The sequence below is a fragment of the Bos javanicus genome, chromosome 16 (assembly GCF_032452875.1).
Source record: "Bos javanicus breed banteng chromosome 16, ARS-OSU_banteng_1.0, whole genome shotgun sequence".
Taxonomy (NCBI): Eukaryota; Metazoa; Chordata; class Mammalia; order Artiodactyla; family Bovidae; genus Bos; species Bos javanicus.
Window position 1 is genome coordinate 74484175 of NC_083883.1, and position 72089 is coordinate 74556263.

General features: G+C 45.8%; 1 long non-coding RNA gene across 1 annotated transcript; it reads left to right on the top strand.

Annotated features, from left to right (window-relative positions):
* The first annotated feature begins 12620 nt into the window (after positions 1–12620).
* On the top strand, positions 12621–22374 carry LOC133228164 (uncharacterized). The gene is made up of 3 exons (XR_009730105.1): positions 12621–13014; positions 13598–13644; positions 21359–22374. It is a non-coding gene; the product is annotated as an uncharacterized LOC133228164 (long non-coding RNA).
* The last annotated feature ends 49715 nt before the right edge of the window (positions 22375–72089 follow it).

Below are 72089 nucleotides of genomic sequence, written 5' to 3' on the forward strand. Positions count from 1 at the left end.
GCCCAGGTCTGCAAGATGAGAAGGAGGGTGGGGAGGAGGCATTTCTTCTGTTCCTCTCCTGGACGAGGGCACAGCAGATCCCGGGGACAGGAGGAAAGGGTAGCACCAAAGGCAGACCTTGTTCCTTTCCCAATCCTAGGAAGCTTTGGGAGGAACAACCCCAGGAAGGAAAAATCCCAGGAAGCTTTTTGAAACAAGGCAATGTCAGTCATTTTGGACATTTCTCTGTAAGGTAAGGTTGACCTCATGGCAGCCTGTGACCAGCTGAGAATGGGAGGATTAGGGAACAAAGCAGAGCTAGAGAGGGAGCTGATGGGTAACAGCTGGTATATCCCGCAAGAGGCTACGTGTGCAGGGCGCAGCAGTTGGGGTCCTGGAGCAGGCAGTTTTCTGAGATCATCCTGCCATATGCCTTCGTGTGGGCCGCCTCCTTTGCCTGAGTGTTCTCTCCTTTCCTGATGGGAAGATTAATTACTGACTGTGCTTTAAAAACAGCTCACATCTTACCCCCTCTGTGAGATCCTCTGTGACAAAGTGATTCATTCTCTCTACAGTGTTTGGCCATCTCTTATTCATTTTTGCTATCATTTTCAAAATGCTAAATTATTAGATGAACGTTATTTCATGAAATATTGAGCCCTTAGAGTAGATACTTGGTCTTTAAGTGCTTCCCATATAGCAGCTAGTAATTTATTAATTCATTCAGCAAACATAAATAAGGATTCAGAGAGGTCAGCTGGCTGGTAGCATGGGGGTGAGATTTGACGGGGTGGCTATCAGGGCAAAACCCGGAAACCCAAGATGAGGGTGGAAACAGAAGCAAAGAAGTGTCCTTGTCCCTCGGGAACTGGACACTGGGTAGAGTTCTGATGCAGGGATTCCAGCACAGGAATCCAGGTTGGAAATGAGGTCCAGGAAGGAGAATTCACTGCAGGAATGAAACAGGGACTCTGTCACTGAGTTGAATGTTTGCCCCGAGAAAGGCTGGATGCTGACTGAGTTTCAGGAGCATTGAGCAAAAGGATCTTCTAGGCTCCTTAATGGAAGGCAGTCCTGATGTCCAAGCTGGGATGGGTCTGAGTCTGCCGCTGGGGCCCAGGGTTGAATGGATCTCAGCTGCAGTTGGAGGACTGATGCAGAGTCCTGGACCGTGGCTTTGCCCTCTCTTCTCCACAGAGGGAACCCAGGTATCCATTGCCAGCCCTCCAGCCTAGAGCAGGGGAACACTGGCACAGCCGATGGGATCCCTGGAGAACTGACCCCTGCTCCCTCAGATATTAGACATGCCACGTGCAGCATATGGAAACCACACCTGCAGAGACACGGACGCACCATCCACACCTACTCCCTGTCCATGTTTTCTGCAGAGCCTACATCTAGTTTTAAAATTCAGTAACAGTTCCGTGGCTGTTCTCTTTCCATGGGGAGCATCACACAATTTCTCGATCCAGGAAAAATCTCCTAGGAGAGATCTTGCTCCTAATCCAGATTAGAGAAGGGAGGATTAGAGTCAGGTGTGCTAAACATGTCTGTGGGTGGTGGTTAATCATCACCAAAGCAACCAGAAAGTGAAGTGACAAGTCATGTAAGTTTTAGTCTTGAAGACATTTCAGGTCCTAGTAGACCTTTGCAAATTCTCATCTCATAGACGAGGTTTTCATTCTACGTTTGAGTCCTTGTGGGGTGACTTCAGATAAATCTGAGCCTCAGTTTCTTCAACTCTACAATGGAGAAATAATCTTGTAAATTTTGTAAGAAATCTTATAAGTGGGCTTCCCTGGTGGCTCAGTGGGTAAAGAATCCACCTGACAATGCAGAAGATACAGGATATGCAGGTTCGATCCCTGGGTCAGGAAGATGCCCTGGAGGAGGGCATGGTACCCACTTCACTATTCCTGCCTGGAGAATCCCAAGGACAGAGGAGCCTGGCAGGCCACAGTCCACAGGGTTGCAAAGAGTCGGACATGACTGAAGCAGTTGAGCATCCAATCTTGTAAGTAAGTACTTGTCAGTAAGTAATCTTGCCTGCATTCAGGTTCTTATGAGAATAGAGGATACAGCTCCTGTGGGGTCTTCACAGCCCCCTTTGTCTTTTCTGGGTACACCCCTTTTTTTGCTGGGAAATTCTCATTTTCTTGTCATATGGCTCTGATGGGAGCCATCGTGAATATGTAGAACCTACCCTTGGTCACAGTTGATGGATCAGTGGTGAGTACAAGTCAATCACGTTTAGTTTTGTTGCTAAATGAGCTTCAAATTTATTTTTTAAAAAACGTTTTCTTTTGCATTTTCTGGGCTTTGTGGATTTTGTGATTGTAGATAATGGGTGGTGGAATTATAGGTAGTTGAGTCTACACATATTTAGATCGCACATGTCTATTTTCTCTATTGGAATATAAATTCTTTAGGGAAGACATGAACACCTCCCCCAGGGGTCCCACACCCTCAAGTTCATCATGACTAATGTGAAGTTAGGAGTAGGAAGCGTCAGGGGTGATAAGGAGCCAGGAAACCAGACGTGACATTGTCTTTCCACCTCTGGAAAGACAGGTTCCTCTGCCTGCATCCTGTGTTACCCTCTTGGTCATCCACCGGGTCCCCTGAGTCATCTGGGGTCCCCCAACCTCCCTCACGCTTCCGTATCCAATAAATCTCCTAGTCTTGCTGATTTCACTTCCTACGAATTTGCCCTTTGTTCTCTATTCTCTATTCCTTCATGACTTGACTCCACCACCTCTTGCCTGGATCATCATAAGAGCTCTGAACTGGTCTTACTTCCTCTAGTTTTGTCTCTCTCCCATCCCCATTCTTTGCTAGCCCTGCTAGAGTGCTTGATCTGTAAGGCAAACCTGAACATATCACTCATTAAGATCCGCCCACAGCTCCCCACTACTTGCAGGACCAAATCCAAGCTCTATGGCACAGCACAGATCTGGCTCAACTCCCTGCAGGTACCTGATGTTTCGTGCTTCATGGACTTTTTCATGCAGAACCTCTCCTTTTGCTTAGGATGCCTGTCCTGTGTTCTTCACCTTTAAAAGTCATCTCAGGCTTCCACTCCTTGAAGAGCCTTCTTTGGACTAGGTAAAAAAGTCTGTGACACTTTATCACTCTATTTATGTGTCTTTATCACTCAGTACATGATTTTGTGTTGAAAATATTTTCCTAATGACTGTCTCCTCAGCTGGACTGCAAATCCTTTGAGAATAGGGACTGTGTCACATTCATCTTTGTAGCCTTAGTTCTTACTTAGTGCATGAATAGAACTTAGTAGATTCTTAAGACATGCTGAGAAAGATGTGAGTGTGAGAAAGAAGCTTCTGGGCTCATCAGGGAACCTCACGTGGTTGACCTGCCAGTGTCTGCTTGCATGGAGGTTGAGTAGATTCTGAGAAAGCACCTCAATGTATGTCTGCTGATGGGGTCCAGATATAAGAGGCCACATCTTAGGAAACCAGGATTGTTCTATAGAAGCCCACGTGCAGGGGAGCCAAGGAATGCTCCAGGAGAAGGCACTCTGAGGCACGATCAGCTTGCTCCTGGGAAAGACACTGCTTGTTAGATGGGAAGAGTATAGACTGGTGGTGGTCACTGGGAATCACCTTTGGCTTGGTGCTAATATGTGCTCTCCAGAAGAAAAAGCGCTTCTTACTGAACCCAGAAAGTGTCGTTTCAGCAAACTCTGTAAGCCATTAAGGCACAAAGAGCCTCTGAACAGTGTTCCATGAAGGGGAAAGAGCCATTTCTGACGGGCTCCTCTTCATTCTCAAACTGGCTGTGCACAACAGGATAGGTACTGAGAAGGTCAGGACACTGGAGACGGTGTGTGATGGATCAGTGATGGTCACCAGGGAGGAGCTGCGTGGCTCAAAGCAGGTGAGATCAGAGGGGCATGTGCAGAGTCCCCAGGCATCTCAGAGCAGCAGCAGAGAGACTCGCTCAAGGGCCAACATGAAACAGCCCCTGAGGATTTGCAGTAATACTTGGGGCAACTTTGCAGAAGGCTTCCGGTTTGATGAGAACTGGAAGGGTGGAGTCGAAAAGGAGGGGACATTTGGGTTATTACTCAGGGGGATTTCCACTCTGTACTGATAGGCAAGCTGGAGAAATTAAATCTAGAATCTAATTAATAGGTGGTTTCTTTTTCTCTTTACCCCCTGGACATGGGCACCCCATCTGGCCTGGCAGATGAGTTGGTGGTCGCAGGAAGGTATACCCTCCTGTTATGGGTTGAACTGTATTTATCTCAAATTCATATATGGATTTTGAGATTTCCTAACATACATCACCAACCACCACCCCCCTCCAATGCCAGTAACTCAGAGTGTGACTTTACTTGGAAATAGAATCCCTGCAGATGTAATTAGTCAGCATGAAGTCATCAGGGTGGGTGCTAATCCAATATGACTGGTGCCCTTATAAAAGGGGACATTTGAACACAGATATGCACACAGAAAGTACACCATGTGAAGATGAGGGTGGAGATTGGGAGGAAGCCTGGATAAGCCAAGAAACACTACAGATTGCTGGCAAACCAGCAAAACTAGGACAGAGGCGAGGAAAAGACCTTCCTTCGTGACTCCCTGAAGGAATCAACCCCACCAACTCCATGCAGAAGGCTTTCAGTTTGATGTGAACTGGAGGGGTGGAGTGGAAGTGGTAGGGACATTTGCGTTACTACTCATTGAGGTTTTGAACACATAGCCTTCAGAACTGTGAGATAGTACACTTCTGTTATGTAAGCCCCTCATCTGCAGTCCTTTGTTACAGCAGCCCTAGAAAATTAATGAGATTCCCTGGTAACTCAGTTGGTAAAGAATCCTCCTGCAATGCAGAAGACCCTGGTTTGATTCCTGGGTCTGGAAGACCCCCTGGAGAAGGGATAGGCTATCCACTCCAGTATCCATGGACTTCCCTGGTGGCTCAGATGGTAAAGAATCTGCCTGCACTATGGGAGACCTGGCTTCGATCCCTGGCTTGGGAAGATCCCCTGGAGAAGGGAACAGCTACCCACTCCAGTGTTCTGCCCTGGAGAATCCCCATGGACAGAGGAGCCTAGCGGGCTTCAGTCCATGGGGTCGCAAAGAGTCGGACACGACTGAGCGACTAGGCACAGCACAGCGAACTACTACACCTTCACAGGGACAGATGGGGCTGAACTGGGGGTAGGAAGCTCGAGCAGCTGGGCAGGGATGAAGCAAGGCAGTGCCGGACGCGCCTGCCTACCACCCTCCCCGCTCCCCCAACACGGGCAGGAATGCGAGCTGGGGAAGGTCCCAGGTCTGTCTCTGTGGTTTGTTCTCTCAAAATGTGAAATCCTCAATCCTCATTTTTTCATTCTCAGTCTGGAGTCAGAGCCCATGGGGTGCCCTCCAGGAGCTGTGTAAGCAACATGCTTTGCATGTCACAATTAGCTGACAAGTGAGTGGTTATCGCTTGTTTTCCACAGCCCCATTCCCACTGCCGGCCCATCTGACTCTTGCAGGAAAGGAAAGACATGATCTCACGCCTTTGACCACCTGGAGGTTCAGTTAGAGAGAATCGCTTTAGTCGCTGCTTTACAGCGCTGTGCCTTGGGAGTGCCAAGCACACCCCTGGGCAGACCGAGACCCTCCCAGCGCAGGCCTTCAGGGCAGGGTAGCTGACTGGAGCACTTAGTTGATTCTCAGTCATCTGTCTTCTGTCAGACCCCAGGTTGTGGACAAAGGCTTCAACTGTTAGCAGAAAATGATGTCTGTTGAGCGAGTGTGTGTGTGTGTGTGTGTATCTGTGAGTGAGTGTGTGTGAGAGAGAGGGAGATGGATGGAATAATTGGCCTTGGATCTTTGATAGCTGTCTAAACAAAATAGCCAGTATTTTTAGATCGCCTTGAAAACTGTAGCGTTTCAAAAATCATTGCCAGGGAGATTTTGAACTTTTATTAAGAAAAACAGGAAATGAGAGAATTGTAAACCCCAGGGAAGAAATCTGACATTTTGAGGCCAAAGACTGACTCCCTTTGATGCACTAACAAGGATCATTGAATATCCTGTGGTTGGGTTTAACAAATCCCTCTCGATGATGTAACCCTAAAAATACCAGGAGTGACTGCTGCTGCTGCTGCTGCTAAGTCGCTTCAGTCGTGTCTGACTCTGTGTAACCCCATAGACAGCAGCCCACCAGGCTCCCTCGTCCCTGGGACTCTCCAGGCAAGAACACTGGAGTAGGTTGCCGTTTCCTTCTCCAATGCATGAAAGTGAAAAGAGGAAGTGAAGTTGCTCAGTTGTGTCCGACTTTTAGCAACCCCATAGACTGCAGCCTACCAGGCTCCTCTGTCCATGGGATCTTCCAGGCAAGAGTACTGGAGCAGGGTGCCTTTCCAGGAGTGACTAGAGAAGGCCAAACCGAAGCGCAGAATTTGAAGCTCTGATCATCGAAAAAGCAAGAGAATTCCAGAAAAACATCTATTTCTGCTTTATTGACTATGCCAAAGCCTTTGACTGTGTGGATCACAATAAACTGTGGAAAATTCTGAAAGAGATGGGAATACCAGACCACCTGACCTGCCTCTTGAGAAACCTATATGCAGGTCAGGAAGCAACAGTTAGAACTGGACATGGAACAACAGACTGGTTCCAAATAGGAAAAGGAGTACGTCAAGGCTGTATATTGTCACCCTGCTTATTTAACTTATATGCAGAGTACATCATGAGAAACGCTGGGCTGGAAGAAACACAAGCTGGAATCAAGATTTCCGGGAGAAATATCAATAACCTCAGATATGCAGATGACACCACCCTTATTGAAGTAAGTGAAGAGGAACTAAAAAGCCTCTTGATGAAGGTGAAAGAGGAGAGTGAAAAAGTTGGCTTAAAACTCAACATTCAGAAAACGAAGATCATGGCATCTGGTCCCATCACTTCATGGGAAATAGATGGGGAAACAGTGGAAACAGTGTCAGACTTTATTTTTGAGGGGCTCCAAAATCACTGTAGATGGTGACTGCAACCATGAAATTAAAAGACGCTTACTCCTTGGAAGGAAAATTATGACCAACCTAGATAGCATATTCAAAAGCAGAGACATTACTTTGCCAACAAATGTTCGTCTAGTCAAGGCTATGGTTTTTCCAGTGGTCATGTATGGATGTGAGAGTTGGACTGTGAAGAAGGCTGAGCGCCGAAGAATTGATGCTTTTGAAGTGTGGTGTTGGAGAAGACTCTTGAGAGTCCCTTGGACTGCAAGGAGATCCAACCAGTCCATTCTGAAGGAGATCAGCCCTGGGTGTTCTTTGGAAGGAATGATGCTAAAGCTGAAACTCCAGTACTTTGGCCACCTCATGTGAAGAGTTGACTCATTGGAAAAGACTCTGATCGTGGGAGGGATTGGGGGCAGGAGGAGCAGTGGGTGACAGAGGATAAGATGGCTGGATGGCATCACTGACTCTATGGACGTGAGTCTGAGTGAACTCCGGGAGCTGGTGATGGACAGGGAGGCTTGGTGTGCTGCGATTCATGGGGTCGCAGAGTCGGACACGACTGAGCGACTGAACTGAACTGAACTGAGGCCGTAGACTAGCGCCCTCTGCTGGCCATTCTTGGATCAGCCGAAGGCCCTCTCTGCACCAGAGACCTACTCCGCTGGTGAGGGAAAATCAAACTCTCTGGATTTCTGTCTCCTAGATGTACTTTTTTCTAGCTCCTCCGTTCCCCATTTCTTATGAAATTGGGATTTAAATTTACATAGGGTTAAAGATCGATTTATTTATTTATTATTATTTTTGGCTGGGCTGGATTTTCGTTGCGGAGAGCAGGCTTTCTCTAGTTGTGGCGAGTGAGGGGGGCGACTCTTCATTGCAATGCATGGGCTTCTCACAGTGGCGGCTTCTCTTATGAAGCATGGGCTCCAGGCGTCCAGGCTTCAGTAGCTGTTGCCTGTGGGCTTAGTAGCTGAGGTTCACAGGCTCTAGAGCGCGGGCCCAGTAGTCGTGGTCCACGGGCTTGGTTGCTCCAGCGGCATGTGGGATCTTCCTGGACCGGGAATTGAACCCATGTCCCCTGCGTTGGCAGGTGGATTCTAACCAGCAAACCACCAGGGAAGCCCGAATGTGGGTCTTTGATAAGACACAATAGAGGAACGGTTTTCACTGGCATCACCCATGACGTTTTGAGAGCCTATCACTATCAGTGGGAGAAAGGCTCATTTTTCATGTAGGTATTCTAACCTGAAGAGCTGTTTTAGTCACCACTCACTGGGATTGCCCTTCAACAAGGCTACGACTCAAAGCCTGCTCCTATGATGCTTTCAGATAGGAGCCGAGCTCAACAGTAGTGAGAGGAGGTGCTGAGACTTCGGTGGTCACATCACAGCTGGCCATGTTCCTCCGGGTGGATCAGGGCCAAGGGGAGGGGTTGGGGGTAAAGAGGGACAGAGTGCGATAAGGACATCCCTGGGTCCCCATTTTAGGAGGACCTGTATGATCTGGGAGGCAATTCTATAAGAAAAGTCAAGAGATGTCTTATCTCATCCTTTTGATCACTGAAAATCTACTAGGAAGACTATGTTCTTCTAGGGGAACTTCCTTGGCCTTCTGGACATTGTGGGGCATCAGTGAGGGCCTTAAAGACCCTCTGTTGGAACTGGATCCCATATTAATATATCCAACTTGAGCCAACTCCATATATCAGTAGCGTTACTGGTGTGGTGTTGCTCTCTGTAGAACTGTTTATATTTAGAATAGTCTGAACTATCAGCTTATCCAGAAACTAGGCCTTCCCACTAGAGTCTCCTCTATTCTCTCTTCAAAAATAAAATTAACTGCACAGCGATGGGGCAGACAGTGGTTGAAAACATGGCCTCTAGTGTTGGACTGGCTGGATGGCAATCCCAGCTGCGTGTCTCACTACCTGTGTGGCCTGGGAAAACTACAACAGCACACGTTGTTTCAATTTCCTCATTCATAAAATGGAAGCGTAAATGGTACTTACCATTAGTGCTGTTGGAGAGATAAGTGAGTTAACACACAGGAAGCACTTAGTTCCTGGTACATAGTAAGCACTCAGTAGTTATTGCCTACCATCATCACCACCACCACCATCACTACCACCACCACCACCATCACCACCACCACCATCATCACCACCACCACCACCATCACCACCACCACCATCATCATCATCACCACCATCACCACCACCACCATCATCACCACCACCACCACCACCACCACCATCATCACCACCACCACCACCATCACCACCACCACCATCATAATCACCACCATCACCACCACCACCATCATCACCACCACCACCACCATCACCACCACCACCACCATCACCACCACCACCATCATCATCATCACCACCACCACCACCACCATCATCACCACCATCACCACCATCACCACCACCACCATCATCATCACCACCACCACCACCACCACCATCATCACCACCGCCACCACCATCACCACCATCACCACTATCACCACCACCACCACCACCATCACATCACCACCACCACCACCATCACCACCATCACCACTATCATCACCACCACCACCACCATCACCACCACCACCACCACCATCACCACCACCACCACTATCACCACCACCATCACCACTATCACCACCACCACCACCACCATCACCACCACCACCACCATCACCACCATCACCACTATCATCACCACCATCACCACTATCATCACCACCACCACCACCATCACCACCACCACCACCATCACCACCACCACCACTATCATCACCACCACCACCACCATCACCACCACCACCACCATCACCACCATCACCACTATCATCACCACCACCACCACCATCGCCACCACCACCACCATCACCACCATCACCACTATCATCACCACCACCACCACCACCATCACCACCACCACCACCACCATCACCACCACCACCACCATCATCACCACCACCACCACCACCATCAACACCATTATCACCACCACCACCATCAACACCATTATCACCACCACCACCACCATCACCACCACCACCACCATCATCACCACCACCACCATCATCACCACCACCACCATCACCACCACCATCACCACCATCACCACTATCATCACCACCACTACCATCATCATCACCATCACCACCATCATCACCACCTCCACCATCACCACGATCACCACTATCATCACCAACACCATCACCACCACCACCACCACCACCACCATCATCATCACCGTCATCACCACCATCACCACTATCATCATCACCATCATCTTCCCATCATTACCATCATCATAGCCATCATCATAGCCATCATCATCGCCATCACTGCTCTATGATCAGCATGTAAGAAGCTGAAAGCGTGTCCCGATAACCACCGTTCCACATTGACGAGGTTGCACACGTTCCTGTGAGGGAGTGCATGTGCTGGACGGGCAGGGTTGCAGTCCAGGTGACCCGCAGCATCCAGTCCAACTCCCTCTCCTTCCAGGGACATGGCAGGCTTCTACCTGGAACATGTGCAGGGCTTTGTGAGTGGTTGTGGCTGGTGAAATGTGAATGCGCATAATTAGTGTCCTCACTTCTGGGCTGAGACAGTTAAAAGCCCAAATGTGATTCTTCACTTTCTTTTCCTTTGTCACAGCAGCTTAGAAGGTGAGATGTTCCAGCAATTGCAGCTATAAGATGATGAGCCATCTGTTGACCCGAGTCCTCCAGTGACTGTGTGTAACGGAGATGCGCTGACTCGTATTCCATATGCAGCATGAACAAGAAATAAACTTTCATGGTGTGAAGCTACTGAGATTTGTGAGTCATTACTGCAGCACAGCCCAGCCTGGGAGTTCTCAGTCTGGTCTGCTCACCTGGGATCCTGTTAGAAATGCAAATTTTCAGGCTCCACTGCACACATACTGAATCAGAGGCTGAGGGTGAGGCTGGGTTTTAACAGCCGCTCCAGGTGAATCTGACATAGGTCAAGTTTGAGAACCACTGCTCTGACTGATCCTGAATAGCACAAGAGGCAAAGGCCAGGGAAAAAGGAGGCCTGCTCTCTCAGCTCCCAGTTACACAGGTACTTTGACCCTCTAGGTGGCTGCTGTTTAGGATGATCCCTTCTGCTTCACCCTTTCCCACTGGTAGAGATATTAAAGCATTGGCTATCTCAGAGATGGTTGGATGGCATCACCGAGTTAATGGACATGAACTTGGGCAAACTCTGGGAGACAGCAAAGGACAGGGAGGCCTGGTGTGCTGCGGTCCGTGGGCTTGTGAAGAGTCAGACATGCCTTAGTGACTGAACAACAACATCTCAGGATAGTTAACATCAGACAGATCAAGGCCCAGGGTTTTACTTGAAGTCAACAAATCTCTTCATTTACTTGAAGTCAACGGGTTCATTGTTGCTTTAAGATGGTGAAGGCTTTCTAGTTCTTTCAGGTGTGTCTGAAACCCTGGGGATTTACTGCTGTCTTTCTCACTCTCTGCTCCACAGTCCTTCCTTTCCCCAGGGAGGACAGAGTCTGGTGGTCCTCATTTCACCAAGGAGGAAAATGAGGCTCAGCATGTTCAAGTTATTTGTCCACGGAACGGTGTCACAGCATTGCACTACAGCCCTGGCGCTCAGCCTCATGTGAGCAGGGGCTCAGGAAGTGGCTGTAACAATAAAGATACAAGGACATTAGCTCGCCTAATACATTTATTTAATTGTCTGAGCTCAGCTGCATCTCAGTCCTGGTGCCCATCGCCGTGCCTGGATGGGTCCCAACAGCACTAAGGAGGCATCTTGGCAATGCACAGTACAAGAGGGACAAAGCAGATGACTGAGCAGGAACAATCTGATCCAACACTTCCCCAGTCTTTTGCAGAAGAGCTGTCTCAGAGAAATGACAGCCTGTGGTCAGCAGAGGGCAGTATTGTTCTAACAACTACTGTGTGGGGAGCAGGATGCCTGCTCCCATCCACCCTGGCAATACTGATAGAATTGACAGAGGCCAGAGGGTGCATTTAAAGAACAAAAACAGCAAAAAAAAAAAAAAAAAAATTCTATATACCCACCATATTATTAGGCAATTAGCATTGCTTATATAATTCTTTCAAATTTCTATCTGAAAATTTTCACATTAAAACATTAGAAGAAGAAAGAGGATAAAGCCCTAAGTTGGCCCAGCTCAGTCCCATGACTAGTGAGTAGCTCACCCATCTGGACCAGTCCCACAGCTGTGGGATGGATGTGTTGGCATCGGCCTTCATTAAGCATCTTATTCTTAACATTCATCGTATTCTCGCCACTCAGAGACCTGCCCCCCAAGAGCTACCTTCCTCTCTTTCCTTCCCTGTCTTTTCTTTCTTTCTCTTCTTCCTCCCTCACACTCTCTTCTTCACCCCTGGTGTGAGTCTAGGCAGATGGCTGATGGGGTAGCAGGGCCAGGTACTGGGAACCAGGTGTGAAAAACACAACTGATCCTTTCCCTTAAGGATTTATATTCTTGGCAAGGCAAATCCACAGAAGCAGAACTTTGAGGAGGAGAAGCAGGAGAACATTTAAATCCTGTTCTCTGAGCCATAGGAGAAGCCTCAAACTCAAGTCTTGGAAAGAGGCTCTGAACTTCTTCAGGTCTTCATCACCATGAACTTCCAAGAATGTACCTCTTCCGTGTCTCCAAGCATCCTGTAAGGTCTTCCAAGGTAGAGCTTATCCCTATACCCAAGGGATAAAGGGACAGACTTCTTAATTTGGCCATGAGAGGGCAGCTCAGCTCACCCCAGAGGTTGCAGATACCCTTCCTCTAGGGTTGTTGGAATCCACTCTTACACCTCCTGAATCACTCCAGGGCTCCTGACCCACGGATGGCCTAGAATTGGGGCAGGCCTCCTAGGGCCACTCCAGCCAGAGGCAGGGCTCAGCCAGGTTCCACACCAGCCTGGCTCCCAGGTACTGGCTGAGGCCTCTGAGAAGGATGCTGTTGCCTGCTGTTTTGCTGCCAAAAGGAGCCAGGATGTCCCCCTGCCGCCCCCCGGGAACTGGGTGCTGCGAGGTGAGAGCACCATTAGCAGCTGTGGCTACACTGGCATTAGGAGATTAATGAGGCTTTTTGAATAAGGAATGTAGCTACAGCCAACTGTTGGCAATTAGTTAGAGCAAAGCAATGCTGTGCTTCGGATCTGTCAGCTGGGACCCCCAAAGGAGCAGAACAGCAGGAAGGGCTAGACAGAGAGGAAGAGTTGAAATTCCACCTTTCCCCTCCTAGGCCAGTGCTCTGGCTGTTACAACCCCAAGCTAAGCCTTCCATGACCGTAGCCGTCTGATATCTGCCATGTTGACTGGGGGCACACAGAAGGCAATGAGGGTTTTTAAGGGGTCATCTTGTCCACCAGCCCGCCTCCACTTAGGAGCACATAGCAACGCTTCTCAAGGTCGGATCTGGGTCTAGATGACCTGGGATCCTGGAAACCTCGCTCCCAGGTGATTCCCGATGCTTCTGGTCCAGGTTGGGCACTTTGAGTAGTATGGCCCAGAGCAGCTGGGGGAGGGGGCGGGGGCGAGGGAGAGCCTCTATTTCATTAAGCTGAGGTCTTAGTGTTTATCCTTCACCCATCATTTATTTGTTCATTCAACAGTGTCCACTCTGTGCCAGGCAGCTGGATGCACAGGTCTAAGCACAGAGGTAGGTAAAAGTAGCCTGGAGTAAGCAGAGTGATGCCCTGGGGGCTAAGAAGAGGAGACGGGGGAGGCAGGGTGGGCGCAGGACTGGGCACTAGGGAGGGCTGTGGATTCTCGGGGAGCCCGTGCCCCTCCTCCCTGCTGAGAAAGCCTCCCTGGTGTTGCAGTGACTGCAGCCAGCAGCTAGGCAGGCAGAGGGGAGAGAGAAGTGATACTCACACCATCTTCTTTTTAAGAGAGGAAATGCATCTTAAAAGCAGTGGGAGCTAATTTGCTCTTCTGTAATCAATCACCCTGGACAGAAAACAAAAACACATCACAGCAAGCTGGGAATGGCTGAGAGCAGGCAAGGTTGGCAGGCAGGGAGGAGATTTTTCTTTTAATGGGTTTAAAGGAAAATGACTCTTAAGGACATTTGGTATACATGTTCACGTGTGTGTGTGCGGGTGTGTGCGTGTGTGTGTGTGTTTCTGTGACGATCTTTTTCAGACTTCTAAGCAGTCCATCCCAAAGGAAATCAGTCCTGAATATTCAATGGAAGGACTGATGCCGAAGCTGAAACTCCATACTTTGGCCACCTGATGTGAAGGACTGACTCATTAGAAAAGACCCTGATGCTGGGAAAAATTGAAGGCGGGAGGAGAAGGGGATGATGGAGGATGAGATGGTTGGATGGCATCACTGACTCAATGGACATGAGTTTGAGTGAACTCCGGGAGTTGGTGATGGACAGGGAGGCCTGGCGTGCTGCAGTCCATGGGGTCTCAAAGAGTTGGACATGACTGAGCAACTAAACTGAACTGAACTGAAGCGATCTCTAGCTCTCCCCACTGTCTGGCCTCTTCTCTGATGCATGTGTGGGCAGCGGGAGGTGAGGACTTCAGGTAAGGCTTCTCTGTCCCTCCTCCCACTTGGGAAGATGCCCTGGAGGCAGGGAGCTTCCCCTTACCTCTGCTGTCTGGCTCGTAGCTGGACAGATGCTGTTCCCTCTTGAGCCTTAGTTTTTCTCCCTGTAGAATGGGGAGGCCCACATTGCTAGGCTGAGAAAGAGGAGGGCCGTGACTGACACTGGTGAGGTAAACTCCAGGAGACCTGGTGCTCTGGCTGTTTCCATCCGGATCGTGGAACTGGGGTGGGGGAACAGCTCCAGCTCCGGAAAGAGCGCCCCATTGGGAGCACCGCGTTCACCCCATGCTGTCCCCAGCTGCCGCGTCTCACTGCTGAGATGTGCCCCAGCCAGCTCCTTTCCTAGCGTTCGCTTTCCTTCCCTGTCCTTTCCTCCTCTTCCTCTCCCTCCTCCCTCATGCTCTGTCTTTCACACCTCTATCTGTGCAGCTGCATTTTTCAAATGGAAGTTGAGATATGGTTTGACCATGGTTCAGAGTAGTTGAAATCTGGACATTCATGGGCATCCTAGGATGTGTCATCAGTCTGTTGCTGTTGTTCAGTCGTTCAGTCGTGTCTGACTCTTGGTGACCCCATGGACTGCAGCACGCCAGGCTTCCCTGTCTGTCACCAACTCTCAGAGCCTGATCAAACTCATGTCCGTTGAGTCAGTGATGCCATCCAACCATCTCATCCTCTGTCTTCCCCTTCTCCTCCTGCCTTCAATCCTTCCCAGCATCAGGGTCTTTTCCAAGGAGTCAGTTCTTCTCATCAGGTGGCCAAAGTATTGGAGTTTCAATTTCAGCATCAGTCCTTCCAAGGAATATTCAGGATTGATTTCTGTAAGATGGACTGGTTGGATTTCCTTGCAGTCCAAGGAACTCTCAAGAGTCTTCTCCAGCACCACAGTTCAAAAGCATCAATTCCTTGGCACTCAGCCTTCTTTGTGGTCCAGCTCTCACATCTGTACAGATGATCACTCTAAACACTCTAATTTATACTTCCTCCTTTGCCCTACTGCTGCTCTGGGCTATAACTCCACAGCCATAACACTCTGAGTTGTGGTCAGCGTGATGCCAAACATCCAGATGTTTAGAAGTGTCCAGATGGTAGATTTAAGTTTTGCAGTTTTGCTTACTCTGGGTGCTTGAAGCCCTTTGGACATAATTCAGTAAAACAAACAGGTGAATAAGTAAAGATAACCTCTATAAGCCAAGCAGTGAGTTGTTTAGCATCTTGTTTTCAAAATAACTGGGATACAGATGGGGATTTTTTTCCTTCTTGCTGGCATTTTGGGTGCTGTATGTCACCTGAGCTGTCTCTGACCATGCTTTCTGGGGATTCTCCTAGAAAAGAGAGTCTTCCAATAGAACAATCTGAGAAAGAAACACCATTGCTTGGTTTTCTGGACCCACAGAGGCTGTAAGGAGTGTAGTTTCTCATCCAAATCCTTATCACCTCATCCATCCATCCACCCATCCACTCTTCTACTCATTCATCCCCTCTCCATCCCTTCATCTATCCACACAATTCCTGCTTTTCTTTCCTCTCTACTTTTATGCTTCCTGCCTTCCTTTCTAATTTTCCTCCTTCAAAACTATGTTCTTTGCATTGTACTTGGTGCTAGTCGGAGCCTGCTAGGCCTCATAGTGTATCGGGTGAGACAGATGTGAACACAGCTGTTAACACACAGTTAGTTGTAAAGCATGCACATTTTTACCCAGATCCGTCTCTGGACAATCCCACCGTTTATCTATCTCCCTTTGGCCTCACATTTCCTCTTCTTTCCCTGATGGGCATTGTCTTCAGGAGTTCACAGAGTCCTACAAAAGGGCTGCTCCTTTGTTAACTAGATCTCCTTCCCAACAAGTTCGGGAGGTTGGAAGGAGGAGTGATTTATATATAAAGGTTTGAATGGTGTCCTTTTCTCTCCTCTTCCTCTTAACTTCTTAATTCACGCTTCTGCACAGAACAGCAGCCCTTCAGCCAGGGAGCACAGTAAACTTCTGATGAGATGAAGGCCTTTTCTTCCCTGCAAACGTCCTGCCCTCACATCACCACCCCCAAAAGGGAGCAGATGGGCTGGGAGCGACAGCCATTTATTCATTTCAGTTCCGCCTGGGGTCTGGCCTGGTGGGAGACTGTAACCGAGAGGAGAGAAGGCTTGTGGGTTTTGGAGCTTATTTAAACATATTTACAAAACCCAAGACTGGTTAACTAGGGAAGCAGAGAGACAGAGGTTTGTATTGGGTTATAAGATTAATAAACCAATTAAATAAAGATGGCAGCAGCCTCGCAGCCCCACTGGGGCAGGAGGCGAGTTTGACAGCTGCTCTTTTCTGATGATTTCCACACACTTTAGAAGAAAAGACAGCCTGGGCTTCCCCCCTTCCATAAGAGAATACCCCAGGCTGTTGTCTTGTCTAATCACTCACACTGCTACTCAAGTTGTTTTCTAAGCCTGTAGGTCGAATGTCATGGTTAGCCAACTGGGAAAAAAAGAAAACAAAAGCTATTTCTTCTTTTCTAATCCTTAAAAAAAAAAAAAAGCACCAGTATGAGACCATTTATTTCTCCCTGTGATGCACATTCCCAGGTAGGCAGGGGAATTCTGGGAGTATCTGTAGGCAAACCCCAGAGAAGTCTAGTCTGGCTCCCTCTCTGTTGTGCGAGCACACCTGTCCACAGCTCAGGCTCCCCCAGGGTCAAATTTGGGTTTGGTGTTTTTCGAGTATTACATTAGGTTTAAATGTTCCTCCCACCCCCCACCTCCCAGCCATTGCTTGGGGCATAATTAGTGGGAAAAAACCAAAAAGGCCCTTTTGCAAAGTCTAGTGGAGACCCTTCCTTTCTAAAGCAACAAGTACCCCTGTTCAGGCAATGACAGCGAGGGGTGAACCCCACACTCCTCCTTTTCTCGAGACCTGTAGGCACGCCCCTTTCTTGGCCTGGGGACGGAAGGCTCCTTGATGAAAACTGAGTGAGACTGTGGACAGACAGGCGCCCCCCACGGGCCGGGTCAGTTTGGAGCCCTCGCCTGCACTGCTGTCTGAGAGCACAGAGGGTGTGAAGGGCTTCCCGCCCGGCTCGGCTGTGCAGCCCTGCTTGCTCTGGGGGCCCCGCTCCATCAGCTGCCTTGGCTTCGTTTTCACAGCCATCAGATGTGTCAGATCTGGAGTCTGTCAGATGCTGGGGGTCGGGGCAAGTTTCAGGGAAGATTCTGGGCGGTTAAGTTTTCTCATTTGCAGGAAGAAAACAAAAAGTGAGGGGTAATAATTACAGAATGATGATAATTTAAAAATCAATTATAAAAAAGAATAATTATAATAAAATCAATTCTGTCCACATTATGAAACTGGCAAAAAAAAAAAAAAAAGAAAAAAGAAACTGGCGGAGACACAGGATGAATAACGTACTTGGAGAATTCTAGAAAAAAATGAGTATTTGTAGTTATCAGGAAGTGCCTCGATGCTTTTCTGGAACAAAACAGGGAGTGAATCAATCAGTCAGATTGACCTGGGACTTACCGATTTCTCTCTGCCCAAGTTTAACCCTCTGAGCTTCGCTTTAAGTGGGTATGACAACACTTAAGGTCAGAAGTGTGGACTTTGATGTCATGATCGGGCTTTCTCACTTACTAGCTGTTGATTAATATTGAAAGATTTATTTGAGCCTTATTTTTCTCATCTGTAAAATTGGAATGATCATACCTCTTGCCCTGTAGGATTATTGTAAAGACTGATTCCCATCACTCATGTAAAGTTTACAATTTAGTGTCTGGTGTGCGTCGGTGTGTGCGTCAGTCACGTCCGACTCTGCGAACCTATTGACTGTAGCCTACCAGGCTCCTCTACTTGTGGAATTTCCCAGGCAAAAATACTGGAGTGCGTTGCCATTTCCTACTCCAGGGGATCTTCCCAATCCAGGGATTGAACCAGTGTCTCCTGCATTAGCAGGTAGATTCTTTACCACTGTGCTACCTGAGAAGCCCTTTAGTGTCCTGTACATAGTAAGTATTCACCATAATAACTATAACTATATATCGTAACCTTAATTATTCCTATTAATAAATGAAATCACATGTATATAAACATCCTGCACAGTATCTGGCACATGGTAGATGTTCAATAAAGCAAAGTCCCCACATTCTCTCTTTCCTAAATGAATAAATCAGTCTATGCATGAAAAACCTGGCTTAGAGGGGCTTCCAGTTGAACAGAAAGACTGCTGTAATAGCGGACAGAGCCAGAAGGGGTCCCAAGCCTTTGAAAGCTCTTGGTCCAAAGAGTCACTGCGTTCTTTAGAAAAAAGAAGCCCTTAAGGAATTATGTAGAAGCACAAGGTAGCCAATCACGACTCTGCAGGAAACCTAGAGCTGGCCTCTGCTGCCAGGACCCCTCCCCACCCCCGGACTCAGAGGCAGTGCCATTCCGTTTTGCTCACGTGCCTTCCAAAAACGCATCCTAAAATCTAGGTGCTGCCTCCAACATGCTTAAGTAAATATTTACAATTTTCTCCATAAGTTGAAATCATTTCAGAGGATATCATAAATATGGACTCTTTACACGAAAGTATCATCACTAGTTAAATACATTCTTTGGAATCTAAATACCATAATGATTTATATCCACCTTCATCCATTTAAAAAGCCTGTGAGTAAACTTTTAACAGTGAGAATTTTATTTCATTCTCCTTCTTACACTTGTCTTTCTGTTCTTTCTCAGAATTTTATTCTAATGTAGTAAGTTTTTGTATTGGATAATCCTTTATTGACTATTGAATATACATTTCTGAAATAATACTATGTATGTGTTATATATGTGTCAGAAATTAAAAAAAAATTTTTAATTGTGATTAAAAAACACATAAAACTTACAACGATAACCATTTTTAAGTAGTGTTAAATATATACACATTGTTGTATATGTTTTTAATATAAAAATATTTCCATAAAGTTCTAAATATTAAAATTGTTTCTTGAATGAGTGATCATTATAATTATTATCAGTGTACCAAAAATCAAAATATAGTATATATGACATAAATTTTGTCAATAATAAATTAAATAATAAAAATTCATTGTGGCTACATTTCTTAATGAGGTTAATGGGATTGTCCTAGTTGGATAACAAATATTACATATTGCTAGAATGAAAAATGGAGCCACATCAATGCTATGTTTTTTAATTTTTTTAAAAAATTCTATTCTTTTCTGAAGACTAGTTGCTTTGTTTTTCTTAGATGTGAACACTGACAGATCTTACTAACACAAGTAAGCGGATAGGAACAGGAGATATTTTGATAACTTCATTAATTATTTGAAATCTTTTTGGGTTAAATGCCCCAAATCACACAGTGATCCATCTTCAAAAATTATTTTCTTCTTTAATTTTGTTGAAAAAGAAAAAGCTTCCTAAGGCATTTGTTATCCATCATTAGAACCATTCACTTTTTCAATTTCTGAGACTATCCTAAAGACTTTTCTAAAATTTATTAAATGACTAATAACTACATCTGCTATTTTTTCACCTTGTCTAATTCAACTTATTTATAAAAATTGGAAAATTAAAATATCATTAATTTCAATCCACTTTTCCCAATGCAATTTTAAGAAATAAAATACTTGTATTTTATAACATGTTTAAATACCTTTTGGTTAAAACCTTAGAGCTCAGATTTAGCCCTTTTGACTTATGGAAAATGCATAATCTATTTAGAAACACTAGTCTTTCTTGTCAACCCAATCTGCAAAAGAGATTTACTTTCTCTAAGAAAAAGTCTGACAAATTTTTAATTCAAATCAACATTATAGTACATTTTGGGGGATATTATGAAACCTACTATTAAAAAAGACTGCTTCTAATCTTGTAAAAATGATTATTAAAAGCAGACAAGATGAAGGTCATGAAGAATATAATTAACCTATTTCCTGAAAAGTTGTAGAAACAAGAATAAACCCATTCGCTGTTTTTCATCAGTTTGTCGTAATTCAATGTTTTGTGCCCAAATTTAAGTTATTTATGAAACAAAAAGCATGATGAAAAAGTGTAGCATTTTTTGAGTAATTCTGTATGTACTGAACTTTAGAATTAATTTTTGGAAATAAATAAGAATCTTGTATGAAACACAGAAATAACTCCTTTAATTTCATAGACATTGAGATAAATTTTCTAACACATTTAATGAGAGGAAAAAGTATATATTGCTAAAAATGAGTTTGTCCAGCAGCTAGCATTTAATTTTCTTTCTTGATTAATAGGAGTTGTAGGAGGGAAAATATTTAAACATTTTATAAGATGAAGTAATCTCAGGATTGATTGTAATTGAAATACATATCTCACAATATTACTTGATAAAATAGATTTTAACAACCTACTAAATAATGCACACTGCATTCAAAAGAAATCACATAAAACTTTTATCTGTGGGTTATAACCAGTACAACTTCCCAACTTCAGTAGCCCCTGAAAAAGCTTCTGCTGCTGCTGCTAAGTCGCTTCAGTCATGTCCGACTCTGTGCGACCCCGTAGACGGCAGCCCACTAGGCTCCTCTGTCCCTCGGATTCTTTAGGCAAGAACACTGGAGTGGGCTGCCATCTCCTTCTCCAGGAAAAAGCTTCAATTGTGTTTAAAAGAATCGGTGTTACAAACCTGTGCTGGTGCAGCTGCTCAGAGGTTTTGTTGTTCTTTGCTGTTTTGGTTTTGGCTCATCCTAGAATTGAGTATTGAGAGAAGTTGAGAAGGATCACTTTTCTTTGCTATGGTGGGTGAGGGAAAGCCATTTTTAGCCTTCATTAGTGCTTACAACGTTGTCTTTCCTTCACTCTCCCCAGACTCTGTCAAAGCCATGAGGTTTTGACAAGACTTAAGGAATGCAGAGCTGCTGTCCTTACCCCGAATGCCAACATACCCACTGTGTGTCCTCCGTAATACATCTGACGAATGCCACTGATGAATCTGTCTGCAGGCAGCACCAGAGACACAGACAGAGAACAGACTTGTGGACACCGTGGGGGAAAGAAAAGGTGGGACGAATTGAGAGAGTAGCGTGGAAACATACATGTTACCTGTATGGCGCAGGGAGCTCAGACTGGTGCTCTGTGACAACCTAGAGGGGTGGGATGTGGTGGGAAGTGGGAGAGAGGCTCAGGAGGAAGGGGACATATGTATTTCTGTGGCTGATTCATGTTGATGTATGGCAGAAACCAGCACGATAGTTATTGTAAAGCAGTTATCCTCCAATAAATTTTTTTTTTTTAAAAGGCACTTCTCTAAGGATCCACCATGTAGAATGTGGCTTTCTTTTACCTAAAGAACGGATGAAACGGAAGGAATGGAAGTCCCGAGGTGGGGTTCTTGTGCCTTAATTCGCCAAAATAGTATCTTTAACTGTCCTTTTTGTTTGGTGTGCTGAAGGATTTTACATCCTGGAGAGAACACCATAATGGAGTTGAGAACGGGTGAAAGAAACACTTTTCTTTTGTAAAAACAAAAGAAGGGTGATTAAAATGGGGGAGGATGAAAAAAGGGAACCAGAAATTTGAGGACTTGCAACTGATAAAATTAACCATATCTGCGGACCCCTAGGAAAATCCATACATGTTGAACGTCTTTTTCCAACATCTATATGCATATGTATACATATACACATGCATACAGCCTTACAAGCTCATATCCGCTGTATACTCCCAAACATTCTCTCACACACCTTCACACTTACACATAATCTTGTGCTCACACGCATATAGACTCACAGACTCACAAACGCAGAAAAGTCCATATATTCTCACAGTCACTCACACTGACTTACATAATCACATACATCCGCACACACCTACACTCACACAAAGTATAGAAGTTGGTACCAGGCCCAGAAAGGTCTTTTAATTGCCTTAGATCACACAGCACATGGAGAAGGAAATAGCAACCCACTCCAGTGTTCCTGCCTGGAGAATCCCATGGAGGGAGGAGCCTGGTGGACTACTGTCCATGGGGTCGCAAAGAGTCAGACACGGCTGAGCGACTGAACCACCACCACCACCACACAGCACAGCTGTGTGCTTCAGCTTTAAGGCTGCTTTTCTAAGACATCATCTGTAACTCTCCTCACCTAGGCTGCAAGTTTGGCTTGTCTTCTAGGAGACTGGGAGTGATCAGATTGTTGAGATGTTTGGCCCCTCACCTTGCTAGGATAATAAGGTGCCAGATCTTGGCAAGTTGAACTGAATCCTGTGCTGTGTCAGTCTGCTTGCCCTCGGAATCAGCAGTGTTTCTCTCGGAGGCAGTGCAGCCACAGAGACCGGTCCTGACAGCATAGGAGTCCAGGAATGTCGCTAACTGATGGTTGGTTCTGGAATCAGTTGATGCCTCTGGCATCAGCGAGAGGCAGCCTGGTTGCCTGGATGGGGTGGTCACCTTGGGATACGGTCCCAGGCCTGCCCCGGGTGTGCTGTGTGACCTAGCGCAGGTCAAACACCTCTCTGGACGTCCCACCAACCTCTGTAATGTGCCTGGGGGTAAGCATGTGTCTTAAGTATGCAATGCCTGTGAGTGTATGAGTGTGTGGATATGTGTCTGAGCATGAGTTTGAGAGTGTGTGGCATGTGTGTATGTGTGTGTGTGTGAGTGTATATGTGTTTCAGTGCAACAGTGTTTGTAAGTGTGAAGTTGTGTGTGTGATCAGTGTATATGTGTGTATGTGTACATGCAGATGTTGTACAAAAGAAGGGTGAGACCAAGGGGAATCTCTCTTGGGATTTTGAGAGATTCGGGAGTTGGTGAAAGACAGGGAAGTTGTGAAGTTCCGGGAGCTGGTGATGGACAGGGAAGCCTGCAGTCCATGGGGTCGCAAAGAGTTGGACACGACTGAGCGACTGAACTGAACTGAACTGAACTGAGCGACTGAACTGAACTGAACTGAACTGAGCGACTGAACTGAACTGAACAAGGGATTTCAGATCATCATAGTACCTCCCAGTAGTGGGTGAGGACGCATGAGATTACTCTGTTTCCTTCAACAGACACTGATTGGTACATGCAACATATGTCTGCTGCTGGGCCCAGAGTAGGAGCTCAGTGCTACACCAGGCCAGTGTGGTTCTTGTCCTCATGGAGCCTGTGGTCTTGGATTCAGATTAGAACACAGGCTTTAGCACTTCCATGTGAGAGTGACCACAGGGGCTGTTAGGGACTGTGGGATCACAGAGGGGGCCCCTGGATGCAGCTGGAGACAGTGCCTTTCTTGCTGGGCCTGAAGTGGGCACGGTCCTAAACCGAGTAGAAGCAGGATGCTCTGGTGGCGCTGCCCACTACGCTGTGCTGTGTTCAGTTGATTCAGTTTTGTCCAATCCTTTGCGACCCCGTGGACTGTAGCCCAGAAGACTCCTCTCTCCATGGGATTCTCCAGGTAAGAATACTGGAGTGGGTTGCCATGGCCTCCTCCAGGGGATCTTCCCAACTCAGGGATCGAACCTGCATCTCTTATGTCTCTTGCATTGGCAGGTGAGTTATTTACCACTATCATCACTGCTAGCTAAATGTGGCTGTTGAGCACTTGACAATATGACATGTCCAAATTGACATGTGCTATAGGTGTAAAATCACTGCAGATGGTGACTGCCGCCATGAAATTAAAAGACACTTACTCCTTGGAAGGAAAGTTATGACCAACCTAGATAGCATATTCAAAAGCAGAGACATTACTTTGCCAACAAAGGTCCGTCTAGTCAAGGCTATGGTTTTTCCTGTGGTCATGTATGGATGTGAGTGTTGGACTTTGAAGAAAGCTGAGCCCTGAAGAACTGATGCTTTTGAACTGTGGTGTTTGAGAAGACTCTTGAGAGTCCCTTGGACTGCAAGGAGATCCAACCAGTCCATTCTATTGGAGATCAGTCCTGGGTGTTCTTTGGAAGGACTGATGCTGAAGCTGAAGCTCCAATACTTTGGCCACTTCATGTGAAGAGTTGACTCATTGGAAAAGACTCTGATGCTGGGAGGGATTGAGGGCAGGAGGAGAAGGGGACGACAGAGGATGAGATGGCTGGATGGCATCACTGATTCAATGGATGTGAGTCTGAGTGAACTCCTGGAGTTGGTGATGGACAGGGAGGCCTGGCGTGCTGCAATTCATGGGGTCGCAAAGAGTCGGACACGACTGAGCGACTGAACTGAACTGAACTGAACTGATAGGTGTAAAAACATACTAGTCTTTGAAGATGTAGTGTGAAAAAGAATGTAAATATCTTAATATTTTATTATCTTAATCGCATGTTGAATGTTGGATACATTTTGGATGTTGTCTAGTTGTTCAGTCGTGTCTGACTCCGCCATCCCATGAACTGTAGCCCATTGGGCTCCTCTGTACATGGAGTTTTCCAGGCAAGAATAATGAAGCAGGTTGCCATTTTTCTTCTCCAGGGGATCTTTCCCACCTAGGGATTGAACCTGTGTCTTCTGCATTGGCAGGTGGATTCTTTACCCCTGAGCCACCTGGAAAGCCCAACATTTTGGATAGATTGAATTACATAAAGTTTATTATTAGTGATAAGATCACCTATTTCTACTTTTTTTTTTCAATGTGGCCACTAGAAAATTTAAGATGGTATAAGTGGCTCGAGTTCTTCTGGCGTTTTTCTACTGGCCAGCAGCTCTAGGCAACAAGAATGGTTTGTGCAGAGATCCAGAGGTTCTGCGGTCTGTGCAGAGGTTCAGGGGGTTTGGAGAACTGGAAGAGTTTTCTCATTGCTCAGATTGGGGGTGGGGAGAGAGCTCGTGAGAATGGGAGAGGTTGCGGTGCAGCAGCAACATGAAGGAGCCCGTGAGCCCTTTCAAGGCATCACTGGAGGAGAGTTCCCTGGTGGTCCAGTGGTTAAGACTCTGTGCTTCCACCACAGGGATCACAGGTTCGATCCCCCTGCTTGGGGAACTAAGATCTTCCATGCTGCATGGCATACCACCCCAAAAGCATCACTGAAGGGAACAGGGAGGATTTTTTATTTTGCTGCACTGGCTCTTCACTGTGGTCTGCGGGCTCTCTAGTTGTGACACGCAGGCTTAGTTGCCCTGCAGCATGTGGGATGTTAGTTCCCTGGCCAGGGACTGAAACCACATCCTCTGCATTGAAAGGTGGATTCTCAACCACTGGAGCACCAGGGAAGTCTCAACAGGAAGGATTTTAAGCAGGAACATGCCTTGAATGGGCTACCCTGGAGGCTCATCAGTAAAGAATCTGCCTGCAAAGCAGGAGACGTGGGCTCGATCCCTGAGTCAGAAAGATCCCCTGGAGGAGGGCATGGCAACCCACAACGGTATCCTTGACTGGAAAATCCCATGGCCAGAGGAGCCTGGAGGGCTTCAGTCCATACAGTCGCAACGAGTCGAATGTGACTGAAGCGATTTAGCATGCATGCAGGCCTTGAACAGATGGACATACTTTAGAAATTCTCCTCTGGCTTCTTCATGGAAAATGGAACAAGAAATGGAGGCAAAATTGACAGCAGAAAGGCCATGAAGGAGGTTCTAGTGGTGACCCAGACGCGAGAAGTCAGTGGCTGGGCTTGGGGGTTCCCAGCGTGGATGCAGAAAAGGAAGCATGAGTATACTTACGACAGTCACAGAATCACTTCTGTAGGGAACTCTACAGGAACCGAAGTCTTCAGCGTTTGCATCTGATATACGTGGAATCCTAAAATCACAGACTGATGGGGGCAGGAAGTTATCTGGCCATTCTTCTTTAAAGCTTCTGATAGAATGAAGCTGTTTAGTCCCAAACCTGAGGAACTCCACAACAGGTGGGTGATTGCTTCCTGGGCAGGAGAGAGAAGGTTTTCTTCCCAGGGGAGGTTTGTCAGAGCGGCAGCTGTGTGAGTATCCCCTGGAGAGCAGGCCCCATGCATCTCTGAGAGGTTTGTCTGGAGGTGGCGGTCCCCCCGAGCAGCTGGGCCCCGCGCGGCCCTCTTTCTGCAGAGGTCACTGCTTTGGCAGATGCTTGGGAATTGCCAGGTGCCTATTAAGAGCTCCTGGCTCCTTGGTGCTGCCCACAGTCTCACACCCTCAGGAATTTGATGGCCCTGATGTAGAAATTCAGCCACTACTTGGCAGCTGTCCTTAACACAGTCTCCCAACTGGTTCCCCCATCGATGATTTTGTGCACTGGCCCCAGCCTCGGATTCTTTGTGATGCTGAAATCTACTTACTCTCCACCCCTGCCTCAAAATCTTCCAAGGTGCCCCACGTTCCAGAGATGCAAACCCACACACGCGTGCATTCTAAGTTGCTTCAGTCGTGTCCAACTCTGTGTGACCCTGTGGACCATAGTCCGCCAGGCTCCTCTGTCCACGGGATTGTCCAGGCGAGAATACTGGAGTGGGTTGCCATGCCCTCCTCCAGGGGACCTTCCCGACCCAGGGAATGAATCTCTTAGGTCTGCCTGCATCAGCAGGTGGCTTCTTGACCACTGGAGCCACCTGGGGAGGCCAGCACGCCTTCACAGGCTCTTCAGGGCTCTCCACAATCTGGTCCTCTTCCTCCCCTCATCTCATTCTTCTTTCCAAGTCTCTGACCCTCTAATGGTGCTGACCATCTGCGAGTCTCAGAACACCCCCCAGTTTGACTCACATCAGAACACCCCCCAGTTTGACTCACACTGGTTTCTACCTGCTGTCAGCCTCGCACCTTCTCCCCTGAGATGTAGTCTGTGCATTTCCCAAGGTCATGGAAGGCTAGTGCCTTCTTGAAGCCTTCTCTCTGCCTCACCGTCATTCACCCCAGGCTCTTCTGCCCTTCCACATATCCCTCTGTCAGGCACATGTCCGAGCCAACCTGTTTACACGCTTTCCTTCCCTGCCGTGCTCTGAATTGCTTACAGGCAGGGACTCTGCTTTCTTCGTGCTTGGATGGATAAGAAACACTAATGTTGTTTTGAGGCCTTGGGATGGATGGACTCCTACTTTCAGTCTCGCACAGGGGCCTGCCTGGCACAGTCCTTGGATCAGGAGGCCGAGCTAGGACCAGAGTGAGTGAGGAGCCTAAGGTGCGAAATATAGAAAAGCATGCAAACAAAAGAAAGCATGAACTCTCAGGCGCCCACCCTGAGCTGGCCTGATGCGGGGAGTGAGTGTCTCCTAGGTGCCTCCCTTGCCTGATCCTAGTCTGAGCTCTGGCAGGAGGAAGGGATTGGAGAAGTCTTGGAATCTAGAATGGGTCCAACTATATGGACAGGCCAGATTCCAGAGTCCAGTTCCTCTTCTCACACTGACACACGAAGCGATCAAAATGAGCCCATGCCCACGGGGCACGGAACTCCCAGTGTGATTCCAGAGCCCACTGGCACCAGGCGTGTGACAGCTTCCCAACAGATGGGAGGGCCTAGGGATCCTGGAATGACTGATGCTTGGAACACTCCTGAGACAGATAAGATGACAGCGCTCGAGTGAAGCCCCTCTAAGGGAGCAAGGTACCAGCTGTGGGCTGGGGCGTGGCACCAGGGAGTAGTCTTAAGACGTAGAGCCAGTCAAAGCATATGAACCAGCAGGGCCCCTAAGTAGTGACTAGGGTCTAAGGTTAGATCAGGGACTTGAGGTTAATTGATTAGAACTTATGAGTTGCTCCACATTTCCACGGGCCAGCCTCAGTGGGACTGAGTGGGGAAGAAGGAATGGAAAGAATTACACCCTGGCGGGAGTGTGGACAGCGAGGACAGCCAGCCTGTGTGCCGGGAGCACCAGGCCCTGTGGCCGATGGCACCGGAGCACGGGGGTGTCACAGGAACCCCGCCCTCCTCCCTGGAGCCGTCTCTCAGGATGTGGGCAATGTGAAGAAAGGGGATGTGGAGGGGAGGCGAGGCAGAGAGGCAGAGGCTGGTTAAATATGGCCCAAGCCGCATCTGTACTGGTTTGTGGATGGAAACAGAGCGTTCATGAAGAGTAGCCAATGGTGTAGTTATAGAGCTCCAGCAGTGCTCCTCTGTGGCCGGGTCATGGCCTCACTGAGTCAGAAAACCCAGGGAATCATGCTGTAGGTACAGCTTCATGGGCTTCAAACCTGGGAGTTTCTGGTTCATAGGTCGAGAGTTCATTTCAGATGAGCTCTCAGGGTGAGATGCAGCCCGATTTGGGAGCCACTACTGGGAGCTGAGTTGAAGGAGGCCAAGAAGCTGGCAGTTCATTTGGAGTTAGTCTCATGTTTTTCTTTAGGCCTCCTTTAAGCCATGAAATTCTCCCCAGAGTGCACTGCTGATATTCAAACTAGAATATTAAGGACAAGATTCTGAGAAATATTAAATATTTCTAGCTGTTGTATTTTCCTTTCCTCTGTATCACTCCTTTCAGATGTCCTGATGGTCCTTTTCTTGCTTTAGTGAAGAGGTTCTCAAACCTCGGCATGCAAAAGAGTCATCTAGAGATCTTGATTAAACACACATATCTTCCATGCCAGAGTTTCGGAATAAATGGATCTGGGTTGGAATGGAGCCTGATAATTGCATTTTAAACGACTTTCCAAGTGATGTTGATATTACTGGTCCAGGGACCATAATCTGAGAACCACGGATCTGGTGAAACAAAAGGTATAACACACACATAATTAGAATTCCAAAAGGAGAAGAAAGAGATACACGAGCAGAAGAAATATGTGAAATAGTAATGGCTGCGAATGTTCTAAAGTTGATGACAGACACTAAGCCACAGATTCGGGAAAGCCAAGCCTGAATGAGTGGGGCAGTATTATGTGGACACCTAAGTTAGTGACGATGAAGGAGCTGCTAATGGAAGGTGATTTGTACCCTCCCAGCTCTGCCTGAGAAATGGGCTTGCCAAAAGAGTTTTACTCTAAAAGTCAGTTTTTGGGCGGCCTTGATTTTTGTTTGTATCCCAGGAAGCCTTCCAGGCAAGCCAGAGTGAGGAAACAGGTCAGCTCACTGCCTGGAGCTGAGTGAGAACAGAAGGCAACGGGGAGTGGTTTGTTGCTGGAGGGAGAAGGCTCACCTAGGCCATTCTGGCTTTGGGTTGTTGTTGCCATTTTCTGAGAAGGACGCTTGTGACTTTGCCTCTCCAATGTGCCAGCAACAAAATGGAAAATACATTTCACTGGCTGTTTTGTTGCATCTCTTAGGAAACATTTGATTGATGTTTTGGACTGAATTGCTCAGAAGTTGAGTGTTCTGGAATTTAATGCTCTGATGTCTGAGATGATCAAAATGCACCGAAGAATATCAGCTTCAAGCAGTATTAAAAGATGCTCTATGTGTCTGTATTGGGTAGGTAGTGCTGTGGGAAGAGGGTGTGGAGAAAGCCGGGTTCTGAAATGCCTTCAACAAAGTGAACAGGTTTCTTTGTTATGAACCTTTAATGTGAGCAAATGTGCAATGGGAATTCTTTTTTATTGAAGTATGGTTGATTTACAGTGTTGGGTTAGTTTCAGGCGTACAGCACAGTAATTCAGTTATACATCTATGTATTCTTTTTCAAATTCTTTTTCCTTATAGGTTGTTACAAAATACTGAGTATATTTCCCTGTGCTATACAGTAGGTCCTTGTTGGTTGTATATTTTATAATGGGAGTCTTGACAGACAAGGTGGAGAACTATCTTGTGGTGTGAAATATTTCCCAAACTTATTTGAACAGAGACACTTCCTCCCCACCCCACAGAATGCCTGTACTAGAGGCGAACAATTTCCAGTGTGCTGTTTAAACAAAGTAAAGTTTTTACTTCCGTTCAGATGAATGAAATCCAGACGTTGGCAGTCCAGGTGACTAACTGTGATATCCCCTGGGGCCTCATGCTCCTTTCATCTCTCTATTCTTAGATTCTTGGCTTATTACTTCCATCCCCCAGTCACTACACAGTTCCTGATGGCTAATGCTGAGCTCACCATCACATACCTGTTCCAAGCAAAAAGTTGGGAGAAGGGTGAAGGGCATGAAGTTGGTCCCCCCTGTCAGAGCATCTCCCTTGGGATTTCCTGGAAGTCTCATTCCATAAGTTCTATCTGTATCTCATTTGTTACGTTTAGCTGACATGGAGACTAGGAAATGTGGGCCCAGAGCTGGGCACATTGCTGCTGTAAAAATTAATAAACAAACACCTCAATTAAAAAAATCAGGAGATCAAAAGAGGTAGCTCTTATGTCTTGTGATGAGAGCAGAGCCCAAAAACAAGAAGAAAGGCTTCCTCTTCTTGCCTGGCAAGAACTGAGCCAATGAGAGGCAGTTACAACTCAACCAATGAAAAACCAGCCTGGCAAGAACCCAGCCAATGAGAGACAACTCAGCCAATGAAAGCCTTCATGCTTCAGACTTTTAATTCCTCCAAGGGACCCTTTGTTTACTATATCCCTCCAATTTCCTTTTCTCCTCTCTAAAGGAGTTATCTCCATTTTTGCTGGAGATTTGCATACGGCTCACCATGTGCAAACACTGAATTGCAATTTTTGCTGATCCCAAATAAACCCTCCCTCCATCCCCCTTTTTTTTCCTGGAGAAATAATTGGCAGTCTATTTGTTTTAGGTCAACACTGCTCTGAGTTAAATCAGAGGGTTTTTTCTTTTTTAATTGGGGGATAATTGCTTTACAATGTTGTGTTTGTTTCTGCCATACATCAAGGGGAATTGTGCGTAAGTATACATGTGTCCCCTCCCTCTTGAACCTCTCTCCCACCTAAGTCAGAGTGTTATAGCCAAAGAGGAAAAGAAGAAAAAATGTCAAAGAGGCAAACAGTCTCTATACAAACATCCAGCCAAACAAATCTCAGGGCTAAGTTTAGGAAATGTTGATGTGTAATTGATTCCTCAATGGTGTCCAATGTTTTGTCTTACAGGCTACATGATCTTTTTTGTTTTCTCTCTCTCACACACACACATTCTGTATCTCCATTTATCTTTGTCTTTCAACACACATATAAGTATACAGAAATTTATATATCAATGCAGGTATGTCTTAGATTATCCACAGACTATAAATGACTAATAGAATTAGAGCAGGAAGGAAATTTAGAAACTATTTAGCTCAGTGGTTCTCAACTGTGGTAGCATGTTAGAATCAGTTGGGGGAATTTATAAAAATATTTATGCTTGAGTTCTACTAGTTTGAACTATAATCTTTGGGGATAATGCCCAAATATTCACCTTTTTTTCCTAAGTCTTTCTTCCCAGTTAATTCTACTCTGTAGCCAGGTTGGAAATATGTGGTCTAGACTTACTTCATCACTTTATAGGAAAATTATCTATGAAATTATTTCTTTCATGTCTGTTTACCCCATTAGACTGTAAAACCTATGAGAGCAGTAATAGTACCTATTATGTTAACACGATATCCATCCCCAAAGCTTAGCACAGCCCTGGCACAAAGTTGAGTGAATTAGTATGAATGAATGAGTCAACCAAGGCTCAGAGAGGAGAAGCTCCTCATGCAAGGTCATAGAGCAAATACACACACGGCTGAACGAGGATTAGAAATTTTATCTCTCAACTTCCTGTTCCGGGCACCTTCAGGTATCCCATGGCTTCCATAGTCAGACGGTCAGAACTTGGAGCTCTTCACTCCAGATGTGCTTTAGTGTTCCTGCAGTGCTTATTATAAGCTGTTGTAATTATTTGTGAATCTCAGGTAAGGAGCTGTATCTTATTTCTTCAAGCATCATCAGCCACATACCTTGCCCGGCTCACCATAAATAACTCATGATAATAGCTAACAGGGAAAGAAAGAAAGGAAGAGCCCATGCAAATTCACTCCTTTGGAATACCATAACTTATTTTCAGAGACTTTCTTGTCAAAAACCACTTCTTCAACCTTCCTCTTCTGTGCCTTAAATCTGGCTTTTATGTGGTCTCTAGCCAATTGTTCAATTTTAATTACCTGTCTGGTTGAAAAGTTTTGAAAACTAATTCACAGTAAGGTGTTAATGATTGATAAGGTTTGATGGAGCACACCTTTTTGGGATCTTTGCATATCAACCAAGAACAGTGTCCTGACTTGAAAAAGGAAAAAAGTCTAAGTATAATGATCAGAACTCCTGAGGGACGACTAGGGATGTAAGCAGAATGGCCTTCCAGGAAAGATATAATCACATCAAAACACCTGTCATGTAGCAGGCAGCTAGGTTTTCCTCTCTGAGTAAGGAACCTGGAAGGTACGCCTAGGGGTCAAGTCCTCGAGTCTGCCTTAGTTAGAGATCTGCCTTGATCGTGGGGTCCTCACTGTAGATACATCATGCATGCAATGGTAAAGACCAGCAGCTTCCCTGGGGTGAAGTGGGGGCTTGGCCACAGGGGCTCAGACCCATGTGGTCCAGGAGGAAGGAGATGCATATTCAGTGCCTGAGGCAGAGCTCTTAATAAATGTTAACTCTCTTTCTTCTCTCAGCAGACATTGCTCAGTCAGCAGCCCCAGAGGGAACAATTACATTGTTTATCCAAACCTCAGCCACTTTGCTATGTAATTGATTTTTCATTGAGTGTATTTAAGAAATGGTTATTTACATGAATACAGGCACACCAGGGACATGGCAGCATCTGATCATAGGAAATGGGAGGGAACCTAGATCAAAGTAAGGAATTTAGTGGGAGGGAGGGTGGGCTTTGGAGGCAGACAGCCTTGGCTGGGAGTCTGACTCTGGCTGCTGACTTTGTATATTTGGGCAAATTATTAACCCTCTGAGCCTTGGTCTCCTCATTTGAAAAGGGGGTAAATGTACTTGCTATGAGAATGAAATTGAACAATGCTTATAAAATGCTGAGAGCTGGGGCTGCTGCAATGCCACAGTTATCTCTAGACCATTGTTATTATTACTACTACTGTTAGCTTCCGTGCCGGGGAAGCTCTCAGCCCACCACTTAACCTGCCTGACCCTAACCATATCCCACTGCTTGCCCTAAGTCTTACCTCTTCCCCAAAGCACCCGCTGTTGGTTCCGGTCCTTCTCTAGTTACCACCCTCTCCCATGAACATTTATGAGATTTAGTCTGTAGCATCATGTTTTAAACCTTAGTTAGAAGCCATTGTGTCATCTTTTTCCTCATCTAGACAAGGGATTGGCTACAGCACAACAGCCAAATCTGGTTGGTTCTTGTGTGGGCTCTAAGCTAAGGATTCACTGGGGGCTCAGCTCCTGCAGTGCGGGAGACCTGGGTTCGATCCCTGAGTTGGGAAGATCCCCTGGAGAAGGGAAAGGCTACCCACTCCAGTATTCTGGCCTAGAGAATTCCATGGACTGTATAGTCCATGGGGTGGCAAAGAGTCAGACACGACTGAGCGACTTTCACTTTCACTTGAGCTAAGAATAATTTTCACATTTTTAAATGATTGAAAAAAAATCAAAGGAAGAATAATATTTTATAATACATGAAATTGATATGAAATTCAAATTTTGGTGTTTGTAAATAGAGTTTTATTGGAAGACAGCCACACCCACTCATTTGTATATTCCCTATGGCTGCTTTTGGGCCACAGTGGCAAAGCTGAATAGTTACTAGAGATTGTTTGGTCCATAAAGTGAAAAATATTTAGTATCTGGAGAGGGGTTTAGGGGAGAACAGATACATGTATATGTATGGCTGAGTCCCTTCACTATTTACCTGAAACTACCACAACATTGTTAATCAGCCATATCCCAATACAAAATGTTTTTGGTGTTAAAAAAAAAAAAAATTAGTATCTAGTCCTTATAGGAACATTTGCTGAACTCTAGACTATGAGCTCCTTAGGTGGGCAAGATGTGCCATTCTTGTTTGAATCTCCATGGCACAGAGCAGAACACTTGTCATATAGCAGGTGCTAGATAAATCCGCTGCATTCCTGAAGCAACAGATCAGTCTTGCCATGTAGGGTCTCCTGTCCATCCTCCCTCTGCTCTTGCTTTTGGGGTGCGAGTGGAGGATTATTTGTACAGCAGGAGTGTGTGGTTAGCTATCCCTCTTGTGGATTTGAGGTCTTTAAAGGCAGAGAAACCAGTTCTAAGTGCAGTATCAAGAGAAGGAAATGAATATTCACGGGCACCAATATGCGCCTTGCATGTGCTGTGTCCTTTGGATGCCTTATCTCGTTTAATATTCATTTATTCAAAAAATAGTTATTAAGTGCCTACCACGGACCAGGCATTGTTCTAGACACCGTAAATGTAGCTGGGAACAAAACAGACAAAACAGTTACTTCTATCATTGAGTTTACTTTATATGTTGAAATGGGCAGGCATTCTACATAAATAAGCACAGTATACCGTATTGTTGTTTTAGTTGCTAAGTCATGTTCCACTCTTGCTACCCCATAAACTATAGCCCACCAGGCTCCCCTGTCCATGGGATTTCCCAGACAAGAATACTGGAGTGGGTTGTCATTTCCTTCTCCAGAGGATCTTCCCCACCCAGGGATCAAACCCGCATCTCCCTCATTGACAGGTGGATTCTTTACCACTGAGCCACGAGGGAAGCCCAATATATTGTATAGATAAGATCATAAATGATAAGGGGAAAAATAAGGCAGACATGATACTTGCCAGCTTTTCATTTTTGATGGTGGGGGATTCTTAGAATTTTAGATGGAGAGGTCAGGGGATGCCTCTCTGAAAAGGTGATTTGATTTGAGCAAAGACTAAGGGGGTGAACTATGTGGATATTTGGTGAGAATATTACAGTTGACCTTCAAAAACACAGGTTTGAGCTGCAGGGGTCACTTATATGTATGTTTTTCAACAGTGGGTACTATGGCACTACAGGATCTGAGGTTGACTGAATCCATGGATGCAGAACTGCAGATACAGAAGAACCATGGATATGGAGGGCTGAATGTAAGTTCAGCTCAGTTCAGCCACTCAATCATGTCTGACTCTTTGCAACCCTAGGGACTGCAGCCCACCAGGCTTCCCTGTCCATCACCAACTCCCAGAGCTTGCTCAAACTCATGTCCATCGAGTCAGTGATGCCATCCAACCATCTCATCCTCTGTCGTCCCCTTCTCCTCCTGCCTTCAGTCTTTCCCAGCACCAGGGTTATACACGGATTTTCCACCATGGAGAGTTGGCACCCTAACCCCTGTGTTGTTCAAGGGTCAACTGTATAGGCAGAGGGGCAGCAAGTGCCAAGGCCCTGAGCAAAGAGGGGACTTGGGGTCCAAGAAATAGCAGTGAAGCCTGAGTGAGGAGAGGGAGAAGAAAGGAGGAGGAGGTGGCGAGCTGAGCAGGGAGGGGAACGGGAAGGAGAAGGACCATGGCAAGCGCTTCCTATCACCTAGAGGGCTTCAGTTCTCCTTCTGGGATGGGAAGTCCCTGGAGGTTTTGAACACAGGATTGAGGATATCTGACTTTTATTTTAAAATAAGAGCTGTATGAGGTAGAGCTGATTTTTGTTTTCATTCTACGGATAAAAACATGGAAATTTGCAAAGGCCGGGTGGTGCGTGGTTATGCGACCAGTAAAAGGCAGAAGTGGGATTTGAATAACGTCTTACTGAGATTCCACTGTCCTCTCCGTCTGGCTGGCTGGCACGGAGTAGAGCCTCAGTAACTGTCATTTAAGTGAATTCAAAGTGGCTTCTGAGACTCGGGCTGTGGATTGAGCTGCACAGCCCCACACGCTGTCCCTCTGCTTAGCTCTGCCCTGTCCCCTGCGGGGACAGCTAGGAGCACGGCCTAAGTGCTGGCCACTGAGCCCTTCTGTCTTCCTGAAACTTGCGCCAGCCATGCAGTGGCCGAATGACAAACATTAATTAAAGTACGAGGGAGCAACTTAATTAGCTCCTAATACTCACATGCTGCCAATTAAACACCTTGATGACTGGTTTGCCCTGGAGCTTAATGAGGTGTTTCCAAATAAACCTAGCCCTGTGCCACCACCTGTCAGCCTCAGAGCCAAACCTTCCCCTGGATGTGCCCTCTCTTCCTCAGGAAGGAGTAGGAGGGCTGGTTTGGGTGGAGAAGTGAAATCAGACATTGGCGTCTCTCGAGATGCTTTCATGGTCCTCTGGTGGATTTTTAAACTTGGCAAAAATCACTGTGGGGGTCATATCTCCATCCCCTCCTGTGCTCCCTCCAGACTTCAGGCCACAGGACCCTTTAGCTAAGGGGCCTGTGAGAGAGGAAAATTCTAATGTGTATTGAGACTTCTCCTTCCTGTGGGTAACATGAAGTCCCACTGTTTCATCCCTACTGTCTGCTCCCTAAGCACAGGCTATTGTGGTGGTTCAGTCGCTAAGTCATGTCCAATTCTCTGCAACCCCATGGACTGCAGCACGCCAGGCTTCCCTGTCCTTCATTATCTCCCAGAGTTTGCTCAAACTCATGTCCGTTGAATTGGTGATGCCATCCAACCATCTCATCCTCTGCTGCCCTCTTCGCCTTCTGCCCTCAATCTTTCTTCTGATACTGGGAAAGATTGAAGTACAGATTATCCTCCTAAAAATTGTGGAATCGCATTGTTCTGAATGAGAGGCCAGAGTTTAACAGCAACACAGGAGAGAAGTCTTCGGGCTCTGGCAAACTCAAGTTATGTTAACAGAACCAAGAGATGGCTGGAGATGCCAAACTGCGCATCATTTGATCAAGGGATGACACTACAATACTTGGTGCTGGAGAGGGACACAAGTACTGAGGGAAGGGTAGCATTTTACAAGGACATTGTAACATTGACAAATAGACATACCCTATGGACACTGGTCAGTGTGGTTAGTGGGGATGGTGGGGGGAAGTGCTAGAAATCAAATCAGTCAAGGAAGAGATGAAGAAATTGAGAAAACTTTGTCCAGAGCCCTGGCAATTCTTGGGACTGGGGACTGGGCATGGTGGCCATCATTCAATCTGTGAGAGCTGCTGTAGCATATTCTGTGTTGCTCTACAGATCAGTGCAAATTTCCAGGAGTGACAGTACCATAACCCACATTTTTATCCATAATACTTTGCAGAAGGAAGGCGAGGGATTTGCTCGATTTCACTTACCATTCTCCCCATAGCTGAAGCCATTTCTTCCCAACTTGAAGTCTGCAGATAAAAAAAGCTGAGTACCAAAGAATTGATGCTTTTGAACTGTGGTGTTGGAGAAGATTCTTGAGAGTCCCTTGGACAGCAGGGAAATCAAACCCTTTAATCGTAAAGGAAATCAGTCTTGAATATTCATTGGAAGAAATGATGCTGAAGCTGAAAGTCCAATACTTTGGCCACCTGATGTGAAGAACTGACTCATTGGAAAAGACCCTGATGCTGGGAAAGATTGAAGGCAGGAGGAGAAGGGGACGACAGAGGATGAGATGGTTGGATGGCATCACTGACTTGATGGACATGAGTTTGATCAAACTCCGGGAGTTGGTGATGGACAGGGAGGCCTGGCATGCTGCAGTCCATGGGGTCACAAAGAGTTGGACACAACCCAGTGACTAAACTGAACTGAAGTCTGCAACACTTTTAAAACATGATCCCCAAATCTTCAGCTCTCCTCTCATCAATAGATGGAGTCTTTGTCCCCTTTTCTTAGATCTGTGACTTTTTCACCACTAGAGTATAGGGTAAGTAGCAGTATGGTAGCTTCTGGGCCCAGGGATTAAGAAACTGGCCGCTTCCACGCCTCCCTCTTTGGTTGCTCCTTCTTCAAATCCAGCCACCGCAGTACAAGGAAGCAAGCAGGTGCCTGGACAGCCACATTCAGGTTGTTCACTGAGAGCCCAGCGGATGGCCAGAATTAAACACCGGCTGTGTGAATGTGATTCTCTGCACGGAGCGGAAAGGAACTGTGCTCACTGAGCCCTGCCCCAAAAGCACATTTGTGAGCAAAATAAGCGATGGTTGCTGTTTTCAGCCTCGTATGTGAGAAGGTTTGTTCAATAACTGGATCACAGGCAAGGCAGGCTTCCAATTTTTAGAAACAGTCCCAACTTGAATGTCAGACTGTCTATGCAGAAAGTCAGGTCAGCCTGACCCTGGGTAAACAGTAGTGACTCAGAGCATTTGCTGAGTGGATGAATGACTATGTGTTCCGGTCATGGAAACTGAACCCTTGCCCTAGTTCTGAGACCCAGTCTTCCTCTAGTGGCCCGGTTCAGTGCATGGTTTTTTTTTTTAACCTTTTATTTTAATAATGATGTCCATTTTTAAAATACAATTTGAAACAATCTGAAGGTGTTTCAAATACATAAAAGAAGTAAGTGAGGAGCTGCTCTGGGTGAAGTGAGACAATGGCTGTCTGTGCTGCCAGCCCACCCTGCCCTCCCCACCTCACAGGGACCCCGAGACACTTGCTTTTGTGGAAAACCGACACCCCCATTCCCCTGTGTGCGCTTGCCTTTGGTGCCATGCTGGAGTCTGTCCTGACCACCTTTCTCCCCCACATATGGGACCAGGCATTGAAACGGAAACTGAACTGCAGGATTACTCGTGGTAACAGAGGCCTGGTTGCCCACTAACAGCCCTGGTGAGCTTCCTGAGAAATGAAGGACTAAGGTATTAGCAGATAAAAGCAAGGCCCTTGCTGGGGCCCTGGAGCCAATGAAGCAGGCCCTCCTTGTGGGGAGAGAGGTGAGGCTGGCTGTGATCTGCCTGGCCACCGTGAGGGAAGGGCAGGGTCAAGAGGGTATCTCTGCACGTGGGTGTTAGGTTGGCAGTCTATGGAGAGGGTCAGGACACCCACAGCTGGGCTGAAGCAGATGCCATAGGAGCCGTCACCAGTGGGAAAAGCTGAGTACCCACCAGATCTAACGGGAAGTATTTAAGTGTGATGGCTCAGTAGTAAAGAATCCATCTACAATGCTGGAGATACAGGAGACCTGGGTTCAGTCCCTGGGTTGAAAAGATTCCCTGGAGGAGGAAATAGCAACCCACTCCAGTATTCTTTCCTGGAGAGTCCCATGGACAGAGGAGCCTGGTGGGCTACTGTCTATAGTGTCCCAAAGAGTCAGACAGGACTGAGAAAGTGAATGAGTCCAGTCAATGAGTTTGGAAGGTGGAACATGAGGCTTGAATGTACAACAGAGGACAGTCCACTTTCCCAGGGCCCCCTGGACATGGAAGGCTGGGCCTGGGGTGGTTGGGGTGAAGGCTGGAGTGCTGGAGGGGTGCTGAGACGTGTGCTCAGAAGGCAGGAGGACAGGACCCAGTGAGGCTGGCAGAGACCAAGGGGGAGGTCAGGGGAAGGGCTGGAAAGGGCAGAGCCAGGACTCAGGGAAAGGCAGCTGAAAAAAGAAGCTTGTTCCACAGAAAGGACCTGATGTTCAGACACATGGGACAGAGAAGTGGAGAGGGCTCCAGTGAAGAAGCCAGGCTTCCAGAAGGTTCTGAGAGGATTGCTCAGTTTCCAGTGAACTGTGATGGGCGTTGGGGTTGGGGGTGGGTTCAGTGACTGAAGCCTAAAGGACCGTTACTTCTTCAGAAAATCAGTGTGATGTCATGAAAAGAACAACATCTAGGAGCCAGGAGGTCTGGCTTCTCATCTGACTTAGCTGCTGAGAAGTCATTTTGGTTTTCTGGGCCTTTCATGGCCTTATCTGTAAAATGAGGAAGTTAATTGCAATTGATTGCCAAGTCCCTTTGAGTTCTAGAAGTTCTAGACTTTGTAAGATCCCATCCAACAAACATACATGGGTCAGGCTTGGTGCTGGGCCCTGCTGAAGGGGCAAGAGGACCGGATGCCCTTCCTTCAAGGGACTCACACTGTAGGAGGGAGAACAGGAGTTTCTGCAAGTAGCTGGGCTACAGTGTGAAAGGAAGAGAAAGCACTGATCTGTTACTAGGCCCAGATTAAGGTTTAGGGTGACCTAGTGAAGAGAAGATGGCAAGAATACACAGAAGAACTGTACAAAAAGATCTTCACAACCCAGATAATCGCGATGGTGTGATCACTGACCTAGAGCCAGACATTCTGGAATGTGAAGTCAAGTGGGCCTTAGAAAGCATCGCTACGAACAAAGCTAGTGGAGGTGATGGAATTCCAGTTGAGCTATTCCAAATCCTGAAAGATGATGCTGTCAAAGTGCTGCACTCAATATGCCAGCAAATTTGGAAAACTCAGCCGTGGCCACAGGACTGGAAAAGGGCAGTTTTCATTCCAATCCCAAAGAAAGGCAATGCCAAAGAATGCTCAAACTACTGCACAATTGCACTCATCTCACAGCTAGTAAAGTAATGCTCAAAATTCTCCATGCTAGGCTTCAGCAATATGTGAACCATGAACTTCCTGATGTTCAAGCTGGATTTAGAAAAGGCAGAGGAACCAGAGATCAAATTGCCAGCATCTGTTGTGTCATAGAAAAAGCAAAAGAATCCCAGTAAAACATCTACTTTTGCTTTATTGACTATGCCAAAGCCTTTGACTGTGTGGATCACAATAAACTGTGGAAAATTCTGAAAGAGATGGGAACACCAGACCACTTGATCTGCCTCTTGAGAAATTTGTATGCAGGTCAGGAAGCAACAGTTAGAACTGGACATGGAACAACAAACTGGTTCCAAATAGGAAAAGGAGTACGTCAAGGCTGTGTATTGTCACCCTGCTTATTTAACTTCTATGCAGAGTACATCATGAGAAATGCTGGGCTGGAAGAAGCACGAGCTGGAATCAAGATTGCTGGGAGAAATATCAATAACCTCAGATATGCAGATGACACCACCCTTATGGCAGAAAGTGAAGAGGAACTAAAAAGCCTCTTGATGAAGGTGAAAGAGGAGAGTGAAAAAGTTGGCTTAAAACTCAACATTCAGAAAACGAAGATCATGGCATCTGGTCCCATCACTTCATGGGAAATAGATGGCAAAACAGTGGAAACAGTGTCAGACTTCATTTTTTTCTGGGCTCCAAAATCACTGCAGATGGTGACTTTAGCCATGAAATTAAAAGATGCGTACTCCTTGGAAGGAAAGTTATGACCAACCTAGACAGCATATTCAAAAGCAGAGACATTACTTTGCCAACAAAGATTCGTTTAGTCAAGGCTATGGTTTTTCCTGTGGTCATGTATGGATGTGAGAGTTGGACTGTGAAGAAGGCTGAGCGCCGAAGAATGGATGCTTCTGAAGTGTGGTGTTGGAGAAGACTCTTGAGAGTCCCTTGGACTGCAAGGAGATCCAACAAGTCCATTCTGAAGGAGATCAGCCCTGGGATTTCTTTGGAAGGAATGATGCTAAAGCTGAAACTCCAGTCCTTTGGCCACCTCATGCGAAGAGTTGACTCATTGGAAAAGACTCCGATGCTGGGAGGGATTGAGGGCAGGAGGAGAAGGGGACAAGATGGCTGGATGGCATCACTGACTTGATGGACATGAGTCTGAGTGAACTCTGGGAGTTGGTGATGGACAGGGAGGCCTGGTGTGCTGTGATTCATGGGGTCACAAAGAGTCGGATACGACTGAGTGACTGAACTGAACTGAACTGAGTGAAGAGAAGTGGAAAATCTCAAAACTGGTAACTGAAGGAAAACAAAAAGAGTCAACAAAAGAGTTCAAAATGCAGTACTTGGGTGCAATCTCAAAAATGTCAGAAGGATATCTGTTTGTTTACAAGGCAAACCATTCAATGTCACAGTAATCCAAGTCTATGCCCCGACCAGTAATGCTGAAGAAGCTGAATTTGAACAGTTCTATGAAGATCTACAAGACTTTCTAGAATTACACCCAAAAAATATGTCCTTTTCATCATAGGGGCCTGGAAAGCAAAAGTAGGAAGTCAAGAGATACCTGGAATAATACACAAATTTGGCCTTAGAGTACAGAATGAAGCAGGGCAAAGGCTAACAGAATTTTGCCGAGAGAACGCACTGGTCATAGCAAACACCCTCTTCCAACAACACAAGAGAAGACTCTACACATGGATATCACCTGATGGTCAACATCGAAATCAGATTGATTATATTCTTTGCAGCCAAAGATGGAGAAGCTCTATACAGTCAGCAAAAACAAGACAGGGAGCTGACTATGGCTCAGATCATGAACTCCTTATTGCCAAATTCAAACTTAAATTGAAGAAAGTGGGGGAAACCACTAGACCATTCAGGTTTGACCTGAATCAAATGCCTTATGATTATACACTGGAAGTGACAAATAAATTTAAGGGATTAGATCTGATAGACAGAGTGCCTGATGAACTATGGACTGAGGTTTGTGACATTGTACAGGAGACAGGGATCAAGACCATCCCCATGGAAAAGAAATGCAAAAAGGCAAAATGATTGTCTGAGGAAGTCTTACAAATAGCTGAGAATAGAAGAGAAGCTAAATGCAAAGGAGAAAAGGAAAGATAAATCCATTTGAATGCAGAGTTCCAAAGAATAGCAAGGAGAGATAAGAAAGCCTTCCCTCAGTGATCAATGCAAAGATATAGAGGAAAACAATGGAGTGGGAAAGACTAGAGATCTCTTCAAGAAAATTAGAGATACTAAAGGACATTTCATGCAAAGATGGGCTCAATAAGGGACAGAAATGGTAAGAACATATCAAAAGAAGAAGAGATTAAGAAGAGGTGGCAAGAATACATAGAAGAACTGTACAAAAAAGAGCTTCACAATCCAGATAACCATGATGGTGTGATTACTCACCTAGAGCCAGACATCCTGGAATGTGAAGTCAAGTGGGCCTTAGGAAGCATCATTACTAACAAAGCTAGTGGAGGTGATGGAACTCCAGTTGAGCTATTTCAAATCCTAAAAGATGATGCTGTCAAAGTGCTGCACTCAATATGCCAGCGAATTTGGAAAACACAACAGTGGTCACAGGACTGGAAAAGGTCAGTTTTCATTCCAATCCCAAAGAAGGAAAATGCCAAAGAATGTTCAAACTACCACATAATTGCACTCATCTCACATGCTAGCAAAGAAATGCTCAAAATTCTCCAAGCCAGGCTTCAACAGTATGTGAACTGTGAACTTCCTGATGTTTAAGCTGGTTTTAGAAAAGGCAGAGGAACCAGAGATCAAATTGCCAGCATCTGTTTTGTCATAGAAAAAGCAAAAGAATTCCAGTAAAACATCTACTTCTGCTTTATTGACTATGCCAAAGCCTTTGACTGTGTGGATCACAATAAACTGTGGAAAATTCTGAAAGAGATGGGAATACCAGACCACCTGACCTGCCTCCTGAGAAATCTGTATGCAGGTCGAGAAGCAATAGTCAGAACTGGACATGGAACAACAGACTGGTTCCAAATAGGAAAAGGAGTAGTACATCAAGGCTGTATATTGTCACCCTGCTTGTTTAACTTATATGCAGAGTACATCATGAGAAACGCTGGGCTGGAAGAAGCACAAGCTGGGATCAAGATTGCTGGGAGAAATATCAATAACCTGAGATACATAGAAGATACCACCCTTATGGCAGAAAGTGAAGAGGAACTAAAGAGCCTCTTGATGAAAGTGAAAGAGGGGAGTGAAAAATTTGGCTTAAAACTCAACATTCAAAAAATGAAGATGATGGTATACGGTCCCATCACTTCATGGCAAATAGATGGGGAAACAATGGAAACAGTGACAGATTTTATTTTCTTGGGCTCCAAAATCACTACAGATAGTGACTGCAGTCTTAAAATTAAAAGACGCATGCTTCTTGGAAGAAAAACTATGACCAACCTAGACAGCATATTAAAGAGCAGAGACATTACTTTGCTAACAAAGGTCTATCTAGTCAAAGCTATGGTTTTTCCAGTAGTTATGTATGGATGTGAGTTGGACTCTAAAGAAAGCTGAATGCTGAAGAATTGATGCTTTGGAATTGTGGTGCTGGAGAAGACTCTTGAGAGTCCCTTGTACTGCAAGGAGATCAAACCAGTCAATCTTAAAGGAAATCAGTCCTGAATATTCATTGGAAGGACTGATGTTGAAGCTGAAACTCCAATACTCTGGCCACCTGATGCAAAGAACTGACTCATTGGGAAAGACCCTGATGCTGGGTAAGATTGAGGGCAGGAGGAGAAGGGGACGACAGAGGAGGAGATAGTTGGATGGCATCACTGACCCGATGGACATGAGTTTGTGCAAGCTCTGGGAGTTGGTGATGGACAGGGTAGCCTGGCGTGCTGCAGTCCATGGGGTTGCAAAGAGTCGGACATGACTGAGCGACTGGACTGAACGGAAGGAAGAACTGATTGATTTAAAGGTAAAGCAGGAAGCTCTGGGAGAGTGTACTCAAGGCTTCAGAGCCAAGGGCAGAAGCAAGGGGATGAGGGCTGCCTCTCTTAGGCCCACCCTGCACCCAGGCCTTCTCGGAACAGCTGAGGCCCGGTGCTGAACACAGGGCTGTGGGAAGACTCTGCCCCGGTCCTCTCCTCCATGGACAGGGACAAGAAGTGCTCATTTCATTCCTTTCACACATCTCTTTATTTTCATTTTAGAAAAGTTAGAGAATTGAAATAGCAAACGATTCATAAGTTTAGCAGCCAATTAGCTTAGTGTAGCCCAGGTCTTCCACCACCCCTCTCTCTTTCTCTCAGCACACCTACACACACACACACTTTTATTCAGCTACATTTCGCTTTTCTCATTTGGCAATACAATCAAACATCTCCCTTTGTTTATAAATACAGATTGATATTGACCGAAGACTGCAGGACTCCAAGATGGCGGCAGCCACTCCAGTGAAAAGAAAGAAACTCACAGATGTCAAAATAGGGGAGCTGCCAAGCAGGATATGGATGTGGGATTTCACCCCAGAGACACTGTTGGAGCGTCTCAAAGCAGTTACTACCGGTTCTACAACAGGTATGTCTAGTGAGGAAAAAAAGGTGTAACTGGGTTTTTCTGGTCTGGCGGCTTACATGGTTTCCAACTATCGCCTTTCTCACAAAGGAGCTCAAACGTGAGCAGCCACGCAAATACCTCTGAGGCTTGGAGGGTGCCCTGTGAATCCCTTACCATGACCTTCATTGCCTGGCGCCCCTGAATCCTTTCATAGCCTAACTGAGAATTAACACCCGACAAAAGATGACTGGTAAAAAAAAATATACCAACATCCTCATTTTTAATGGCTTCATAATAATTTTATTGTGTGAAAGAAGCATAAATTACTTAACAATTCCCTATTGTTTGAAGTTTAAATTTCTTACCTTTTTTATTCTACTGTTATAAACAATGCTTTAATGAACACAGTGTTCTGCATAGATCTTGGCACACCTACCTAATTATTTCCTCGAATATAATGATTTCACAGCTTCTGATGTATATTACCATGTTACTCTCTGGAAAATTTGTTCCTACTTATTCCCTATAGGAGCATATAGATGTCATTCCCCCCTACTTGCTGACTCCAGGCATTATTCTTTTTAATTTTTGCCATCTGAAAAGTGAAAAGGGCATATCATTGTTTTAAGTCGCATTTCTTTTATTACCGTCGAGGTTGAACATTGTTTATATTTTAAAACCGTATTTGCATTTCTTTCATGATTTACTTTTTCAATATCACTTTGCCATTTTACGCCCATGGTGTGTATATTAGTTTCCTAGCACCGCCGTAACAAATCACCACAAAGTAGGTGGCTTAAAACAACAGAAACTTATTTTCTCAGAGTTCTGGAGGGTGGGAGTCTGAAATTAAAGTGTCATCAGGGCCAGGCTTTTTCTGAAGACTCTAAGGAAGAGTCCTTTCTTGCTTCTTTTGGCGGGGAGACCACTGCGCTGTGCTTTTCTCCCCTGTTAATCTGTAGCAGCTCTCTACTTCACCCTTTAGCTCTTTTGACTCACACTTGGCCCTCAGCTCAGCCAGAGAGAGACAGAGATCGGATTAGATTTGAGGAAGGGAGGTTTTGATACCTAGACACCACGTGAGTCATGAGTCCTGAGGGTCTCAGGAGTTCTGTATTAACGAGAAGCCAAGAGATGGAGTTAGAGAGGTTATCCCCTCGGCCCCGCTGTGAGGGACTCTTGGCAGCGCCCTCACTAGAAGCTCTTGAAGCTAGTTGTTTAGAGGCATGGTGATCAGGCTGGGAGAGACTGAGCGCTCAGTGACAGTCTTTGAATCATAAGTAAGTAAATGAATGACCTCTGGGGCTGGGAAGAAAGTCATCTGGCTTTGCTGGGGCTTCCAAGCTTGTACGAGGCCGTTTGACTAACACTGGTTTATTAAGAGGATCATCTGGCTGTTTTCCTATTTCTCAAGCATTTAAGCATTTCAAGTGTCAGCTTGACCCTGAACTTATAGTTTCCTTGCCCCTGAAAGGATCCTGTTCATCCTAAGAAGAAAAACTGTTACCAAATTAGAAGACTCTCCGCTCTCCATGGCCTTTGCAATGTCCTTCTCTAGATGGATAGGAAGGTGGAGAAGAATTGGCTCCACTTTCCAGATGAATTAAGTTGGAGCCATAGTAGTCTAGTGGAAACTTCCACAGGGCTCAAACCCAGATCCTTCCTTTCTGCAACGTCACCTCCAAGGAGCAGCTCTGCAGAGTCAAGAGAAAGACAGGACTCTGGAGAGGTTCTGGGGTCTCTGAGAGTGGGAAGTGCCTTGTCCCAAGGTGGTGCGGGGGCAGTGTGGCAGGTCAACCTTCCCTCTAATGGGCCTGGGGGCAAGAACCACTGTGGCTGGAAAAACCTTTATCTTTCAGTGGGACATCAGGTACTGTTGGGGCCAGAAGTGAGTGAGGATGAAGAAAAGTGTGTCATGCCCACCACTGCCTGTTCCTGCTCAGGAAACAATACAAACATCAAGACAAGTGTCTTCCAGAAGGCAAAGGCCAACCATGGGAAGTGTGCTGAAGTAGAATACTCCTGAATTTAGGGAAAGTATAGGTGCAGGTTTGAATCTTAGCTCTGCAATTTACTAGCTGAGTAGCGTGGCTTAATTATCTTAAATCTTTCCATTTCAGTTTTCTTTTTGTAAAAGTAAGACAATCTTTTGGTAAGTTGTTTACAGGATAAGATAAAATACTATATGAAGAAGAGTCCTTCGCGACCCCATGGACTGTAGCCCACCAGGCTCCTCCGTCCATGGGATTTTCCAGGCAAGAATACTGGAGTGGGTTGCCATTACCTTCTCTAGGAGATCTTCCCGGCCCAGAAATTGAACCTGGGTCTCCCACGTTGTAGGCAGATGCTTTACCGTCTAAGCCACCAGGGAAGTCCATGGCACATAATAGGTATCAAATAAATGTTACTTTACTTCTTCTCTGTAGCAAGCCACCCCAGTAGACTTGCTTGGGAAATTCCACAGACAGGGGAGCCTGGCGGGCTATAGTCCATGGGGTCCCAAAGAGTTGGGACATGACTGATTGAGCAGCAGGGCATTTTTGAGAAGCCAAAGCAGTTCCAGGAAAGCTGAGGTGCTTGCCAAAGGCCCCACAGCTTTTGATGGCAGAGCCAGGACTGCGGCTGAGGACCTCCCTGGCCTCTTGATCCTGGTCTCTCTCACCAGATACGAGTGTGGAAAACGAGAACGTAAAATGTGCCTGAGGACTTCTCTGGCGGCTCAGTGGTAAAGAATTCACCTGCCGATGCAGGAGACTCGAGTTCAATCCCTGGTCTGGGATGATCCCACATGCCATGGAGCATCTAAGCCCGTGTGCCACAACTACTGAGCCTGTGCTCTAGAACACAGGAACTGCAATGGCTGAGCCCACACACTGCAACTGCTGAAGCCTCTACGCCCTAGAGCCTGTGCTCTGCTGCACAGGAAGCCTCTGTAATGGGAAGCTTGTGCAGCACAGCTAGAGAGTAGCCCAAGCTTGCTGCAACTAGAGAAAGGCCCAAGCAGCTACGAAGGCCCAGCACAGCCAAAGATAAAAGCATTTTTTTATCCTACGTAATTGTATTGGAGCAATAGCACTGAGTGATTCTCCCTAAAGAAATCCCTTCATCCGTCTAGGTTGATAAATTCTCTCTCATTCTTTGGGCTAAGGCACTCTCCCTTAAATAGGCTTTGGAAAACTTACTTCTGTGTTCACCTGATCAGAAATATGCATACCATAAGATCTGGCCAGGCCTTACTGGGACACGTTGAGCAGGACTCTGATGGGGAGTGTGGGGGAGAGAGCTAGAGCTCCACCCTGTGGGTGAGCAGGTGTGAGCGGCTCCCTGTGGGTATACGCTGGACTGGAGATGGGAGACACAGGGCAGGAACCCCAGGACCGCCTGGGAGACACATCGCTCTCCCTGGGACAAGGTTCATCACACAGGCTGTCCAGCCTCCCTTCTGGGCAAATGGGAACCTGGGGGAACCGGAGGCTCTGGGTAGAGTGTGAAGATGAAGGCATTACCTGCCTACAGGTGAGGAATATGGGACTGAAGGGAACACCTTGGGGGAATAGTTGGGCCCCAAATCTACACAGACTGTTGAAACAAGTCATCAGTTTGAAAGGGCAAATCAGAAAAGCGGAGTCAGGTGGGAAGACCAGTGGACAGCACCCAAGGAAATCAGAGTTGAAGATGTTGAAGGTTCGAAGCCAGGGTGCTCGTGGAGACTGAGCTGTGCTTTGAGACGGCAGCTACAGACGTGTCTCTCAGCCCCGCACAGGAGCCATGACGATGCGGTAAGATTTTCCCTGCCGTCCACAGTCAGAATCTCTACTTCCCTGCTCAGTTTTAACCCCTCTTCTTGTCTTGCACCTGAGGGGGAGAAAATACAATTCCTAAAGCAGGTGCCAAATCCCAGCTCCTTCTTCCCACCTCGGAAGCGGGAGTGAAGGATCTGCCAAGAAACAAAGCCACTTCAGTGAGTGTCAGATCGATGGATGCTTCTGGAAACCGCTTTATTGCTTTGGAAGAAGCCTTTGTGTTATCATTGCTGAAGCTGGAGCCTCATTTAGGGCAGTTGAGACACTCTGACCTCAGGCTCAGCTCCCAGGGGCATTGTCTCCCACAAGTTGGTCTTTTGAAGGATTAGGCATTTTCATCACCAGCGGTGATTAAACACCACAAGGACTGCCTCGGTCTTCTTCCCTGGAGGGTCGTAATTCCATTGACTAAGACTCTGGCTCTGTGTATGGAATGATGGACATTATCCTCTGTGTGACTGAATGTGTGACTCATTTGACACTGAGAATAAAACCAGGTTGAATAATAAGAAAATATAAGCCACAGAGGATCTGAAGAAAACCCTTGAAATCATTGTCAAATTGTAAATTAACACCCATAACGAGACTAGAAATTTATCTTAAATTTAGGACATTCTGTTTTTATTTTTTCCACTGAGTTTAAAAGCTTTCCATAAATCCTAAATATTTGGAGGCTGTAAAATTGATTAAACACCTGAAATGTGGTTCCCTGGGACATAAGGAGAAAAATATTAAGCACTTTTTTAAAGTCCATGAGTGAGGACTGAGTTATGGTTTCTTTGAATAGTGAGACTTGTGCCTTCTCTAGTGAAGTCAAGAGGAAATGAAGAGAAAGGAAATCAATAGGAAAATGACGCTCATGCTTGAACCATTATTTTCTTCTTCCACCAGGCACCTGCCATTGGTTCACATAATTAGTAGTAAAGTGATTAAAAACATACTAAAACCTTGAAACAGAGCGTGGGGCAGTAGCCTGAGCAGAAAGATCCTTGCTCCTACGTCATTCCATCATTCTGCCTCTTTGACGCCCCCCACCCCCAGCCATGAAATTAAAAGATGCTTACTCCTTGGAAGGAAAGTTATGACCAACCTAGATAGCATATTGAAAAGCAGAGACATTGCTTTGCCAACAAAGGTCTGTCTAGTCAAGGCTATGGTTTTTCCAGTGGTCATGTATGGATGTGAGAGTTGGACTGTGAAGAAGGCTGAGTGCCGAAGAATTGATGCTTTTGAACTGTGGTGTTTGAGAAGACTCTTTCGAGTCCCTTGGACTGCAAGGAGATCCAACCAGTCCATCCTAAAGGAGATCAGCCCTGGGATTTCTTTGGAAGGAATGATGCTAAAGCTGAAACTCCAGTACTTTGGCCATCTCATGTGAAGAGTTGACTCATTGGAAAAGACTCCGATGCTGGGAGGGATTGAGGGCAGGAGGAGAAGGGGACGAGATGGCTGGATGGCATCACTGACTCGATGGACGTAAGTCTGGGTGAACTCTGGGAGTTGGTGATGGACAGGGAGGCCTGGCGTGCTGCGATTCATGGGGTCGCAAAGAGTCAGACACGACTGAGCGACTGAACTGAACTGAACCCCCACCATCCCCAATGCTTTCATCCATCTGTTGAACATGACTCATGCCTTAATGCTGCTATGATGTTACATATTTCTATGGTGATTCATCTTTCAAGAGAGCCTGTGTCTAGCCTTGCAAATGGTCTAGCAGTTTACATTTTATCGGCTCTTCCCCCAAGCACTGACCTGTGACGTCTCTGGTACCCAGAAGCTCTGTGTTGGTGGGCCTCCCACTTGCTGTAAGTGGGACCTTGCCTACAGCTTGATATCCTTAGTCAAGTCAAGTCAGTGTGTTCACTGAGTACCGGTTCTCAGGTCCTACTTTTTGACATGTGAGGGCAAGGAGGAGCAGGCTGGCCAGTTGGCATCCAGTGACTGGGGGTAGAGGCCTCTGATCCACAGAATTTGTTATCTCCTTCCTTTGGGGAGGTTAACTTACAGAAGGTTCCGGACTACTAAGTGGTTTGGATTTGTACCCAGGTCTCCTTGATCCTGGGCTTCCCTGGTAGCTCAGCTGGTAAAGAATCCTCTTGCAATGCGGGCGACCTGGGTTTGATCCCTGGGTTGGGAAGATCCACTGGAGAAGGGATAGGCTACCCACTCCAGTATTCTGGCCTGGAGAATTCCATGGACTGTATAGTCCATGGGGTTGCAAAGAGTCAGATACGACTGAGCAACTTTCATTTTCTCCTTGATCTTAAGAAAACGATGAAGTAGGGAGTGACAGAGAGGATAACTGGGAAGCTTCAATGGATTCTGAAGCTGGCCTGCCATTACCAGCAGGGAGTTGTCCACAGCCTCCCAGCATGCACTTGAGTGAGCTGAGTTTACTTGATGTATTGGAGCAGATGGGCATCAAGTACATACTTAACACAATTCCAATGACTGTGGGCTTGAAAATTACCAACCAGGATCTGATTTCCACAATTTTATGCCACTTGAGTCAAAGACAAACACAGTCAGAGTCTTGGATGATGAAACCTTGGGAATCAAGAATTAATTCACAGAGTGAGGCAGATGTCTGGGACCAGCTGCAAAGAGGACTGTCCACAGAACTGTGGTAAGGAGAGAGAGGAAACCAGTTCTCAGCCTGGAGATGTCCCCTGAGGTGGCAGAGGAGGGCAGAGGAGCTTCTAGGGTTTCCGGGCAAAGTCAGTCCCTGAAGGCAGGTCTCTTTTCTGTCTGATTGACCTCAATTTGTCTTTGATCGATTTTCTTTCCACAAGTCCAATCTATCTACAACTAGTTACCTGACTTGAGTTCCATCCTAGCACTTTGGGGGGCCAGTCCTGCCTCTCCCTGGATGGGAAGGACTGGTGGATCATCCCCGCTGCTCCATTGCTTAGGGCCTGACTGGCAACCGACACTCTTTGGGTGGTGACTGTTTCCTCTTGTATGAGTCCTAAATATCAACTGATACTTGGGTTCTTCATCTTGTGCTATGACTTTGGTCCTCTCCCTCCCCAACAAGTGGATCTCCCTTTAGCACCTGTGACCTGAAATATGTCTGGGGTGACAGCAGCCTTGAACACTGTACCTCGACTTCACCTTGGCAGGGAGATGCTTCCAGACTCTGCTCTGCTGTCAGTATCTTCAGCTCCTGTCTCACTTCAGAGTGAGGTTCTTTTTAGACACACACACACACACACACAATTTTGTCCACTTGCTCTTGGCTGTGCTGGGTCTTCATTCCCACACGGGCTCCCCTCTCGCTGTGGTGCTTCTCACTGTGGTGGTGTCTCTTGTTGTGAAGTATGGGCTCTAGGGAACGTGGGCTTCAGCCGTTGTGGTGATAGGCTCCGTAGTTGTAGTTCTGGCTTTAGAGAACAGGCTCAATAGTTGTGGCTCACTGGCTTAGTTGCTCCAAGGCATGTGGGATCTTCCTGGATCAGGGATCAAACCCATGTCTCCTGCCGTGGCAGGTGGTCTTTACCACTGAGCCATTAGGGAAGCCCCGAAGTGAGGTTCTTGAGCTGATCCTAGATCTGTCCCTCTTTTAACCTCCCTGCTTCATCAAAAGAGGTCTCAAACCTGGATCCTGCTCTCAGAGAGCCTGCAGACTTGCTAGATCAGCAGTAAGTATGCAAACAAGACAGATGGACAGCATTCCAAAGAAGGACACAGTCCAGCGCTAAGCTATGTGACGTGACAGGTGGTAGGAAATCAGAGAAGAGAAAGCAGCACAGATGCTGGAGCCGGACAAGGCTCCACGGAGGAGGTGAGGCGCAGACTGGATGGTGAGGGTGGAGCAGTCAGCCCTCTATTATTGCCCCACCCTGGCTACAGAGGCTCGAACTGGAGTCCTAAGGGTATGTGGGCTTCAGACTCCGGCTTTTGTATGCGTGCGTGCAGCAAAGGGGACTAGGTGGTTGAGAAGGTCTGGCTTCTCTCTGGATGGCCATCAGGAGCTATTAGTGAGGAAAGCAATTATTTACCAACAGACATTAAATCTTGGCTGCTTGTCCATATGGGTAATGATCGTAATGAAATGTAGACTCCTGCCAAATGGATATGGATGAAGTCTTAGAAAATGAAGAGATGGATTTTTTGACAGGGAGCTGGAAGCAATATCTATCAACAAGAGGTACCCCATCCTCCAGGAAACCCTGCAGGAAGTTAAGGCGTCAGTGGAGCTGGGAACAGGGAGGAAAGGGCTGGAGTCATGTGTGGTACTGAGGCGGTGAGCCCAGGGTTCACACAACAGACGCATGTGGGACTTTGTGAACTATTTATGTCAGCTCAATTTCCGCTCTGAGATTCTGATGCAGTAGGTCGGGGTGGAGCTTGGACTAAGGTGCACATCTCCACTTGGATCATAGGAAGACACAGTTTCATCCAAACTCAAATCCCAAGCCCACTTGAAAGCTGGGAAGTGCTGAGAGAATGAATGAGAGAACCACGTCAAGAATGGACGGGACCCAGAAGCCGGGTGGGCTGGTGGTTCTCAAAGTGTGGTCTTGAAACTGAGCAGGGTCCTGAGAGGCCCTCCTGGGTCCAAATCCTTTACGTGTCCCCATTGCTCATTTGTAGGGAAAAGGCTTTGTCTGCCCAGAACTTCCCTGAGTACCACAGGGCAGGTTCAAGCACTTGCAAATCAGGGAAGTAAGGGAAGGCAGAAACAAAGGAGTAGCAGTCAAGAAAGGTGGTGCAGCGATTAAAGCGGGATCCTGGATCTTCCTCAAGGGATATACATAACAGTATCTTTGAATTTTTCCTGCAGAAACTAGAGTGTTCACCCAGCTGGAAGAGGGCAACTTCAGGCTGAGCACAGGATTCCTGGAGCACTGCCCTGTTCAGTTCAGTTCAGTCACTCAGTCATGTCCGATTCTTTGAGACCCCATGGACTGCAGCACGCCAGGCCTCCTTATCCATCACCAACTCCTGGAGCTTGTTCAAACTCATGTCCATCGAATCAGTGATGCCATCCAACCATCTCATCTTCTGTTGTCCCCTTCTCCTCCTGCCTTCAATCTTTCCCAGCATCAGGGTCTTTTCAAATGGGTCAGTTCTTTACATCAGGTGGCCAAAGTATTGGAGTTTCAATTTCAGCATCAGTCCTTCCAATGAATATTCAGGACTGATTTCCTTTAGGATGGACTGGTTGGATCTTCTTGCAGTCAAGAGACTCTCAAGAGTCTTCTCCAACACCACAGTTCAAAAGCATCAATTCTTTGGTGTTCAGCTTAATGGTCCAACTCTCACATCTGTATATGACTACTGGAAAAACCATAGCTTTGACTAGAGGGACCTTTGTTGGCAAAGTAATGTCTCTGTTTTTTAAAATGCTGTCTAGTTTGGTCATAGCTTTTCTTCCAAGGAGCAAGCATCTTTTAATTTCATGGCTGCAGTCACCATCTGCAGTGATTTTGGAGCCTGTTTTGGAGGTAACTGCCTGTTGCTGCTGCTGCTGCTAACTCGCTTCAGTCGTGTCCAACTCTGTGCAACCCCATAGACGGCAGCCCACCAGGCTTCCCCGTTCCTGGGATTCTCCAGGCAAGAACACTGGAGTGGGTTGCCATTTCCTTCTCCAATGCACGAAAGTGAAAAGTGAAAGTGAAGTCGCTCAGTCGTGTCTGACTTTAGTGACCCCATGGACTGCAGCCTACCAGGCTTCTCTGTCCATGGGATTTTCCAGGCAAAATTACTGGAGTGGGGTGCCATTGCCTTCAAACCAAACAGAATAAAGTTACATACTCCACAGCTCTTACTCCAAGTTTTGCCTATTAAAAACGTTTCCCCCCACATCATTGAGGAGTTTGGTTTTATTTTGGCCACGAGCCACCCATTCACTTTGCTTGATCCTGCAATAAACCTTTCTCTACTCCAAACTCCTGACATTTCGGTTTGTTCGGCCTCATTGTGTATCCAGCATGGGGAACTTGCATTTGACAACAGGCTATGGACCCTCTACAACAGAATCGCTCCAGATCTAATGAACTGAATCTCTAAGGGGTGTCAAGAAGGAATCTGCCCTTTTAACAAACTCACTAAGATTGCAGATACTTATGTACTTACATACTAAGTTTTGAGAAACACTCAAGAAATCTCAATCTCTAAAAATATAAGCACAGAAGTCCACCAAGCTCGTACAAGCAGTAAGGGTTGGAAGTAGGATTCATTCCCTGATATGGCTGGCAATGCTTGGGCAGAAAAGAACTAGATAATCAAAGGCTCCCATACAGAGTTCTAGACTTTCTATTGTCGCCTAAAAAATATAGTCACAACCTGAAAGGAGAGAGTTACTGTCTTTGGTGGGAATGTTTAGGACTTTGAGTTCAGGAGACAGCATTTCAGTAGCTCTAAGAAAATGGCTCCAGGAGGCAGGAGGGCAAGTCAGGCTATATACAAGTTTGTAACAAAGGGCACAGGCAGTCTGAACAGCAAAGATCAGGTTATCAAGTTAAGGAATTTAGCGTTCTATCTATGGGAGGATGCTAGCCTCTGGGCTCCCTGAATTCATTCCTTTCATTTGCATCTCAGCTATCTGAGGTCAGTTGCTCACCTTGCTTTTTGTATTCCCCCAGCTCCTCAGCAATCAGAAGTTTGGGGAGCTCATTCACATTTGGAGGCCAGAAATCACTGATGGCTGTGACATTTCTTGTTTGTTACCATGGCAGGAGGTATTTTCATTTTATACTAGCACCGTCAGCCCACTCATCCTAGACACACTCTGTTTACGTGCTAACCCTAGCATTGCCACTCAACCCTCAAATCCTGGTCTTAGTCCGGTGATAAATATTTTCCTTTTTTTTTTTTTTGGCTGTCCTGGTTTCAGGTGGCCTCAGCCTACAGCAACTTGAAGCAGGGTTTTGGTTCCTAGCCAGAGACTGAGGTCTCTGAGCCAAGGCCATGAGAGCCCTGAATCTTAACCACTAGGCCACCAGAGACCGGGGGCCAGTGGCAAGGCCCTCACCTGTCAACTGTGTAGAAATGAATTTCCACACAGAGACAAAAGGAGTGAAACAAGTAACGAGTTTATTAGGAGGAAAAGAATAGTGGGGATAGACACACGGGTGGGCTCAAAGAGAGCTGTGCCTTCCTGGTCATTTGGAGGTAGGAGATAGGAGGGCTCCAGGCCAGGCATTTACAATTGGGCTCCTGTTCACATACTCTCAGGTAGGAAGATGAACTCCCCGTGGACATTTATCATCAGCCATCTGCCATCTGTTTACATTTTTGGAAGCAAGAGAAAAACGGACCCCAGGACTACATATCTGTAATCAAACTCCTGTCTATATTTTGAGATCTACACTTTGATATAAAAACCAATAACAGGAGTAAAGGTAAATAATGGACTTTGGGCATTATCATATAGAGTGGGACTAAACTTTGTTAAAAGATCAAGAGGTCACATACGTCCCATCCTTGGGGCAAGGGAGGCACTACACATGTGCAAAAGCCTTCAGGAAGTCAGAATGACAAGAGATGCCAAACCACAGTGAGTCCGGCTCTCCCCTCACAGAAGCCTTTATGGGGGGATCCATCTGTTTAGCCATGGGATCAAAACAATATGATTCACCAAAAAGAAGACAAAAACCCAGGATTTAAACTTCCCAATGATGATATTCTTGCTCTGAGTTCGTCCATGTATCTTTCTGCACGTCCTTTTCTTTTCCAATAAATTTTTTGCTTTTCTGTTTGTTTTCTGCCTCCTCACTTGAATTCTTTCTTGACAAAGTGGGCAAGAACTGGGGACTGTGGGCCTAACTGCTTGCCCTTGTGGTCCTGTGGTTAGGACTCTGGTCTGGGAACTAAAATCTTCTTCCAACTACTGTTCGCTGCCTCTTGCAAGCTGCTGCTTACTGGTAATGTAAAGTGTTAGTTGCTCAGTCATGTCCAACTCTTTGTGATCCCATGGACTGTAGCCCCTCAGGCTCCTCTGTCCATGGAATTCTTCAGGCAAGAATACTGAAGTGGGTAGCCATTCCCTTCTCCAGGGGATCTTCCCAACCCAGGGATCAAACCCCCCCTCTCCTGCATTGCAGGGGATTCTTTCCCATTTGAACCACAGCTACCTGCATCCCAAATCAGTTTGAGTCACTCATATGGAACATTTCTTCCAGGTTTCCTTTGGCCAGTTATCTTGTTTTACTTAATTCTGAGTCTGTATTTGGTATATCTCAGGGTCTTCCTCTATGCATGAGTATCTCTCAGCCAAGATGGATTCTAGTCAAGAGGCCTAGGGGTGGGTTGACATCACCTACTACGGGGTGGCGCCCCCTCCCTTTCTGACTTCCAAGGAGCCTTTCTGTGCATGTAGAGTCAGAAAGGTCTCCTTGACTTTGAGAATGGGGAATATGTGCAGTCTTTAATCTCTTATCCGAGCAAGGCTCTGCTTCTCCTCCATTCTGCTGTTGTGGAGCATCTGTCCACCAGGGATGGACTCCAGCTACTCAGCCTGGGACCCAGCAGTCTTCTGCCCCAGTCCTACATCTCATCTCCTTTTTCATATTTGGAGAATTCTTGACTCTAGAAGTCTTACTGAAAAAACAGATCATGCTACAAAGTTTAGATACTGAATTTCCAGTCTTCTATAGTTAGAAGTGGGATAAATGACATAAAGCCACCTGGACTTTGCTTGGGAGCTGGTTTCTAAGGGCAGCAGAGGGTAGGGCTGTTGTCCTGTGCCAGTACAGATGTTAGGAGTGTGGCCCTTAGTTCCTGTGTTCAGCAGTAGCTATTCAGGACCACTCACTGTGGTTCTGTGGATTGAATTTGGCTATGGGTCTTATTGGTTTTTCCAGTAGTCATGGATGGATGTGAGAGTTGGACTAAAAAGAAAGCTGAGTGCTGAAGAAGTGACACTTTTGAACTGTGGTATTGGAAAAGACTCTTGAGAGTCCCCTGGACTGCAAGAAGATCCAACCAGTCCATCCTAAAGGAGATCAGTCCTGAATATTCATTGGAAAGACTGGTGTTGAAGCTGAAACTCCAATACTTTGGCCACCTGATGCGAAGAGCTGACTCATTTGAAAAGACCCTGATGCTGGGAAAGATTGAGGGCAGGATGAGAAGGGGACGACAGAGGATGAGATGGTTGGATGGCATCAGCAACTCAATGGACATGGGTTTGAGTAAACTCCAGGAGTTGGTGATGGACAAGGAGGCTTGGCATGCTGCAGTCCATGGGGTCACAAAGAGTCAGACACGACTGAGCGACAGAACTGAACTGAACTGAACTGGTCTTGTTATGTAGCTTCTCTCATTTCTGGCAGTTCTACAAATGACCCATCATTCTCCTAAAAAATTACTTTTCTACTCAGACTAATCAGAAGGTATCAAATTTCTGATAGGAAAAAGAAACCACTCTAGGCTTGTCACCTAAGTGTATTTAATATCAGGAACTAAATACAGAGTAATGGAGAAACAAAAAACCAAACAAGGAATGCTGAGGCGACCCAAAGATTAACAGGTGCAGAAAGGTGCTGCCTCTCCTAGGACCAGAGTCACGGTGGCGCATGTGTTTTCTGATCCCTGAGGCTGAGATAACCAGTGCGAATTTGAATCAGCCTGCCTCGTGGGAGGTGGAGCTAAGGAGACACAGCCAGAATCAGAGACATGGCCTGAGGCAAAGCAAGACAGGAAAAAACACCCTGACTTTTCCCTGCTCCTTTCCTCCAGGCACTACTGGCAGAACTTACCCGGAGGCCAGCTGCAAGGGAGCCTTGTCAATCCCTGCCATACAGGACAGAGCAAGGGGAGGGCAGAGGATGGATATAAGAGATAACGCACAAATGACAAGTTTTCTGAGTTCATCTCTGTTGCTTTCAAATAAACGTGTTGCTGATAAGATGCTACGGGAACATCTTCAAGTGAAATACAAAAATATACTGGATACTAAAATCTACAGGGTGGGTATTTCTTACATTGAGGGTTCTCCCAGCAGGAAAGCTATAGGTACATAGTGTCAGCCCAGACTTTATTCAGTACTGTTATCACCCAGGTCTGCTCATTTTATTGTTTCACACTCATGTGCTCTCTGCCTTTTCTCTTTCAGTCTGGAACCCTGGGGCAGTCTCTATTGTGAAAGAGAACCAGTAATAACCTTGTGCATGCGTGTGTGTTAAGTCACTTTAGTCATGTCTGACTCTATATGACCCTATGGACTGCAGCCAGACAGACTCCTCTGTCTATGGGGATTCTTTATGCAAGAATACTAGTGTGGGTTGCCATGCTCTCCTCCAGGGGATCGTCCTAACCCAGGGATTGAACCTGTGTCTCTTATGTCCCCTGCACTGGCAGGCGGGTTCTTTACCACTAGCACCATGTGGGAACCACTTCTCTTCTCAAATATCCAAGTTTCCAGTCTTTTCTAGACTTCTAAGCTTCTTGGCCCTGTGGTTTTTTCCCATTAAGTGGCTGGAGTGCCATAGCTCATGAGAATGAATTAAGCCCGTAGGCCATCAGGGAGTGGCTATATACCAGGTGGAGGAGTGGCCCAGGGCTGCAAGAGGCTAGCGACCCCAGCCCCAGGGGGAGATGGCAAAGGCCTGCCCTCAGGCAGAACCATATAATAATGGTAATATAATTCATGACCCCAAGACCTCAGCTTCCAGGGTTCTTTTTCCTTGTTTTGCTCTGAATAAGATTTTGATTTGCCCTGAGTCAAAATTGGAGACTGAATTTGATGTTTTTTTTTTTCTTTCTGTACTGGTACCTTCAGTGCTTAACATAGTCCAATATAAGTGTGGTGAAGAAGAAAAATAATGAATGAGTAAATAAGAGAATGAAAGAATGAGTAATAGCCTCTCCATTGTGTGGCCAAGTGAGATAAATGACTTATACTTCCTTTTCTGTGGCTCTTCCTAGAGATGAAGTGTTAGGCACGCAGTCGTGCCCGACTCTTTGCGACCGCGTGGACTGTAGCCTACCAGGCTCCTCTATCCATTAGATTTTCCAGGCAAGCATGTTGGAGTAGGTTGCCATTTCCTTCTCCAATCCTAGAGATGGGTGTGTGTATTTTATGACATTTGCTGCTGTAGAAAGGAAGATGAGAAGCTCAGAAGCTTAGAGGCTTCCAAAATGCAGAAAATGCAAGGAGATGGCTCTTTCTCTTTGCTACTCCGAAGGGATGGCTCAGTGGCCAAAGATGGCACTGGGTTAACTTGAGTCTGCCTTTCTGCCTTTGACCTGTATCTCTCCATTCAAAGTAGTAGCCAGGTCAAGCTGCTGTGAGAAATTTCCTTGTGGATACATGCAAGCCTATGGTTCTCTCTCCTAAGGTAAGAATTTTTATGTTGGGGAAGGAGTGGGGAGTTTTTACTCTGAAAGTTGAACTCAATTTTCAATATGGCAAAAAAAAAAAAAAAGCAAGTGGAGACACTAGTTTCTAAACTCTGCTTGTTTTATGAGACTTTTCATTGTGAGTAACTGTTTGATGACAGAGGATTCTAGAGTCCCAAAGCTTGGAAACGGCTAGGTCTCTACGGACGGGCTTCCTCTGACTCCACTTTATTCTCCATGAAAGCCTGCCTTTGCACACACCCCCAGACACACACAGACACACACATGTGCATGCATGCATACACAATGGTGTTCCCCCATCAGCCCCAAGACTGCCTTCCTGCTGTTAATTTATGATTCTTCTTGCCTGGTGTCTGTTCTGGCTGATGCTGAAGTGACTGTCTCCCTCTGGAGATCTTGGGAAACTCCAGGAATTTGGAAAAGATCAGGACATGGGGTCTGAAAAATAACAATGGATAACATCTGGTTGGATGAATAACAGGTACAGAGGGATGTCTTGCAGCTTGCCAGAGACCAGGACCATATGCTCCTTGAGGGAAAATGTCATCACATCTCCTGGGTAGCTCATTTTCTTCTCAGTAGGAAGTGAATGAACACGAGACCTCCCTGGAACTGGCTTTCTGGAAAAAAAAAAAAAAGCTATTTTTGACCATTACCCAGGTTCTCAACTTTAAAATTGAGAGTCCCTGGAGCCACAGTCATAGAGGTGGGTGATAACATGGAAACCACTAGGGATTGCCAGGAGCCCATCTAGCTGACCTTTCTTACTGGAGTCCACTATTAACCCCAGAGAGAATGGTTGGATCATTTTCCAGGAGGCAGTTCAGGCCCCATTAACAGCTTTAGGGCTGTTCATTAGAGATCCAGTCAGAAAGAAGGTGCATATTTGCGGGTAATTCTTTAAATACAGAAATGTTCCTCTCTGTTTCTCATGCTCTATGTGCAGGAGCTGCGTGTGTGTTTCTTTCCTTCACCAGCACCTTTATATTCTACTTTATCTTCCTTCTGAGTCTCGTCTCTTTGTCTCGAGTTCTGACCCCTCCTGCTTCACTGTTTCATTTCCTGCTTTTGCCTCCTCTCTCCTCCTCTCCCCTTCCTCTTCCCCTCCTTCCCACCTTTCTCCTCCTGCTGTTTTTTCTCCTCCTCCTCTTCTCCCTCCCTTCTCTTCTCTCTTGTGTTCTCTCTTCCAGTTGCTCAGTCTTTCTCTCCTCTGCCTGGCTCTCCTTTCCCTATTGAACTTGCTTCAATAGTAACAGTCCCTGTCCCAGATTCACATTCTACCTAGAACTTCATAATGCGAACTTACTTGGAAATAAGATTGTCCGAAGTGAAATTAGCTAAGTTACAATGAACCCATACAGGAGAAGGGTGCACCCTTGATCCCATATGATGCTGTCTTAAAAGGAGAGGAGAGGCTCTGAAACAGACGAGCCCAGGGAGAACCTGTGTGGCGATGGAGGCCCACTTAGGAGATGATGTATCTCCAAGTTAAGGAAAGCCAGGGACAGCTGGCCATAGCCAGGAGCCAGGGAGAGGCAAGGAAGGGCTCTCCCCTCACCTTCAAAAAGCATGGCCCTGCCTTCCCCCTGACTTTGTATCTCAAGCCTCCAGAACTGTAGGAGTATATGTTGTTTGAAGCCATTCTGTTTGTAGACTTAGGAAACTAATACATTTATCACTAGGTTCTAGAATCCTTCTTTCCCCATTCACAGCTTCATTTTTTTGAGACCCAAGCTATTAACCTCATCCACTGCATTTCTGGTATCAGCTGGCTCTTTCTATTTGAGGGCAAAGCTCACCTCTGCTGGACTCACAGCTCAACAGCCCTGTGGACTGCTTCTCTGCTCAGAAGTGTCAGGGTTTGTAAATATTTCACGAAGGGAAACTCCTTTGACCTGATCTCCCCAAGTGAGTATGCTTTCTTCAAAAAGACAGAAAGATTCAAGAATCTGGGTTTTAAATCTCCACGTGGCCTTGGGGCAAGTATCTTAACCGCTCTGTGCTCCAATGTCTTCATCAATAAATTAAGAAAACCATTTTGGTCTCGCCTGCCTCTAGAGAATGTTGTTAACAGGAAAGAACCTTCAATAGTACATTGTAGGATGCTGTGCATGTTTTATAGCCCTTTATTGTCCAGACTTAGGATGCTGGGATGAAATAAATATTTATTGAATATTCGGAAGGTGATAGGGACTTTCAAAAACACTATTCTATCAAACCTTCAAAGTAACTTGCAGATGGGTGATTCCCATTTTTAAGTGAGGAAAAAACAGACTTGAAGACATGCTAAGAAATGGTCTTAATTAAACCCAGATATTCTGACGTCTAACTCAAAGGTTATTCTCACACTACACTGTGACCGTCTGATGTGTTGATTACTTTTTAATGACATATTTCCTTTCCACCTTGAAATATTTCTCTGGTTTCTCAGGAGAAGAGAGTAATCCAGTAGAATCTGGTCCCTTTCATAAGATTTCTTTTTTTTCAGAAATCAAAAAAGAAACATTTTGGTGGAATAATTGATGAGAGCAGATACGAGTCTATAGGGAGGTGAAGGATGTGGGGTGTTTGTAATATTGAAGTCGCAAGGCTTTGGAGGGGATATAAGAAAGGCTGCTTCCAAAAGGAGGGTGAGATTCAAGAGCCCCAGTGGGCTAGACAATGTGCCAGTCTGCACCCACAGTCTGCAGTGGAGACGAATTTATCTGCATTTTGTGTGTGTGTGTGTGTGTGTGTGTGTGAGATAGAGAGAGACTGAGAGACAGATAATTTCTTTATTTCTTAGGCATCTTCGATTTCTCTACTTTCTACACATCTTTCTGTTGCTGAGTCCCTCCTTTCTTTCCAGAGCCATGGAAATGCCAGCTCCTTCTTTAGATGGCTATCTGACAGCCGCTTTGCTGCTGAGGGAGCAGATCCTTTTTCTTCCCTTCTTGAGGTCCCAGTTGTAGCTTCCATTTTCCCATTTTGAATGTGATTAAGGTGAAGAAAAGCTCATAAAAAAGAAAATCAAGCCGTCTGATAATTACAGCCCATGATTTGTTTATCTTTAAGAAGCCCACATTGGAGAAGCATTAGTCACTCTGAGGACGCCCGCATAGGCAGATGAATCACTTATACTGAAGCATATTATCTGCTGTGATATTTATGATGGAATGAGTTTGCCAGCCATCGCCTATCAGGTCATAAACATCTTACTCAGGCTTGAAAAATGGCTTTAATGTCGTTTTGTTGGAAGACTGGGTGGATGGGCAGTATGTGACTTCCCACTTCACACCTCCCGGGAACGGGCTGTGCAGGCTTGTGTCTCAGGGTGGAGAGCCGTGTTCCTTTGCCTCGTTTCCTCAGTCCAGTGAAATCACAGGGTCTTAGGTACAGAATCCATACCTTGTTCATCTTTGTATATGCTGTGTCTGGCACATGGCTGTGCATCAACGAATTTGTAAAATGGAAGAAGATGAGCTGATTCACCTAAGAAGATGTTTAGATTCAAGGATCACGATTTCATGAATTCCTGGGGGAAAATAGAAGAAATACTTAGCATCAGGGCTAAGGGCCCTTGAGCTTGTTTATTTGTTTATTAACTTGTTCAACCATGCATTTCCTTACTTGTCCAACAAATGCTTATCCAGAGCTGTTGTGTGCAGGGCACTGCAGGGGCTGAAAGGATGAATAAGAAATGCCTTCCACCTTCAAAGAACTTACAGTCTAGCCTGAATGTAAGAGAGAAAGAGATAGTACAAAGAAGAAAATAGAGACGTAAGCATCCTGTGGGTGTGCTGAGGATGAAAAGGTGGCTTCTAACTGGAGGCGTAGGCATGAGTAGGTGTTTGAATAGGATTAGAATGGATGGTGTGCATGTTTTATGTTTGCAAGTAAAACAAGTCAGAGCTAATCTAGCTTTAGATGTTCACAGGGAGTCAGCCGTGGTATCTCACAGAATCTAAGGAAGGACTCAGCAAATAAGTCTCAGGCAGGGTAGATGCAGAGATACTCTTTCTCTTGAGAGGCCCACTGACAGTAAGATTCAGTGCCAATGCTTCTTTGTCTTTCTGGTCCAAACTTCAGCTTCCAAGAGATGTGATATGATTAACTTAGGTGAGTGTCAGGAGTTCAGTCCCTAAACTCATTAGCTCTGGCCAGAGGAACTATCCCCAGAATCACGGCTGCTAAGACCTCCTTTGGGTGGTGGAAGGAGTTCCCAGGCCCCTTGGTGCCTTTTGACGACACTGAGAGTCTGCTCTGCCCAAGACCACCCTGTCCTCCCACCCTCCAGGCTGAGGTTTTTCAGGCCAATCCCTCAGAATGGAATTCCTCAGAACACGTCTTGTCCAGATGGGCTTGTGTCTGACTGTGTATGTGTGTGTGTGCACCTCTGAACACTTGTGAGTGCACGTATAAGCAGGTGTGACTGTGGTTATACATGACTGTGTGAATGTGCGTGTGTGAGCAGATGTGGGAATGTGTGTGTGTGAGTGTGATTATCTGTCTGCTTCCCTGGATTCTGCTTTGGGCAGGGCAGTGGGGTGAGGAGATCATAATCAACAGCCAATCTGAAACTTCTTATGTCAAATGGGCTTCTTCTTAGCATAGCTTTTACAGGCCATTATGTGAGATGTTTTTCTTGTTCTCCACCCGAGAACATTACTAAAATTACCAAGTGCACTCTTTTGTTAACCTATCTTCTCTATGTGCCATCCGGGACAGCCTACTAGAGCAGGGAAGAAAAACACCTCTTCTGCATCACAACAACAGTTTCATCCAGTAGCTTATTTTCTGCAGCATAAGTTTATTTCATCCTCTTCAACTTCCTCTGTAGGTTTCTTTTTACGATAATCCGTAGGCTGAATAGAGCCATCTCCTTCTCTCTTCCTAGCCACCTCTTTTCTAGGCAAAATAATTCTGATTCTGTATGCTCCTTTGAGCTCCCTTTTTCAGCTTGCAAAGGCATGGACTGCTCCATGTAACTGCTTTCTCTTTCTCCACTTTCTCTTTGCACATTCCTCTGTATGCCCACGGAAGCCCCACGTTTTCTCAAACAGCTTAAGAAAGGGGACTTTGTGTCCGTCTCTCTATTAGAAATTAGAGATGTCTGCCTCTCCAGGGAGGGTCGATGTCTCTCGGTAGAGAAGTTATTTGCAAAGGCCAACGGCATAGAAGAACAGGCATACACTGTTGAAAAAAAAGCCCTGGGTGCTCTTCCTGGAATGAAAAGTGGACCCTATCAAGATGGCACCATGAAAGACTACTGCACGTGTATCTCAAAGGACTTCTGTTGATGCAGTAAATATTTGTGGTTTGAGCAACCACTCATGCTCCCCAGAACTTCTGTGGTTACGATAGGAGAGGATAGGAGTCTTATTTACCTCTCTAAGCCCTTTATTAAAGGAACCACCTGGCTGGCCCTGCTGATTTATTCACCACTGGAGAAAGCTGGTTGCATGCATATCAAGGCTGAATCCCTGCAGCACAGGCCCTGATTTTTTTTTTTTTTTTTTATCAGCAGCAGTTAATTTGTAAAGTATTAACTTTTCAAGAGTCAATGTTTGCTCAGGGCCTTCTTGTCCACCCTGAGCATCAGTGCTGTGCTTGGGAGCCTGTGGGGGAAAGACTGAGCAGAGAGCTGGAATTGGGGAGGAGGATGGCACAACTGTTGATTGGGAGATATTTATCCTGTACAGCAAAATGATTCAGTTATATATGAGTAAATATAAACATACATATGTATGCATATCCATTCTTTTTCATATTCTTTTCACATGGTTCCTTCCCGGATTTTGAATACACTTCCCTGTTCCGTAAGTGGGGCTTCCCGGATATTTCAGTTGGTAACGAATCTGCCTGCAATTTGTAGACCCCAGTTTGATTCCTGGGTCAGGAAGATCTGCTGGAGAAGGGATAGGCTATCCACTCCAGTATTTGTGGCTTCTGTACGTAGGACCTTACTGTTCATCCCTTCTCTATATTATAGTTTTCACCTGCTAATCCCACATTCTGAATCCATTTCTCCCCAACCTCTTTCCTGCTTAGCAACCATGAGTCTCTTCTCTATGTCTGTGAGTCTGCTTCTATTTTATTTCTGTCATATTTTAGATTCCACATATAAGCGATATCATATGGTATTTTCTCTTTCTGATCATACTTCTTTCATATAGTATGATAATCTCTGGGTCCATTCATGTTGATACACATGGCATTATTTCATTATTTTTTTAAGACCAAGCAATAATCCATTAGATATATGTACCACATCTTCTTTATCCATTCATCTGTTGATGGAGATTAGATTTTTTCCATGTCTTGGCTATTTGTGAATGGTTTTACTATGAACACTGGGGTCCATGTATTTTTTTAAAGTATAAGTTTGTTTGGATATATGCCCAGAAGTAGGACTGTTGGATCACATGGCAATTATATTTTAGTTTTTTGAGGAACCTCCATACTGTTTCCATAGTTGTAGGCCAATTCACTTTTGAGGATTTAATGAAGTAGGGAGTTCTAAATACTGCACAGAGAACTATTTCAAAATGCTGGAATTCCACTTTGGATCTTTAAATGGGAACTTCTACTTGTCTTCCTATGTGGCATACATTTTCTTGGGAGTCTTTCCCAGAAGACGGTAGGTACATTGGAAACAGAAACCATGACTTAATCATCTCTGAATCCTGAGGATTTATCAGGGACCCAGTGAACTGAGTGAATGAGCAATTAACTCTAGTTCTTTAAGTTTCTCTAGATCAAAGAGTCAGCTCTTATTAAAGCAAATCTATAGCTCAAAATCTAATCTATGTACATTCAAGTACAATATAGTATGGTAAGTATAAGTCACTTATTGACTATTACATGTTGCCACCATTTCCAAAGAAATGGTCTATCATAACACGAGTAGGTGGTCTTTGTGGAGACAGTCTACAAAATATTCTCTCTCAAAGGTCACCATCAGTGACTCCTATGATCTCGTTGAATAGTTTCAGGCTGAAAATTATCTAGTGTTTCTTTTACCTAAATAGAGTATTTGCTGAGCAATATAAAGTGACCAAAAAGGGAGGAGGCATTCCTAAGAAGGGCATTAAAAATAAAATGATCACATTCACTTTTAAGAAGTTAAGCATCAGGAAGACTTGAATTCTAATCCCAGCACTACTTCATAATATGTAGCTTGGTCACATCGCTTAACAACTCTCAGATTCAGTTTCCTCATCTGTAAAATGGGGGTATTCTTCCTATCTCAAAAGGTTACTGTGAAGACTAAATACTTGGACAGGACTCAGAACAGTGCTTAACACATAGTAAGAACTCCGTAAGAAGTTAGTTATTATTTTCATCATCATCACCACTGCCACCATCATGAGGACTAAGTGAGAAACTATCTTAAGGGTTTGCATAGTCCCTGCTGTATAATAGGCACCTAAGAGGTGAAAGTCAACTAGTACTAATAATTACAGTTAGACATGATAGATGATACATTTTTAAGTTATGCAAAAAACCAAAAGATCTTGTGTTTCAGATAACCAGCATCAGTCTATTTCAAGGTACTTGAAACTAACATTTATTGGGCACTTAACTTTGTACCAGCTACTCACTAGGGGTTTTACAAAATGTTTTTTCCATTTAAACTAATCATTATTCATAATTTTATAGACAAGTCACTTGAGACACAAAGAGATTAAACTTCTCTCCCAAGGCTGTGTTAGCTAAGATTTCAACTGGATGTATTTGGATTCTGTTTGGAGTCCATAGTATATGCTCTTCCCACTTTTCAAATTTACCTAAACAACAACAGCCATGTCTCGGAGCTCTCAGGAGCTCTCAGCTGTTCTGACCTTCCTCTGTTATGTAGGGAAGCAGGCACACTTTGGCTCAGGCTGAGCTCCTCTGTTTGCCAAAAGAGCCATCTCAGGGGGCAGAGCCTGGAGTTGCAGCTCAGCAAACATATGTGTGACTGCTGAGTGCCAAATGCCACACTGAGATCTGGACTTACTAAGATGAATAGGAGGTGGTGGCGGCTGCCCTTGAGGAAACCAGAGCCTAGAGAGACAAATTCCAAGTAATTTGATAATGTGAGCATAACAATAAGAGTTGAAGGGCAGAGGCGTGCCTAGGGAGCTAGAGGAGCACAGAGGAGGGGGACTGGGGAGCCTAGGCTTTGAAGGAAGATTTTCTGGGAGAGAAGATGACAGAACGTAATGCTGAAAGGTGAATAAGAGCCAGAAGAGGAAAGGTGGCAAGCATGTTCAGGACGAGCGGAGAGCAGGAGTAAAGCCACAGAGGTGAGACAGAGCGTGGAGTACTTGGGGGAGTCCCCAAAGTGGAAAGTGTGATACAGAAGTGGGCGGATACCAAGTGAGAAAGGTAGGCAGGGTCAGGTCTCAGATGTGGTGTGTACGTTGCCTGGGAGTTTGGACTTTTCCCTGTACATTCTAGGGATCCAATCAAGACCTCCTGGCAGAGGAGCAATAGATAGAAAGGTTGGAACTGAAGTAAAAGAGACTGGGAGTAAGAGGACCTCTTGGGTGGCTATTATTCAGAGGGAAAGATGGTAGGAATAGAGGAGAAGGCAGAGCTTCAGGAAGCATTAGGAGGCCAAGTTTCCAGGACTTGCTGGTTGAGTGTAAGGAGGGAAAGAGGATCAAGGATGATATCCAAGATTTTGACTCAGATAAAAAGGAAAGCGATGGTGCGATTAACACCAGCAAGTATTAAGAGGAAGAAGCTTATGGAAAGATACAAAGCATTGATTGCTGTGCATGTTGAATTTGGGGTGCTTCCTGGACACCCAAGTGAGGATAAATGTCCATCGGGGGTTGTATTTTGAAACTGAAATTAAGGAGGAGATCAAGTTTGGAAACCATCACTTCTTGGCCACATCCAAGACCAGAAATTAGCAATGACTATACGGGCTTCCCTGGTGGCTCAGAGGTTAAAGCGTCTGCCTGCAATGTGGAAGGCCTGGGTTCGATCCCTGGGTCGGGAAGATCCCCTGGAGAAGGAAATGGCAACCTACTCCAGTATTCTTGCCTGGAGAATCCCATGGACTGAGGAGCCTTGTGGGCTACAGTCCATGGGGTCACAAAGAGTCGGACATGACTAAGAGACTTCACTTCACTTTCTTTATAGGGACGACAGAGGATGAGATGGCTGGATGGCATCACTGACTTGATGGACATGAGTTTGGGTAAACTCCAGGAGTTGGTGATGGACAGGGAGGCCTGGCGTGCTGCAATTCATGGGGTCACAAAGAGTCGGACACGACTGAGCAACTGAACTGACTGACTGATATATGTCTCTTCTTGACCTGCCTAGCCTTACATCTTCCCTACTGCCTATTTGCATGTTTAAGCAGAGTAGCGCTACTGTGAAGGAAATCGAATCACTTGGCCTAGATTCTCACCATGGTATACCGTCCCTGTGCCTTCGTTTATGCTATTCCCTCCACACAGAAGATGGAATTTTCTACTTTCTTCACTCAGTTAATTCTTACGCAGCTTTCAAGACTCAGCTTTAGGTTCAGGGGAAAATATCTGAATCAACTCTACAAATAGCCCCAGGATGTCCACAGTCTGCAACGCAGATACGCAGTTGGTTTTGACAAATCACACCAAGTCACATCAATGAACATCTTGTGTGTTGCCGGGTTTTCCTCTCCCCATTTTCCCTTCCCTCCTCTAGGATTCCATCAAGTCTTCTTTTAGGTCCTGAAGTTTCAAGCACAGCAAGCCTAAGAGTAGTGACTTCAAATCAAGGAGTTTTCCTCCCAACTGTGTTCTGCATGGCGGGGTCCCCATGAGGCCCTTGCCCTGGGATTTCTCAGTCAGTGCGGTGATCTGCATTGGCTTGTTTTCAGCTGTAAGTCATGTCTGACTCTTTTGCAGCCTTCTGTCCATGGGATTTCCCAGGCAAGAATACTGGAGTGGGTTGTCATTTCCTTCTCCAGGGGAATCTTACCAACCTAGGGATTGAATCCATGTCTCCCGCATTGGCAGGGCTATCCTTTACCACTGAGCCACCCAGGAAGCCCCTGCATTGGCTTATTGAAAGTCAATACTAAGTCCAAATGACAAACTCACATAAAGGAACACTGTTGCTTGGCCCAGCAGCTCTGGAATCAATACCATTAATTGTAGAATCTAAAGTGAAATAAAAATAGAAAGGGAGAAATGAAGGAAGGAAGGAGGAGAAGGGGAGAAAGAAGGAAAAAGAAAGAAGCAAGGATTCATTCAGTTTCTACTATGTGCTAGATTTGGTAGTGCAGTGGAAAAGAATCTGCCTGCCAGTGCAGGAGGGGCAAGTGACTCAGGTTCCATCTCTGAGTTGGGAAGATCCCCTGGAGGAGGAAATGGCATCCCAGTCCAGTATTCTTGCCTGAAAAATCCCATGGACAGAGGAACTTGGTGGGCTATAGTTCATGGAATCCCAAAGAGTCAGACACGACAGAGCACACATACACCAGACTTTATACAAAAAGCTGGTGATCTATAGGTTTATTTGACCTCCGTTTATGAAGCACTTACTCTGTTCCAAATATACCGGACACTGAGGATATAGAGGTAAATAAGCATTTACTCAAGCTTTGCAACGCTTTTGATTTAGGGAGGCAGACAAGTACCTGATGAATACCCAGCAGAATCATTTTTATGTACAGAAGGCTATGGAAGCACACAGGAGGGAACGATTTTCTTTGGTTGGGGAGGGAGGTGGTCAGAGAACACGTCACAAAAGACTTATAGGAGATTTGAGCTGAGACGGGATGGGGGCGTGTCCCAAGCAGAGATCTGCAGGAGCAAAAGCACACAGCTGCCTGTATATTTGGGATTGCTGAGTACTTTGGCTTAAAGTGGCGCCTACTCGCCAGTGCCCAACAGACTAGCTCCCTGAGTGTTTACTTTCTTTATTTGCCTTTAATAATTAAGCACTAAGGAAGTGGCTTTGATTGTCAGCCTCACTCTCGGGGTTAATTAGATATTTCCAACTAACTGGCCAAATGCTTGCTTTTGTCCCAAGCTTGGCTCCCCCTTTCTTTCCCTTTCCCCAAACATTGATTTCTCCAGAGAGCTCTTGTTGGAGAACTGACTGGAGCTAATTATTCGAGATAATTAAGATCGCTAAGCAAAGCAATTCAATTCCTTCTATTAAAAAAATAATTTATTTTTGGAGAAATGTTAATGCCTGCATAAAACACCATCAATAAAACTCTTTTTAAAAGGTTAAGTTGGCTGAGTGCAGCATTGAATTGAGAATGACTGGGTTCAAACGAAATCCAGTAAAGATATTTAGCAGAATAATGAAGTTTATTTGGGAACAAATGGCTTTTGCTTATCAGAGTTTGTTTTTACTCAAGGCAGTGTTGAAATGTGAAGGACCAGGTCAGCCCAAGACAACTGTATTAAAAGAAGTTTGTTTGCTGTGACCTTCGGTTCCTGCTTTGCCCACCCTCTGCTCTTCCTCTCTCCCTCCAAAGCATAAGCCTGAGAATCTGACTTCCTTTTTTCCTTCATTTCCTTCCAAGCTTGGGTCTGTCTAAGGCTATAATTCTCTCCGGTGTCCTCTGCATCACAAAAGGATGACATGTAGGTCAGAACTCTTGTGACAACTTGGGGAGGGGGGTGGGTAGAATATACAGTATTGAAAAAGCAACCTGAATTTGATGCCAACATTTAAACATTTGGAGATGTCACATAAATCCAAATTTCTAGCTCTTAGAAGCCTGGCGTTCCTCCATGATAGCAATTGACTGGAAGAGAGCAGTCCTGTCCCTTTTAGACCACGCACACGAGCCAAGAGCCCACCCAGCCTCCTCCATTTGTTACCTTACCATGCTCGGT